The 69589-nt window shown below is 39.9% G+C and overlaps 3 protein-coding genes and 1 non-coding gene across 5 annotated transcripts in view; 2 read left to right on the forward strand and 2 right to left on the reverse strand.

Annotated features, from left to right (window-relative positions):
* LOC109115906 (zinc finger BED domain-containing protein DAYSLEEPER-like) overlaps nt 1–677 on the forward strand; it is a 5230-nt gene extending 4553 nt beyond the window's left edge. The window contains exon 3 of the mRNA XM_019200514.1: nt 618–677. Within this exon, the coding sequence (XP_019056059.1) occupies nt 618–677 (60 nt within the window). The remainder of the gene's footprint in view (nt 1–617) is intronic.
* A 354-nt stretch (nt 678–1031) lies between these two features.
* On the reverse strand, nt 1032–1589 carry LOC104613515 (uncharacterized). Its single transcript, XM_010281359.1, has one exon. It carries the CDS (start codon nt 1587–1589, stop codon nt 1032–1034), a length of 558 nt encoding a protein of 185 aa, XP_010279661.1.
* Nucleotides 1590–2596: 1007 nt separating this feature from the next.
* Nucleotides 2597–2703, forward strand: LOC148801573 (small nucleolar RNA R71). Its single transcript, XR_016084894.1, has one exon. It is a non-coding gene; the product is annotated as a small nucleolar RNA R71 (small nucleolar RNA).
* Nucleotides 2704–23205: 20502 nt separating this feature from the next.
* Nucleotides 23206–54920, reverse strand: ETR1 (Signal transduction histidine kinase, hybrid-type, ethylene sensor). Of its 2 annotated transcripts, none has more exons than XM_010281308.3 (7): nt 54683–54920; nt 48264–49310; nt 27093–27461; nt 26688–26954; nt 26469–26596; nt 26109–26306; nt 23206–23999 (listed from the first exon to the last, which is right to left on the reverse strand). In XM_010281308.3, the coding sequence occupies exons 2-7, from the start codon at nt 49167–49169 to the stop codon at nt 23642–23644; spliced, it is 2226 nt and encodes a 741-aa protein (XP_010279610.1). In that variant the 5' UTR covers nt 49170–49310; nt 54683–54920; the 3' UTR covers nt 23206–23641. The 2 variants fall into 2 exon arrangements, with proteins under 2 accessions (XP_010279610.1, XP_010279611.1); XM_010281309.3 differs by having other exon boundaries at nt 23206–24247.
* Nucleotides 54921–69589: the final 14669 nt, after the last annotated feature.

A 69589-nucleotide genomic window follows, 5' to 3' on the forward strand; every position in this document is an offset into this window, starting at 1 on the left:
TCCGTTCAATATATATAGCAGTTCCTTGACCGCCATAACTAACCATCACCTCGAGCTTGGTCTCCAATCCTGTCAATGCACTAAATAAAATGTCCAACCATATTTTTGTCCCCTTGAACCCCAGTCGTTACTGAACTCTCTTCTTTTTTTTTGTGTGAGTGCATTTTATGATTCATCTCACACGGGTCACAGGCTAGAGGCAGATGACAATACTCATATTCCAAGTTGCTAATTTTACTATTCAACTTGGAATAGCGGAGTTGGAACTGAACTCATATCATAAACCGCTAGTTTTACTATTCAGTTCATGACAGCGGAGTAATTCGGACTTTGTCCTTTCTTCACCTCTTTTTTTTTAATCACTTGTTGAAATTCATGATGAATTTCGACTTCCTCATCCTCATGTATTGTGATAAAATTGGATAAATCATAGGAACAAATTCTAGCACTTCATCGTATTCTCTCTCGGAATTCACCTTATAGACAGCAATAATATTGAGGAGATTACCAGTTTATGCAGCCTATCAATGCATTTATGTATTGGGGTGATTGAGGTGCATAGCTATAGCCTCCCCCACACTTATCATGAACATTGCCCTCAATGTTCGTATGGATAGAATGCAAAGATGGTTTCAGCAATGTGGACAGTGCGACTTCAAGCATCTGAGGGGATTTAGAGAACTTCCCTGAAAAGCCTTCGGAAATCTGAAGTGGCTCCTTCGTTTGAACCCTCTAGCAGCTAAGGATCAAAAGAAACTAGGAGGAGAGAATGGCAAGCAACTAGGGATGATCAACTCTCAATGAAATCAAGACCCAAAAATCAGATAAAAGAAAAAAAAACTCAATATGATACGGAAAGAAAAGAAAGAAAAGAAAAGAAGAAGAAAAAAACTACTTATCGACATTGGGTTGCCTCCCAATAAGCGCTTGTTTTCTATCTGAAGCCCGACATTCCAGTGTGATCAATAAACATCTAGGTATACAGTTGATGGGCTAGGCAATGCTCCATCCGCTATATATGGTTTGAGGTGCTAACCGTTGACCTTAAAACACCCACCAACCACATAGTCAATGACATCTATCATATAACATGAATCATCACTAGAAGGTGCATGTTTCATAGCACCAAACATTTTAAAAATTACTTCCTCATCTTGAATCTTAAAGCTGAGTTGCCCTTGTTGGACATCAATCATTGCATTTCCTATAGCTAGGAAGGGTCGTCCTAGGAAAAATGGGACATCAATGTCCTCTTCCATTTCTAACACTATGAAATCCATGGGAAAAATAAATTTGTCAACCTTAACAAGTACATCTTCTATGATTCCCCTAGGATGCTTGATGGACCTATCAGCTAATTGCAATGCAACTCTAGTGGGTTGGGGTTCACCCAGCCCTAAATTCTGAAAAACCGAATAGGGCATTAGATTTATTCTAGCTCCTAAATCACACAATGCCTTATTAATCTTTAAACTGCCTATAGTGCAAGGAATAGTAAAACTCCCTGGATCTTTCAGTTTCTGAGACAGCTTGTTAAGGAGGATTGCTGAGCATTCATCATTCAATGCAATTGTAGCCACGTCTCCCATTTCCTTTTGTTCGCCAAGATTTCCTTAAGGAACTTTGCATAATGCGGAATTTGGGCTAAGGCATCTGCAAAAGGAATGTTAATATGTAAACTCTTGAAAATTTCAAGGAACTTACCGAATTCCTTTTCCATTTTGTGTCGCTTAAGCCTATTGGGAAATGGCACGAGGCTTTTGTCTTGTCTCTTTCCTTGAATTAGACTGCTCTTCCTCCTTCTTTTCGATTTCTAGGGTTGCGCCCATCTTACCTTCTTCCTTTGTTTTCTTCTCCACCTCTTGCAGCTCCTTACCACTCCTCAAGGTAATGGCTTGCACTTGTTCTCTTGGATTCGCTTTTGTGTTGTTGGGTAAGGTACCTTGAACTCTAGAGGATAGCATATGTGCCAACTACCCCACTTGAGTCTCTAAATTCTTGATCGATGCCTCTTGATTCTGAAATCTCATTTCCGCATTTAATATGAACTTAGTCATCAGCTCCTCTAGATTGGATTTCTTTTCTGGTTGAGCGAAGTTTTGAGGGGAGGGGTTTCACCGCATTTTGATTTGACCAAGGCAGATTGGGGTGATTCCTCCATCCGGGGTTAAAGGCACGAGGATAGTGATTTCCTTGCTACCTTTGCAAATTTCCTACGAAATACACTTGCTCAGGGGACTGCATGAACTGATTTCCAACTTGGCATCCTGTGCTGATATGACCTCCCCCACACCATTCATAGGCTACGGCTTGAACATGCATGGCTGCCAACTGCATTTCATCAATCTTCTTGCTGAGGGTGCCGATTTGTGCAGATAGTGTTGTATAGGTGTCTACATTGTGAAGGTCGGGTTGTCTCCTAACTTGGGCTCTCTCGGAATGCCACTGATAATTATTTGCAACCATTTCCTCAATAAGTGCATGGGCAATTTCAGGGGTCTTGTTATTAATGGATCCCTCAGCTGCAGCGTCCATAATGGTCTTGTTTGCTTCAGTCAATCCGTTGTAGAACGTCTGAACTTGGAGCCATACGGGAAGTCCATGATGAGGGACCTTCCTCAGTAATTCCTTTTAACGCTCCCATGACTCGTACAATGATTCCACGTCCTGCTGAGAGAAAGTGGTGATATCATTCCGCATCTTTGTAGTCTTGGACGGAGGGAAATACTTGGATAGGAAGCGGCTGGCCATTTCATCCCAAGTTGCGATCGATCCAGCTGGTAGAGAGTTCAGCCAAGTCTTAGCCTTGTCCTTCAACGAAAACGAAAATAATCTGAGCCTCACAGCATCATCACTAACTCTGTTGTGCTTGAATGTGTCACATATCTCCAAGAAGTTGGCGATGTGAGTGTTCGGATCCTCATTAGCCAAGCCGCAGAACTGAACTGTGTTCTGGATCATCTGAATGATTGCTGGTTTGATATCAAAGTTGTTAGCAGCTATTGTTGGTCTCACAATGCTCGAGGCTGCCTTGGTGAGGGTTGGTTTGGCATTGTCCATCAAAGTCCTTTGCTCGGCCATCTTTGTACTTTCAGCTTTCCCTTGCTAAGAAGCTCTAAGGCGACGGTGGCGAGTCCGTTCAATCTCTGGATCGTAGATGATGCTCTCATTTCCACTTCTACGTGTCATAAACTGAACAAGTCAAAGTCATAAAGATACTAATAAACACATATCATGAACATATTGTACAAAATCAGATTAACAACAGAATGTGGTTCCTAATATTGTTGTGATAATCCCCGGCAACGGCGCCAAAAAACTTGATGCGTTTAAATTACACTAGCAAGTGCACTGGCCGATCAAGTAATATACTGATGAGTAGATTATCATTCCCATAGGGATTAATCCAACAACTACTAGTACTAAATCAGCCTTTTGTTATTTGACGATCTGAAAGGTTAAACAAAGAAAAACTTAACTCCTACTTAGCAAATTATCCTAGGTATTCTCGGATCAAATCGCCTTTAGTAATGAGAAAAAGTGCTTCACGAAAATACTAGCAGAACTGGTTCAGCAATTATACCATTAAGCTATCCAACCAAAGTTGAATTCAGTCATGGGTTGGCTAATTCCTAATTGCATGAGCAACCTCTTTCGACCACAGCCCACTCTATCTATGAGCAACAACTCTTATATTTCTATCAAGAATTTAATCGCCATAGATGCATTAAGGACAAAGGATTCGAAGGAAACCAATTCTTGCTGAATGAATGCCAAACGAATCATGCATTTTATCTCTAATATACATTAAATCCGTTTTCTTGAATTCGAAGCACTTTCTAATGTTTAAGTAATCCAAGAAACAAGAACAGTTCGGCCAAAATTACTCTTATAATCGAAAACCCTAATCAAGAAATCCCAAGACTAAATCACTATCAACCGGATCAGCTTAAAATATCAATTATAAATCTGAATTAACACCCATCATGGTTCGCATAATAGAAAGAAAGAAAGATTCAACAAGAATAACCCTAATTGAATCTAGGTTACCGAATTCGCAGAATCAAAGAAGATGACAACTTAGGAATTCTGCATCAGTCTTCGATCTCCTCTCCAATTCGCCTTCAGCAGCCTTGTGATCCTTCTCCTAGCACTTCTCCTCCTCGTTCTTGTGTCAAGGGGTCGAACCCTAATTTCCTCTTTCTTTTTCTTTTATACCTTTCTTTGCAGCCTTTGGATTAGAGTCCTCCTTTCTAATTATGCTAAAGTCAGCCGCCTTTTTGGAGCCTCCAATAGGGCTGTGGTTGGGCCTTTCTCCTTGGTGGGTCGAAGTCCTCCCCTTGGTGTCATATTACCATGTATTATGTTCTCTTAACTCTAAATTGTCCCAAATTCCCAATTTCCTGAAATTCCGCTCAATTAGGGCAAAAACCATTAAGAATCATCATCAAAACCATGTATAAAGCAATAAAAATAATGTGTAGCATGGGCACACATCAAACACCCCCACACTTAAGCTTTTGCTTGTCTTCAAGCAAAGATAATACTCTTAAACTGATCATTCCCCAGATTATTTCCCTCTATCACATGAATTATAGGATGAGAATGCGTTAAGTGATCGGAAATCTTACATAAGCATTCTGATTCATCCCCACGATTGGCCACTCTTACCACATACATAAGAGCAAAGGAAGGGGAGAACATGAGATTCGTCATACTCCAGCACTCAATTTCGTTCAATATATATAGCAGCTCCTTGACCGCCATAATTAACCATCACCCCGAGCTTGGTCTCCAATCCTGTCAATGCACTAAAAAAAATGGGAATCGCATGACGTGGTAATTGCATTCCTTATTTTGCAGAATAAGGTGGGATGAGTGATCCATCATATGGACGCCCAAATCTTGCGGAATAAGGTAGGCGAATTTCAAAAAATTTCTCTCCCTTCAACTGGGAATCGCATTCCCTATTTTAGAAAATCATATTTTCAAGGATCAATCTTGAACCATAAACTGAACCAGATCTGAACAAAAACAGTAGGAGAGGATTATACCTGATACGGACAAATAATATCTCCCAACGAAGGTGTTCACGCCCAATGAAGGATCCAAAGACTACTCCCACTGAAAATGGTGCAGTGTAGGATGGAACAGAATCAGCAATGTTCTCTCCAAGAACATAATCCTTCGTGATGAGAGATGATTTGACCCAACCTACGAAACGGTGACACGTAGGCACTAACTTAGCATGAGCGACAGCCTAGCACTGAAGCCCGGAGTGACCAAGTGACGGGCCCACGAAGCAGTCCGCTACGTTACAGCTCACGAGGGGAGGAGTCCGCTACAAGACGAACTCCGGGTTCCCCGTGCTATCTTGGAAGAGATACCTCGAGGCAACTATAGCTCGCGAGCTAAAGTTATTAGCTCGCTCGAGCTTCCTAACAGAAGTCATTCCGAGGACCAACTTCACTAAGGTAATCCTGGAGTATCCCAAGCTCACTACGAGAGAGCTCGCGAACGAGCCGCGCTAGCACCCTCCAGGAAGCTTCCGACTGACAGACCGTACCGGTCAAACTGTGCCATATCCTCTACTGACGGCGCAGTCCCAGTCCTTCCGACAGTCTGCATCCGCGTCTCTCAACAGGCAAAGGCGTGCCTGCCACTTTGGAAACGTGTCACTCACTCGAGCGAAGCGTACACCACAACGGCCACCTGCGCAGCCCTGGCAGGTAACGGTTGTGGCAGGAGCCCAGTGGCGGTTATGCCCGACCTAATGTGAGTGTCCCTATAAAAGACCTCAGGGCAGAAGGGAAACTTCTTCTACAAAATCTTCGACCTCCTGAACATAGTGATAACGCACTATCCTCACTCTTAGCCTTCGTTCTCCTTTCCCCTCTTGCACACAGTACTAACTTAAGAATCGGAGCGTTCCCGTCGGGAAACCCCTCGGGAGTTCTTCCTTTTTTCTCACATCTCAGGTACCTCTCAGGAGCCACGTGACCGCCAGCTAGGAGTGACCGGACCGTGCTACATCATTTGGCACCGTCTGTGGGAAACGCTTCAAAAAGCCTTTCTCTCTAAACTCTTTCAGTTCTTTCCCTCCTCGAAACAATCCAACGCTCATGGCTTCCTCTAGCAACGTCAGACGAAGCACGGAAATGGATAACTCCAGGGAACGACCCCAGCATCCTACTGTCTGTATCGGACAATTCACCGTCCCCCTCTCGGCGGACGAAATCCCCAGCTTGAATGTGCCCCTCACAATGGCACCTGTCATCGCCCCACTCCCTGCTACAGTCGGAACGACGTTCACCGAACCTTCGGTCGTGCCCACAGCGGCCAGCCCAAACCAACTGGAGGACTTGATGCAGTGCATGAGGGCCATGCAGGCTCAAATGCAACACTTCCAACAACTTTAGCTCTATCAACAACATCTACTGCACTAGGTCTCCCAGTATCAGTATCAACAGCAGTTCCCCCAGCTGCTCCAGCCTCAGCTCCCACCTCAGTGCCCTGCCTCGCAGCAAGCCAAGTCACGCCGCCAGAACGAGCACCCCTCCGGCTGAGGAGAGGCCCCCCAAAATCTCCCAAAAAATCAGGCCTCCCCTCGCGACAGACGGCAGAGACCGGCTACCCCGATCTCGCCGTGGGTGGACAGGTCGGGAGGACCCCGGCACGATAGGTCTACATCACCTCAACAATCGAAGCTCGGAACCCCGATCCTTGAAAACCGGTTCGAAATCCTAGCAGCGGACTCCAAGCTGGACCCCTCTGTCCACAACCATCACCAGCAGACCGTGCTACTCCCTGCGCAAACCATTCCGGACAGCGCAAAGGTGAGCAGTAGGAACACCGACCCACCAAGAAGCAGAGACGCCGCCGCCGAACTCGCCGATCCGTCATCCGCAATTTGCCCGAGCTCATGGGCAAAGAAGAGGTAAGCTCGGTCGAAGTCAAAGCTCCCCTCCTCTCGGTTCCGTCCCACCTATCTTCCGAACTCCTGGCAGTCCCAGTGCCCAAGGACTTCAAGCTCCCCCTTCTTGACAAGTATGACGGGTCGTTTGACCCGAATGACCACGTAGATGCTTTTCAGTCACAGATGCACCTGGCGCGAACTAGTGAGTCGTGCATGTGCGTGGCCTTCTCCACCACTTTTAGGGGAGCAGCCCGCACGTGGTACCGGAACTTGGCACCCGGGTCGATAAGAAGTTGGGCACAGTTTGCACAAGCCTTCACGTCCCACTTCGTCACCAGCAAACGGTGCCCGCGAACTGAAGAAAGCATCCTCAACATAGCGCAAAGAGATGGAGAGTCCATCTGGGGCTATATCAAGCGGTTCAACGACGCTTATATGCAAATACCGCGCCTAGACCCCGCCGTACGCCTTGCAGCAGCCAAGAAGGGTGTGACGCACAAAGAGTTCAAGTGGCACATGGTCGTCAACCAACCCGCGACCATAACTGAGTTTCTGAAGCTTGCGGAAAAGTTCATAGCCACCGAAGAGGAGATCAACCAGAAGGGCAAGGGCGCACCCGAAAAAAGAAAGAGAGAAGGAGAGCCTTCCAGTCAAGGGGACAGCCGAAGAAAAAAGGAAACGATTCGGGGGGCAAAGCCGGGTCAATTGTTCCGGGCTCCTTTAGCGGACCGAGCTTATTACACCCCACTGAACATGAAGCGGGCCGAGATCCTGATGGCGATCAAGGACGCCCCGTACGTGAAGTGGCCACCCCGTCTGAGGGGGAATCCCAATGAAAGAAATAAGAGTTTGTATTGCAGTTTTCACAAAGATCACAGTCACAGTACCGAGAGTTGTAAAAACCTCCGCGACGAGATAGAGGAGCTCATCCGTCGCGGATATTTGAGAAACTTTGTACAAAATAATAATAACAATAATAATAGAGCAGGTCGGCAAGGGGAGAACGGTAAAGATGCCCCCGAGTCCAGCAGTAGGCTGGCCAAACAATCGCAGAGGCAACCTCAAGAGAAGAGGCCAGTTCGGGGGACCATCCACATGATAGTGGAAGGTTCGATCGTTGCGGGTTGCACTTCAGCAACAGCTCGCACATCCGTTCGTGAGGCCACCCGGGAAGAGCAGAACCCCCCAAAGTGGCCGAAGACGGGAGACCCGATTTTCTTCACAGAAGACGATGCGTGAGGGGTCCACTACTCCCATGATGATGCAATCGTAATAACGCTAAGAATCAATGACTTCGAGGTCAGGCGCGAACTCGTGGACTTAGGCAGCTCAGCCGACATCCTTTTCAAAGCTGCGTTCGACCAGCTTCAGTTGCAGAGAAGCGACCTGAAGCCTACAGACACCTCTTTAGTGGGCTTCAGCGGAGAAGAAGTCCGCCCCCTTGGGAAAGTAGCAGTACCTGTAGAGATCGGCACATAGCCTTGTGTGGTCAGATTCGAACACAACTTCTTGGTGGTAGCGAGCCCCTCCCCCTACAATGTCATAATAGGTCGACCGATCACCCATGTCCTACGGGCGGTGGTCTCCACTTACTACTTGACTATGAAGTTCCCAATAGACTTCGGTGTGGGAGTAGCGCGGGGCGACCAGCTCGAATCCCGCAAGTGCTATGTTGTCGCCCAGAAGGGGAAAACCAAGGTGGCCAGTGACCTCAAACTGGAGAGACCCGCGGAGCAAGGCGAAGAGCGAGCCGCGCCCACAGAAGAAACAGTCGCAGTCCCGACCTCAGCAGCAGACCCAGCTCGGACACTTCAGATCGGCGCTTCCGTCCAGGAGCCCCTATGATCCGAACTGGTAAGCTTTTTACTTCAAAATTTAGACATTTTTGCATGGTCCGCAGCAGAGATGCCCAATATAGACCCCAAACTCATAACTCACAAGCTGAACACTGATCCTGTAGTTAGGCCTGTTAGACAGAAGAAACGTAACCTAGCCCCGGAACGGTGGAAAGCGGTCGACGAGGAAGTCGAGAAGCTCCTCGCAGCGGAATTCATAAGAGAAGTCCACTACCCGAGTTGAGTAGCCAACCCCGTCCTGGTAAAGAAGGCCAACGGCAAGTGGCGCATGTGCGTTGACTACACCGACCTGAACTGGGCTTGCCCGAAAGACTGCTTCTCGCTCCCTAGAATCGATCGTTTGGTGGACGCGACCTCAGGGCATGAGTTGCTAAGTTTCTTGGACGCCTATTCGGGCTATAACCAAATCCAAATGGACCCGGCGGACGAAGAAAAGACTGCCTTCATCACGGAATTCGTCTTGTACTGTTACAAGGTTATGCCCTTTGGTTTGAAAAATGCAGGGGCAACCTTTCAAAGGCTCGTAAATAAATTGTTTGTGCCATTAATCGGTAGAAAAGTAGAATGCTATGTAGACGACATGGTCGTCAAAACTCAATTCTCACATGAATTAATACAAGACGTGCATTCTGTTTTTGAAATTTTGCGTAAGTTTAATATGAGATTGAACCCAAACAAGTGTGTGTTCGGTGTGACCTCGGGTAAGTTCCTAGGATACATCGTTAACCGGTGCGGCATTGAAGCCAACCCGGATAAGGTTAAGGCCATCTTAGACATGAGACAAGTTGAAAGAGGTTCAGAGGTTGAATGGCCGCATAACCGCCCTGAGCCGCTTCATGTCCAAATCGGCAGACCGTTGTCTGCCGTTCTTTAAGGCAATCAAGAGCAAAGGGTTCGAGTGGACCCAAGACTGTCAGCTCGCGTTTGACGAGCTCAAGAAATACCTCGCTAGTGTGCCGAACACGGCCCGAGGAGGGCGATGTTTAAGAACTGTACCTTTCGGCGAGCGATGAAGTGGTCAGTTCGGTACTAATAAAGGAAGTAAATCGGGTCCAACGACCCATCTATCATGTTAGTAAAGTATGGCAGGGAGCAGAAACGAGATACCCAGAGATGGAAAAGCTAGCATACGCACTAATAATCGCAGCTCGGAAACTCCGCCCGTACTTCCAAGCTCATACTGTTATCGTCCTCACTAACAGACCCCTGAGGTAAGTATTGCTTAAGCCCGAGGTCTCTGGTCGGTTGACGAAGTGGGTCGTTGAGCTCAGCGAGTACGACCTCCAGTACAAGCCGCGAACTACCATTAAGGCTCAAGCCTTAGCAGATTTCATTACCGAGTGTACGTTCAACTCCGAAGCCCCTAGACCGGTCGAGCGCGAGGTCCCCAGATCGGGTGAGCTCGAAGCTCTCAGGCCGGTTCAGTCTGAGCCCCATGAGGTAGCAGCCAGTGTGGCATCTCTCCTAGCTAGGACAAGCGCGAGCTGGGATGAGGAGCCCTGGATCCTTCATGTAGATGGCTCCTCGAACCAATAGGGCAGCGGGGCCGAAATAGTCCTGCACGGCCCAAGTGACACGAAACTGGAGTATGCGCTACGCTTCAAGTTCGCGGCGTCTAACCATGAAGCGGAGTATGAGGCGTTGCTAGCTGGACTAGCCTTAGCCAGAGAAGTAAAAGCCAAGCACATCGTGATCTGCAGCAACTCCCAGCTCGTGGTCAACCAGGTCATTGGCGAGTATGAAGCTCGCGAGCCGACCATGGTAGCCTACTTAACCAAAGTCAGAGAAGCCCTGCTCAACTTCCAGTCACACTTTATCAGACAAATCCCTAGGTCAGAGAACGTTGAGGGCGACGCCCTGTCCAGGTTAGCCCGCACTAGCGACATCACCATGAGAACCGTGTACATAGAGGACCTGTCTCGGCCCAGCATTCTCAGGGAGGCAGAGGAGGTCGCTCCCGTCGTTCAAGTAGAGCCGACCTAGATTGACACACTCGCGAGCTTCTTGCTACACGGGACCCTCCCTGCAGACCGCAATGCAGCTAGAAGGGTGTAGCGCCAGGCAACCAAATATGTCATGATAGACGAACAACTATACCGAAGATCTTACACGCTCCCCTACTTACGTTGCTTGCGACCTACCGAAGCCAAGCTCGTACTCCGCGACACCCATGAGGGTTGTGCGGTGGGCACTTGGGGGGCAGGGCCCTTGCCCAAAAGGCACTCCGACAAGGGTATTATTGGCCAACAAAGAAGGCAGACGCTATTGAGCTCGTCAGAAAATGTGACAAATTCCAGAGACATGCCAATATTCACCACCAACCCGCTGCCGACCTCAAGTATCTCACTAGCCCGTGGCCCTTTGCACAGTGGGGCATCGATCTACTCGGGCCATTCTCGCCAGCAACGGGTGGAAGGAAGTTCTTAGTAGTAGCAGTGGACTATTTTACCAAGTGGGTAGAAGCCGAGCCCCTCGTGACGATCACAGCCCGAAATGTCCAAAACTTCTTTTGGAAGAACATCGTGTGCCGCTTCGGATTACCTCGGGTATTGATCTCCAACAACGGCAAGCAGTTCGAGGACATCAAATTTCAAGACTGGTGCCGAGACATGGGGATCCAATAGAATTTTACTTCAATGGTGCACCCTCAAGCAAACGGTCAGGCAGAAGTCACGAACAGAGCCATCCTCCGCGGACTAAAGGCACGGCTGGACCGAGCTAAAGGATTGTGGGCAGATGAACTACCCAGTGTCCTATGGGCCTATCGGACCACGGGGAAGACCGCCACGGGAGAAACACCCTTCAATCTCACCTACAGCACCGAAACAATGATTCCCGCGGAGATCGAAGTACCTACGTTGCGCCTAGAAACATGCAATGATCAAACAAACGAAGATGAGCTACGTACCAACCTCGATCTACTCGACGAAGTAAGGGACCTCGCATACATTAGAACCGCAGTCTACCAGCAGAGAGTAGCTCGGTACTATAACACCAGGGTCAAGAAGTGAAACCTTCGCGTTGGCGACCTAGCCCTTCGTAAAGTTATGGTGCCTGAGCCCGGCGCTGGCAAGCTCGGGTCCAACTGGGAAGGTCCTTACCGAGTGAAATGAGTGCTCGGGGAAGGAACATATGAGCTCGAGACCCTCGGAGGGAAACAAGTACCTCGAGCATGGAATATTGTCAACCTAAGGCAATATTATCTATAAGAATCGAGTAGGCCACGAGCCACTCCCAAAGCCTAAGGGCCAGAATACCGAGCTAATATGACTTCGGCACAACAGGACCCAGTCGCCTCTATGGCATGGGCAGACTCCAAGAGTGGGCCACGAGCCACTCCTTCAGCCCCAAGGGCCAAAACACCGAGCTAACAAAGACCTCAACGTGAAGAAAGACTTATCCACTTCAGTGGCGAAGGCAAGGTATGAAATATCAAAGGCGTAAGCAGCTCGGGTTTAAACCCTACGAAGCGTAGCTCGTCTCAATACGTTGGTTGAATTGAGGAATAACCAACCAATGCATAGTTCAGGCATACATAGTAATCACTTCGCGGTATTACCATAGAGGCCTTAAACGTTAAAGGACAAATCGGGATAACGACTACCGAAGAGTCCTACTTCGGGCATGTAGCTTTAATAGCTCAAATGATGAGATCGCATTAGGAAAAATAAAGGGAGTTCATCATACTCAGAAGAAGGAAAGAACTTTCATTGACACAAAAAAAAAGAGAGAAGAAAAATAACAAGTGCAGTAACCGAGCTAAACATCTCGGAAAAGGTTTGATTATCACAGGGCACAACCGCCCAACCGAAAACTTGTGAAAGACCGGGTTTACGGCACCCGGAAGCCACCAGAAGCCCAGAGAAACACCGCCTCAAGGGTCCGACTCCTCATCCTCTAGAGAGTCAGGCTCCTCTTCATCCACTTGGTCCGCTGTCTCAGAAGACAGACCTTTCATAGTAATGCCGTCGAGGTTGAGTCCGGAGAACTTCTTCCGAACCAGCCACCAACAGAGCTTAAACCCTAAGCGGTACGAACCCGAACCATACTCCGCCTGGAGGTCCTGAAATTCCTAGGAGTCTTTAAAATCCCAGACCGCTTTCTCTCGCTCAACCTCCACCATCTGATCAAAGTTTCGAGTCCGATTCAGAAGAGTGGACTCCAAGTCCCGCACCTGCTGCCTGAGGAGCTCCCTCTCTGCCGCCATCCTCGACGATTCCTCCCTGTAACGTGCACTCTCTTCAGTAAGCCGGGCGATTTGAGCCTCCTGGTCGTGGACGAGCAGCTCCTAAGACTCGCTCCCCTTGCGGGTGTGGTGGAGCTCGCCCTGGAGCTTCTGGTTGGTGGCCCGCTAGTCGAGGGCGTCAACACGGTGGATGCGCGTCTGGAGAGCCATGGCATGGATGGCGGAATTCACCTATCAACGGCAAAGAAGATCAGAAGACAGCGGAAAAGGGAAAAACAAGAGGGAAAAAGGAAAAAAGGTCACTTACCACCATGCAATGGGCAGAGGCGAACGCGGAGAGATCCCCATGCTCCATGTTTCCCCACTAAGCGATCTCGTCATTAGTGATTGCCTTCCGACTCCTCCGGCGAGCTACCAGATAATCATTTACCCCTTCACAATTTCCCACTGGGAACCGGGGGTAAGGAAGGGGCTGAAGGGGGTTACAGGGGGCCTCCCCCGGCTGAGGGAGCTCGTTTCCCCAGGGTTAATCCCACAAGCCCCCTCAGGAGGGGGCATCGGAACCTCGAGCGGAGGAGTGGGTAGGGACCGGCTCGGCAGACCCGAACTCAGTGCTTCCCGAAGGAGGGGTCCGGTCGGGGCGCGTCCTCTTCGCATGGCGCCTCTGACTGCTCGAGAGAAGGCGGCGTGAATCGGCACTGGACATGACGGCTGCCAAAAGACCACAAGGTATTAGTCCGACAAGAAACAAAATACACGTGCACAATAGTCACAAGGCACTACGCGACCTAAAAGGCCGACCTACCCGGGCTCAAGCCTGCTTGCACGAGCTTCTCCTTGGTCAAGTTGTCCGAGCAAAGGAAGCCTACCGACGCCCAGGACAGCATCGTTTTCTGAATCTCAGTGTCCAGCTCGGCCCCGGGGTCCTGGATGGTGCCCCTCAAAGCAGTGGGAAAGGGCCACCCCTTGGGGTTACGGACCACAAAGTAGTCCCACTTCCAGGCGGGAATCTTATTCGGCAGCTCGTACAAGAGCTTATAGCCGCGACTGGGAGAGAGGTAATAAAAGCAACTCTCCAGAGGAACCCCAGGAGTAGCGTTCTTTATACAAAGGATAGAGACAAAAATATCAAGGTCCAAAGGGAAGGCAGTACTCGTGACACAGGGATATAGTCCCAACCATGTTTCGAATGGCGTTGGGATGAAGCTAGTCAATAGTGACGTTGAAGTGATTGAACACCTCCACTATCAAGGGGTGCAGGGGGAGACACAAGCTGGCCTCGATATGTTCCTGAAAGATTACAATGTCATCGGGACCGTGCTCCCAAGGGAAGTTACCAATAGGGAGGCTGTAAACCAGGTCCCCAGGGAGGCGAAAGTAGTGGATCAGAGACTTGAGTCTCTCCGCTGTTAAGGTAGTGGATTAGCGGCACGTCTTCCGTACTTAAGGTAGTCGCAGCACCACGACATTCGGAGTTAAAGGCCACCTCAGCACGTTCTCGGAATTCGAAAAGTCAGGAAAGCCAGAAAATCTCTTGATTCCCGCGAATGCATTTAATAAGGGCAGTCAATCAAGTTTGAATTTCGGTCAAATCAGTCCGTCGCACTTCAAAAACTCCCCGCGCTAAGGTGGTACTCTTAGCTCGAGGAGTGGGGGGCAATTGATGAGGGATGATTTGACCCAACCTATGAAACGGTGGCACGTAGGCACCGACGTAGCATGAGCGACAGCCTAGCACTGAAGCCTGGAGCAACCAAGTGACAGGCCCACGAAGCAGTCCGCTACATTACAGCTCACGAGGGGAGGAGTCCGCCGCAAGGCGAACTCCAGGTTCCCCATGCTATCTTGGAAGAGATACCCCGAGGTAATTGTAGCTCACGAGCTAAAGTTATTAGCTCGCCCGAGATCCCTAACAGAAGTCATTCTGAGGACCAATTTCACTAAGGTAATCCTGGAGTATCCCAAGCTCGCTATGAGAGAGCTCACGAACGAGCCGCACTAGCGCCTTCCAGGAAGCTTTTGACTGACAGACCGTACCGGTCAGACTGCGCCAAATCCTTTACTGACGGCACAGTCCTAGTCCTTCCGACAATCTGCATCCACGTCTCTAAACAGGCAAAGGTGTGCCTGCCACTTTGGAAACGTGTCACTCACCCGGGCAAACCGTACACCACAACGGCCACCTGCGCAGCCCTGGCAGGTAACGGCTGTGGCAGGAGCCCAGTGACGGTTATGCCCGACCTAATGTGAGTGTGTTCCTATAAAAGCCCTCTGGGCAGAAGGGAAACTTCTTCTACAAAATCTTCGACCTCCTGAACATAGTGATAACACACTATCCTCACTCTTAGCCTTCGTTCTCCTTTCGCTTCTTGCACACAGTACTAACTTAAGCATCGGCGTTTCCGTCGGGAAACCCCTCGGGAGTTCTTCCTTTTTTCTCTCATCTCAAGTACCTCTCAGGAGCCACGTGAGCGCCAGCTAGGAGTGACCAGACCGTGCTACATCACTTCACAAGAAATAGTAGGATGGCACGTGACCACAGCTTCCAATCAGTCCCTTCACAAGGAATTGATGTCAAGATCGAATCTTGATTTCTCCCACTGAACTGGAGATCGAACTGACAGGTAAGGCGGTAGCAGGAAGGAGGTGGCAAAAAATAATTTCGCAGGGTTGCTTCATTTTTCCTTCTGTGATTTCAGCTCTGAAGAAGATGTTAATATGTGTCTTCTAAAGGTTGTCGCCCCCACCTTCTTTTGTAACCATAAAGGGATCAACTCCTAATCCCATTAGGAGTTTCTGATCCAAATCATATTTGGATCAGACATCCCTTTAAGTGATAAGTGTAAACCCTTATCTTATCTGTAGATTGGATCAACCTTCTCCTAATCTCATTAGGAGGTTTCTAGATCTGAATCACATTCAGATTTGGACTCTCTGAGTGGATAGGGTTAAGACCTTATCCAAACTGCTGCCCAGTTGGGCTTCCATGTATGGCGTGGGACCCAAACATTGATCTACACATCAGCCACATGGGTTCAGCCCAGCCTTTGTTACAAGGGCTAGCCGAATACACTATAATGGACTGTGCACCCCCGGAAACCCATCGCATGGGCTCTATGGGCCCAACACTTACCCTAAGTGATCCTTGGGCCAAGCCACCTTGTAACACCCAGGGACTGTGGGCAGATGCAAGATTCGCCCATCAGGCATTATCCTCAATGGTCTTACACTTAACCTCTCAGCCCATAATGATCATACACTGCCCGACAAAAGAGGACCTCTCCCTCGGCTGGTCTTGGATTCCAACTTGGATGCACTTGTTCTTTTAACGTGTGCTAGAAACCCCAAATCTTCAAATGTCTGACACTTGGTTTCTTTCCGGTCCAAAATTCATATGGAGTGTTCGGAACCGATTTGGTTGGAACCCGATTCAGCACGTAAATCGCAGTCTCTAATGTGTAACCCCAAAAGGATGTGGGTAGCTCTGAGTGTATGAGAAATGACCGGACCATATCCAATAAGGTCATATTCCTCCTCTCTGAAACACCGTTAAGTTGTGGTGTAGCAGGAGGAACCAATTGTGATACTATCCCATTGTCCTTTAAGTAGTCTCTGAACTCGTCAAAGAGATACTCGCCACCTCAATCTGATCGAAGGGCTTTAATTTCTCTCCCTAACTGTTTCTCGACCTCTTGTCTGAACTCTTTGAACTTTTCAAAGGATTCAGACTTGTGTCTCTTTAGGTACACGTAACCATATCGTGAGAAATCATCTGTAAAGGTGATAAAATACACGTGTTGATTCCGTGTCCTAACACTCAAGGAACCACATACATCAGTATGTATTAGGTCAAGTGTGTTTGTACATCTTTCAGGCTTACCGTTAAATGGTCGTTTTGTCATCTTATCCTGTAGGCAAGGATCACAAGTAGGAAGATCTTCTACAGTTAGAAAATCCAAAGGACCAACCTTTACCAACCTTGTGATTCGGTCAACACCGATATGGCCAAGTCGGTAATGCCACAGGCACATGGGATTAACTGCATCACGGACTCTTTTCTTGGGGATTTCAGCCGACGTAGTTTCGGTTATGTTAGTTTCTAGAGAAGTATGTAGAACATAGAGACCGTTCTCTAGTTCCCCATATGCGATGAATCTGTTATTTCTTTTAATAGTAATTGTATTACTAAATAAGACAGAATAACCATCCGCACGCAGTTTTGAGACAGAAATCAAATTTCTTCTTAAATTTTGTACATAAAGACAATCTTTCAGTATAATAGTTCATTCTCTAAAAATTAACTCCACGGTTCCTATGGTCGCGGCTGCAACACTTGCAGAAGTCTCCAAGTATAGTGTAACTTATCCTTCACTCAGCCTTCTGCTTACCTTGAACCCCTGCAGTGAGTTACACGCATGAGTTGAAGCCCCAGAGTCAATACACCAGGAAGGCAGAAACTACCAATAAATTGGTTTCTATAACACAAGATTCGAAATTACCTTTCTTGGATTCCAGGTAGGCAAGACAGTTCCTTTTCCAGGGGTCGATCTTCTTGCAGAAGTGACAGGCATCCGATGCTTTGTCTTTCTTCTGCTTCTTACCCTTAATGGCTTTCTTCGAAAGCTTCTTTGCCTTCCTCTTTCTCTTGCCTATCTTGTTAGCTTCAACAAGCATAGCTACAGGCTCATCTTTTTTAATCAGTTCTTCTACTCGTTGCAACATAGCTACCTGCCCAGTTGGGCTTCCTTGTATGGCGTGGGACCCAAACATTGATCTGCACATCAGCCACATGGGTTCAGCCCAGCCTTTGTTACAAGGGCTAGCCGAATACACTATTATGGACAGTGCACCCCCGGAAACCCATCGCATGGGCTCTATGGGCCCAACGCTTACCCTAAGTGGTCCCTGGGCCAAGCCACCTTGTAACACCTAGGGACTGTGGGCAGATGCAAGATTCGCCCATCAGGTATTACCCTCAATGGTCTTACACTTAACCTCTCAGCCCATAATGATCAAACACTGCCCGACAAGAGAGGACCTCTCCCTCGGTTGCAAGGAACAGTGTTGCACTCTCTTCTTTTATGGATCCCGGGAATTAAAACCTTTTGCAAACATTTTGGAAACCATAATATATATATATATACTTTTATATCTCATATAAAGTATATTTTGCAAAACAAATCTCAACGATTGAAATCGGCTGCCAGCAATCTTGGTTTCCATCAGAGAGAGTGCATCCCCGATCATTACCTTTGTCCGACAAAGGGGCTGATCCTGTCACTATGATCACCCACTCAGATGAATTCTCAGACTGTCCCAACATACCCAGGTTTTGACCCCCGCTAAGGATCTCACTGATTGGTACATCAAAGACATCCCAATCCGACACCCAGTGCAGTATCATAATCGAGTCTAGGGGTCGGGTGTAACTTTTCAGTTTTGCCCATCAATCTCCAAAGTCCAGGGCAATACTGGAAATCTGGTCTGGTTCAAAGATTCAATTAATCCTACACTGCATGTGCCTTGGGTCTCACCCTAGCGGCTGAGACAGGCCACCCCAACCAACTTGGTGGCACATCATTGTCAGCCTTATCATGATAGGTCTCCCCAGACCAACCCACTGGTTGTGAACATTCTAAACTAACACGAGTCTCATTAAGTGTCCAGTTTAAGGTATTACACAGAAACACACCACAGGAACATGAATCAAATATGTACTTTATTCATTTACAATAAACTCATAATATACATCATTCTGATTGAAGCTAAGGGCATACAAAAACTGTCTAACAGTTGCATGGCCATTTTAGGCTTGATATGGCGTGGGACCCCACAATGGTCTCTTTCAAGTCCATACGGGTTTGGCCCCACTTCTGAAAGAGGTTAGGCTGAATTCATTGCTCAGAGTAGTGAACCCCTAAGCCGATTATCATGGGCCCAATCTGTGCCCAACTTTTACTCCTAAATGATCATTGGATTCAGCCACCTTATGAAGACCCTAGAATAATGGGCTTAAGTGAGATAAAGCCCATCAAGTATTCAACCCTGTAATGGTCTCTTACATTTAACCTCTCAGCCCATAATGATCAAAACACTGTCCAACAGGGAAAGACCTCTCCCCTGACTACAAAGTGCAGTGCCACACTCTCTATTCAGATGGATCCCGGGATTAAAACATTTTGCAAACCTTTTTCATAAAATAAAAGTATATAACATATAAATACATTTTTGCAAAAAACAAATTTCGAATACAATTGAAATCCACTACCAAGAGTTTAGGTTTCCATCAGAGAGTGTAAGCCCTAATATTCACTTTGTCCGACAAAGGGGCCGATCCTATAACTATAATCACCCACTCAGGTGAATTCCTAAACTGCCCCAACATGCCTACGTGTTAACCCTTGATGGATCTCACTAATTGGCATATCAAAGACAGTCTAGTCCAACACATAGTGTCGTACCATAATCAAGTCTGGGGTTATGTGTAAATTTCCAATTTTGCCCATCTATCTCCAAGGTCCAAGGCATAACTGAAAATCGGTCCAGATTCAATATTTCTTCCAAACACACTATATGTGCTTAGGGTCTAACCCTAGCAACAACAAGCTACTCCAACTGTTTAGTAGCACACCAGTGTTAGCCTTGGCAGAATAAACTCCCTAAGTTTATCCAACGGTTGAGAACATTCTAAACTAACGCGAGTCTCATAAGTGTTTAGTTTTAGAGGTAACTTCACAGAAACATTACCAATATCAATATGAAACAATTATGTACTTTTTCATCTACAATAAATGTATATGTATATCAATATGATTGGAATTAAGGGCATATATGTATATCAATATGAAGGAAGGAAGATTCCATTTTTTTCCTTTCCTTCCTACAAACCAAAATGAAGCCTTGTTAATCACCCTTAAAAAACTAAGATTATATGTATATATATATATATATATAAACAATTCGGGTCAATTGGTATCAAAATCTGAATCAGATTTGAAATCCCTTGAAATTGAATTCCATCAAGAATGTATTTAATTCTAATTCTGCCCAACCAAACAATTGAAGTTGGAACAACACCCATTGGTAATTCAAACTGTGAACCCTATCATTGATTTTCTTGTACCAGGCACAACCGAACAAATGCAACAATTGAAAATAAGGTATAAAATAAACCCTTTATTTGCAACAAGGTTTTAAAAACCAACCCAGAAATGGAACCATTCTAGCTACCAGTTTCTGGGTCAGCGGTTCGACCGTCTGGGTTGAATGGTTCTAACGGTTTTAATATTAGGGCAAATATTTATATGAGATTTGATAAAGGAGAATTGGAGAAGAGATGTTGTCGGCTGAGAAAGAAAAAAAAAAGAAAGAAGAAAAGAAAGGAAGGAAGGAAGGAAAAAGGAAAAAGGAAAAAGGAAAAAAAAAAAGAAAAGAGAAAGGAAAGGAAGGAGGGAAGAAGGATAGGGAGGAGGAAGATTCAACGCTCACCGGTGACGATAATGGTGACGACAACAAAAGATCTAAGATCTGCAACACTTGTCTTCTTCTTCTTCTTCTTCTTCTTCTTCTTCTTCTTCTTCTCTTTGTGCTGGATCTCAGATCTGAGTTCGTGTCTTAGACTGGATCTCATATTTGAGTTTTCATCTCTGCCACTTTATACAACGAACCGCTGTCCGAGTCAAACAAGTCGATGGTTTGACCGCCCGAGTCAGCGGTTTTCTGACAAAGTCAGCGATTTTTTACTCAAGAACGGGTTAGGGGTGAAACAAAACCGGTTGCTTGGACGGTTTCCAAGCCGAACGGTCCGATCGCCCAGGTCAACAACGGTTCAAAAACATTGATTTGCAATGCAATTTCTTTTGCACTAATAATGCAAATAAAAATAATGAAAATTCTACCTCACTTTTGCTTTGGATTTTACTTAAGGTTTATTTTACTTCATCTGCAATGATAACAAACAAAACAAGGCAAAAATCTCAATCCAAAATAAATCAAAATTTGCACTCTCAATCTCTCATGCTCCATTAGTTCTGCACCAGCCAATTATCTCATTTGCAGTGCTTCTGCACCAGCACAATTGTCTCAATTGCAATGCCAACAAGCCAAACCTAAATTACCAATTGTACTTTAAACAAGCATTTTAAAAATTTCAAGACTGTTATTAGTTCCAATTTCAACCATTGAATCTAATGTTTATTAATTGAGGAATGCTAACGCCTGGTGTCCCAAGGATTGGTAGAGGCTAGCAGCCATGCAGGAAGGTGACAGCAGAACTAACCATTTAATTATATTCATTGTTTAGGAGTTAACAGGAAGGTGACGGCAGCACTAACTATACATTGCTCAAGAGTACTTTTTCCTATTTAACTGGTGGCATTGCTGCTTCTACCTGACACACGTTTTTGGTTGATAAGAATTATTTACTGTCACATTCCAAATAAGAGTCACTTTCAGCTAGAAAAATGCCCTTGTGACACTGATTATTGGTGTTTAAGAATTGGATAAGACCTTTTCCTATTTATCAAACCTCCCCAACTAACACTGTTTGGTATCATTCGTTTTGGAATTGGCAAACAAACATGTGGTCACATCATATATAGGAATCACTTTCAGCTACAAAAATACACTTGTGACACGGATTATTAGGCCATGTTTGGGACTACTTAAAAACAAGTGATTATTCCAAATAAGTGTTTATTTAAGTTGGGACCACACCATTAAGCACTTATTGGTGTTTGAGAAATAAGCCTAAAATAAGTGCTTATTTTAAAAATAAAGGCTTATTTTTTAGCCCAAAATTCTAATTTTTTTAAATGCTTATACAATAAGCACTTTTTCAAATTTTTCTTCCAAAACTATCCTTAGTTGAATTTTAAAATACCACTTATAAAATTATCCCTAGTTGAATTTTATAATAGTACTTTCATAAAAGTGCTTTCTTAGGTACTTTTAAAAAAATTCTTTTATAAACGTGTTTTTATTAAATTACTTTCATAAATATGCTTCTATTAAAGTGATTTCATAAAAATGTTTTTATAAAAGTGCTTTCATAAAAGTAATAAATTACTTTCGTAAAAGTACTTTTATTAAGTTACTTTCATAAAAGTACTTTTATTAAATTACTTTACTAAAAATGCTTTTGTAAAATTACTCAAAAAAGTACTTTTATTAAATTATTTTAATAAAAATGCTTTTATTAAAGTGCTTTCTTAAAAGTGCTTTCACAAAATACTTTTATAAAAATGCTTTCATAGAAAAGTACTTTTCATAAAATTAATTTTATAAAAGTGCTTTCATAAGTGTTTTTATAAAAGTAATTTAATAAAAGTACTTTCATAAGGGCAAGGTTCAAAATATCGATACACCCGATACGCCGATAGGGGCGTATCGGGCATTTTGATACTCGTTTTTTTACCTTTTTTTTTATTTTTTTTCAAAATTGGTTCAAGGGAGCCGATCTAGGACCCCTCCATCCCCTGAACCAGTCAGACCCCCAATACACCCATTGTAGGGGCGTATCAAAAGGGTCCTGGAACGATACGTATCGGCCAATACAGGTTGATACATAAAGATACTTTGAACCTTGCATAAGGGTATATTTTGAAATTTTGAAAGAAAATTAAAGACAAAATAGTCATAAATGATTATTTGAGTGCTTATCGGAGAAAAAGACTATCAAACGCCCAAAAGGAAATAAGTGCTTGTTATTTAAAATAAACATTTGAAAAAGTTGGGTACCAAATGCAAATAATTGCTTATCGGAATAAGCACTTGTTTTTTAACACTTATTTTTAATAAAAGCACTCCCAAACATGGCCTTAGTGTGTAAGAGTTAAATAGGACTTTTTACAATTTATCTAATCTCACCATCTAATGTATACAATTGCTGTTTCCAACTGAAACATCTTGGATTGATCAATATAAATTGATGAGAAATATGTATTGTTATATCACATACAAGAGTCGCTTTCAGATAAAAAGATGCACGATACTAGCAAGTGTTTATAGTTGAAACAGCAATTTGTAATGATCAACCCAAAACATTTAGGGTAGAAACACAACCTAAATTATTAACAATTACCCAAATGAGAACATAACTTAGTAGGCTATTAGTCACTCCTATTAAACGAGACAGGCGCCCAGACCAGCTATAACTCTAAAGATCATTACCCAAGGACGTATCCCCGGACACCACATTTTGCAATTTGCACAAGTTCGCATATGCACAGGACCAAGAAGCAAGGCTGTTGAAGATAAAGACTCACAGAGAAGACTGTAGAAGATAATAATGTTACATATAATATTACTGAAGTATCAACTCTTACCATACACGTAGAGAAGATGGCACATATTTACTTTTATATATCATGTGGTTGCTGATGAGAACGATCAGGCTTTGAAGCAGAAATAGCAGCCCTTTAAGTATGAGATCAAGACCCACAGCATGCAGTCCAATCTGGATTACTTGCTCCATTCCTTTGTCACTTCTTTGGGATAAGAATACTAATACCATTAGTAGTAAAATATCCTTCCATGCTTCGCTGGAGAGACGACTTTGGCCATCATGCCATGGAATACGGGATGAGAATGGCGTGGACGTGTGCAGCTGCAGCTTCTGAAATTTATCTTTTCAGGTGGTGACTCCCTCAAGTCAACTCCCTGATGCCTGTATTTAACTACTACTTACTGGACTTCCCGTGGGGCCTGATGCTCTAAGAGTTCTAACAAAACATTTCTCATCTTCTCAAGGGAAACAGGTTTCAGTATGACACCATCCATACCAGCTCTCAAGCAGTTCTCCTTGGTTGCTTTTTCTGTGTTCCCTGTAAGTGCCACTAGCAGCGGCCTCTCATGACGTTTCGGAAATCTTTCATGTACACAGACTGCAACTTCATATGCACCCATCCCAGTAATGCTTAGATCCAGAAAAAGAACCATGTGCTCCTGAGTAACAACCCTCAAGCACTCATCACCAGAGGTAACAACTGTCACATCACATCCCAGATGCACAAGAAGTCCCTTTGTCACCATCCTGGTGATTCTGTGATGTCACAAAGAAAAGAACTTCCCTTTTCAGTTGTTTCATGAGACAAACAAGAATATTTCAGGTGACAGGTAATGATTGTGTTTGGACAATTAGAAGGATTTTACATTTTGAATCTGGACAACTATTGGAAGATAGGAATAATTCAAGGGCTTGTGATGAGCAGAGCTACTTTCTTCCCAGCTTGAAGTGGAGGGTAACTAATAAAAATCAATAATAGAACTGCAGCAGTTCAACCATCGCCACTACTCAAACCAAAACCATATGCAGATCAGAATTGCTTCTAGAAATTTATAGCATATAGAAATTCCCACAGCACGTGAAACAAGGCCTTAGTGTCTAACCCTTACTCCATTTGGATAGGAGAAAAAATGAAAAGCATGGTACTGCAACATTTAAGATATCTACTAAGTACAGCAATGCCAACCATACCAAGAGAGAGGTCATGGTAGCCCAGAAACAATAGTTTCCATGTTTTGTGTATCATAATCTAAAAATTCAGTAAATTATTTTTTTCAGGAAAAACTTCCATCTAGAAGAGCAAACAGAAAAGATTGGAACAAAAAGATCAGTTTGACATAGAAACCCATAAAACATTGGATACACCAAGTTGTAAACTGTAATATATAGGGCTACATCAGCCAACAAAAAATGTTGCAAGGACTCTCCTAAATAGATGCAGTGCCCATGTCAGACACACATCAGAGTTCACTTTATGTACAATAATGACAAGTCTATGTAACATTTTTCTTTTTCTTTTTCCTTGCTCATTCAACAAAAACGAACAGATAACGTACACCATGATTGTCATTTTTCCTATAACATGTTATCAAGTAACAAAAAGAAATATATGACAAAAAATAATAGAGATAGGTTTATAATGTTAAAATCCAACAAAATATGGACTATTTTGATAGTTTACACTTTTCTATAGGCATGTCTGTAAATCCTTTTATTTGCAAGATCTCCTATGTTAGCACCCACTGTCTCCCATAGTATAAAAGAATATCAAATTTTGCAGTCTACCATATCTTATGCAAATCTTGAAACTTCACATTACAAAATCATGGGGAAGCATGCCAACAAGGCGAAGCTCCCTCTTGTGATTGGTGGATGCACCATGGGGACTCACCAATGGTGTACCCAAATGAAGTCTCCCTATCATTGGCCGGTAAATTTCACCCAATTCATACACCCTTTGCTCCACTAAAATAGAGGAATTTGAATGCAAATATAAATTACTCAAAGAATGACATGTTAACCAACCATTAGAAACCAAAAGGCATGCATTCCACCACTACGCACCTTTTCATTCGGTAGGACTAGGGCATTAATAAAGCAGGTTGACCTGAGACCAGACCATGTGTAGCATCCATATTTAGCAGGTTGGGGTTGCCAAAATGTCTCAATTCTAAAATAGGTCATATGTGGGCTTAATTGCATGGATCTAACACAGAACCATGTTCAGAGCATAATGCCAGAAAGGTGTATTTGCAAGTTAAAGGGTCAGATTTATTTTGGGTTATATTACAATGGATTGATATGATTGTTGAATCTGGTTGGATCCGGATTCAGAACTGATAAGACCTAAAACTTTTTTTTTTTCAATTTGAACTTGGATTTAGCTGGATCTGCTCCAGATCCAACACATAACATGTCTTGTGTGGGATCCAGAAAAAGGCTTTGGCAAAACGAGCCCAGATTTCCTACCCACTCTCTACCCGCCGTGAATTGCAGCCACACATCTCTCAATTCATAATAGAGATGTGTGGCTCCAATTCACAGTGGGTAGGAAAAGTGAGTAGGAAATCCCGAGCGTGGCCAAACTACTACAAAGGAAGAAGACTAACTAGAAAGTAAAAGGTTACACAAGTATTTATTTTATAAAATCCTTGAAAGCTTAGTAAACCATAAAGCAAACAGGTAATCAAAAGTAAATACCATAAAAAAACAGGTAATCAAAAGCCATTAACAAAATTTACCCACTAGACCAAAGGTAAAGGCTGTGAAAAGAGTCATAGTTTCATTACTAACACCAGTATAAACAAAGAAAAGCAAGTTTTTTTAACAATATAAACTTGTTCCAGGGATAGCTATCATACTGACCCATTGTCATCCATTAGGAGAACTTTAAGTCCTGAAAAGCTTGCTTGCACATGGTTTGCTTGCAGTTTAGGGATAAAATGGTGCCCAGAATCATGTGAGTGCTCTGCAATCCCAAGTCTCACTATGAATACAGCAGTACACCCTTTTCCCAGACCTTCACTTTCAATCCAAATATGCCCCTTCATGAGACTTACAAACCTGATTGCAGCACAAAGAAAAAGATAAGAAACATGGATGACCACATTTTTAGAAAGTATAACAACAAAACTACTTAGGACATATTCAAGATACAGGAAAACATTTGAGTTGATCATGTCACATACAAGAGTTGCAATATGGAGAACCAATAATCTTAAATACCTCTTACAAATAGCAAGCCCAAGTCCTGTGCCACTAGAGTTTCTATTTGCTGTTGCATGATTTTGTGTAAATTTGTTAAATATCTTTGGAATATCTTGGGGACTAATTCCTGATCCCGAATCTTTTACCTGCATGCAAATACATTGTACACATTTAACTTGAAAACTCAACAATAAGGCAACCTCCAAAAGAAATATCAAATATATAGAACAAACAAACCTGTACTCGCAAATAGAAGTGTTTATCACTTAGCAGTGGAGAAAATTCAGGAATGTGGGAGTCTCTTAAAGATTCTGCCTTAGCAATACAAGCAGAAATTAAGATGTTGCCCTCTTTTGAAAATTTCACAGCATTACCCACTACATTTAAAATGGTTTGCATGAGACGTTTTTCATCTCCAACAGCATACTCTGGCAAATCGTGAGCCAAATTTAATGACACCAGCAACCTTTTGACAGAAGCAATAGGCTTGATCAAGTTTACAACCTATATTGACAAATAGGCATTCATTCACATATTATCACAATCCTGCCTAAAGATCCAAGAAAAAACCAGCAACTGAAACCAAACCATTCATTACTAATAAGACAGTAAAAACCACCCACAGGTTATTAAAAGCCCTACCTCTCTGAATACTGAATGAAGGTTAAAAGTCCCAATATCCAGTTCAAGGCTTCCATCTTCAAGCCTTGAGAGATCTAAAACATCATTAATGAGTGTTGCTAAGAGGTTACTGCTCTTCAAGATTGTCTCGACCATCAAGCGTTGTTCAGGTGTCAGCTCAGTTTCCTGCAGTAAGGAAGAGAGTGCAATAATTGCATGCATAGGTGTTCGCATCTCATGGTTCATAACTGCCAGAAAGTCATTACGAGCACAAATTGCTGTTTCTGCTTCTCTCCTTGCCAAATCCAGAGCAACGTTTTGCTCCAAAAGCATATCTCTTGCCCTCATAGATTCTTCCAAAATTGCAGCATGTGAAAGAGCAACTGCCACCTGGGACCAAAAGGAAGATGTGTAAATAAGCAGCCCTACCAGTATCGTTAGTAAACAAAAGTGCCTTCTTCCCCCTCCAACCAGGGTACCAATACATCTACACTCCTATTTTTGTTTCCTTCAGCGCGTGAACTAGATAATGTGCCATGACATAACACAATGAAAACCATCCAAAGAGTGAAATAGATTTTCAACAATGCAAGGGTAGCTTTATCCGTAAAAAGTAAAAACACCAAAACTGTGAAGTACATTAGTTCTAACTACCTGTACAATACCACACATGTATCAGAACATTTATTAAATAAAGATTTACAAAGAAAATAACAGATATACCCTGCTAAAGTCCAAAACTTTTTTTGCAATTTTAGGAGTGCCAGAGGATCATATGGAAGAAGATTACTGCTCCAATAAGAAATAACTACCACGTATTTTCCTTTCTTATGACAAATGCAGTCAAGCACCAAGTCCAAGTGTACTATCAAAGCAAAAAAAATAAAAAATAAAATAAAATATTCAATTCCATAGCACAGTGAAATATTTTGCACCCATGTTAGAATGCTAAAACAATGGAAGGTAGTAAAGCAATCAGAGACATCCACTTTATGCATGCACAGTTGAGTCTAGCTTGCTTTATCATGTACGATAAAAAGCCATTGAGACACCATTTAATAGCTTGTAAGGATCAAGATAGATCTCTATAAAACAACCATCCTTGATATATTTTCAAAATCAAATCTCCAAGATTCCTAAGTTCAGTTCCAAAACCCAGACATTTCAGAAAAACATACCCTCCTGCAACCCCACCCCAGTCCCCACAAATTATTAAAAAAAATGACATACTTTTTTTGAGAGAAGCTAACATAGATGTGAATCATATTCATCTCTATACAAATCTATATGGAATGAAAATTTTCAACTTTGTTCAACATTCCTGTAGAGATAATGGGCCAGATTGACCATAGTTCCTTTTCTTTTTAGTTACAGCATTGTTATGTGTTATATCTTTATTAGTGAGCCTTGGTTATGGGCCTGTTTTAGTTTTCTTTATTGTCTTAATTAGCTGGCCGTGCTACTAAGGGCATAGTTGTAATTATCTTCATATTACAATGTATTCTAATAAAAGTATATTTGAGGGGCTGGAAAGAGGTTCGATAGCCTCACTTCTTTTTTTTTTTGATAAATGAGAGTAATTTTATTGAAATAAACATCAGAAATATAAGCAGCCTAGGAAGAGGCACGAGATGTTACCTCCCCCAAGGACTGAATCATAAACAGTAAACAAGCCCAAACCTGAGATACAAATTACAAAGTAGCCCAAAACAGATCACCCCTTGACACCCCTTGCTTGGCCAGAGAATCAGCCATTGCATTTGCTGATCTGCTAACCCACTGGAACCTAAAATTCATATTTCTTGTATGAGGCCTCTCTTCTTCCTTCTCTTCCTTTCCTTCTCTTGTTCTTCTTTTTTGTCAACTTTATTTTCAGATTTGTGCAGGTGTGATTTACATCATGGTATCATAGCAGAGTACCTACCTTCTTCAGTTCTTCCTCATTTAAGCCCATACACAGTGTGTATGGAGAATTGATTGGGTGATTGATTAACAGTTTATACAGTTGGGGGAGGTTTCTGGAGAGGATTACATTCTTTGTATGAGACCCAAGACAGGTTCTAGGAGAATTTCCCGAAAACCCTAGCTAATTGGAGAACCTGGATTAAGGGGTATAGAGATAGATTTTACCTGGCACTTGGGGCTAGAATAGAAGCTTTTTGGTCATTATTGAGATCAATCTGGGCTGGAAAGATTTCTAGAGTTCTAGGAAGGGGCGGTTAGACTTTCTCTCTCTCTCTCTCTCCTAGGTTGTCAGGTATGGTGAAACCATATCATGACTGGTTGAGCAGTTTTGGCCTTAGGGCAGTGTTTCTTGATTAGTAGAACCTTAATTTTATTTTCGTTTGTTTCCATTTGGCCAATAAAGCAAACTGGAGGTGAGATGAAACAACCTATAGACTCTGGGTTTGGCTCGAGAGGGCCGATAAAGGCTCTGTTAGGAGCAGTAACCTCAATAAAATTAGATGGGACTAATTATTTGGTATGGTTTTCGTCAATTAAGATCCATGTCTGCAGTAGAGGGAAATGGGGGTACATTACTGGAGTAAGAAGCATAAGGAAGATGACCATGCCTATGAAAAGTAGATGTAGGAAAACTATATAGTTCTAGGTTGGTTAGTAAATACCATGCAGCCTCATATCAACCAGCATTATCTGTGGATAGATGATGCAAAGGTGTAGAATAGTGTCACAAAGACATTCCCAGAAGTTGAATGTTGCTAGGGCTTACAAACTGAAGAATGATGTGAATAATCTATGACAGAGAAGAAGACTTTAGCTGTTTATTTCTCTATGCTGAAATCTCTTTGGTAAACTTATTCTGCCATCTGATGTAAGTATTTGCTTAATCCATCTACCCTCGAGTGGCACATGAAAGGAGGTAAAATTATGTGGAAATATATCAGGGCTGCTATCTTATGGACTATTTGGGAGGAAAGAAATGCTAGAATCTTCCTAGAAAAGGAAAGAAGCTTTGATGAAGTGGACTGTATCTTAACAAGAGCAATCCATTGGCTGAAGACCTTGGTCATGATTGCTAATTTCTCTTTTGATGATCTTTGGAGGAATTGGTTAGCAGTGGCCAATACCTCCACTAGAAAGAATAGAAGTGTGATAGAGTGGGAACCTCCTGCAGAAAGTATCATTAAATTAAACTTTGATGGTAGCAGCCAAGGTAACCTTAGGCCTTCGGGTGTAGGGGTGTGCTGAGGAACAAGGGCAACAACATTATTTCCTTATTCTCAGTACCGGTGGGAGTGGGAGACTCTACAAGGGTAGAAATACTAGCTGCTGTACAAGGGATCCAGATTGCAAACCAGCTTGGGTGGAACATCTTCTAATTGATGGGGATTCTCAGGTGGTAATAGGGTGGCTTTTAAACCCGTATATTGTCATTTGGGGCTACAGAGACCTCAAAAAAGTGAAGTGGTTAACTAGTAATATGAGAATTGATGTTAAATGGGTAAGCACGTCGGAAAACATTGTGGCTGATTCCTTGGCCAAACAAGGGGTTTCCAGGGAAGGTCTTTTTTGTGCTAACATGTAACTTGTTCTAGTGAGTTTGGAAAGTTGTAATTAACTAGTGTGGAGATGTCGCATCTCGTGCCTCTCCTTGGGAAGCTTGTACTCCCTTATCTTTGGTTATTAATAAACCTCATTCAATTATCAAAGAAAATCTCTTTGGTAGAAGATTGACCTGATGGAAACTGTTGTGTGGGGGTGCACTAAGGATGCTGAGATTCATAGGAAGTTAGTGGAAAGGACTCGGGTCTTTGAATTCCTTATTGGACTTAACCCCGAATATGATATTGTCTGACAGAACATTCTAGCAAAGGATGAAGTGACCTTATGCTATGGTTATAGTAGTGAGGAGAGTAGGAGATAGGTGCAAGTTGCAGAAGTCCCAAATGATCACTTTGCCAATGTTGGAATGAAACCAACGACAACCAATGTTGCAAGAAACCTAAGCACACGAAGGATACATATTGGAAGCTACATCCAGAGCTCTTACCTCATAAATTCTAGAACAATAATAATGGTAAAAAGAATGGGAGTGGGAAAGGTGGCAATGCTAATGTAGTCACCTCCTCAGAGGTTGAGAAAGGATCCAATGATGAGAAATTAGAGAGGGAACAGCTTGCAGCCACCAGAACAGAGTATGAGAAGTATGGCCAGCTCATTAGTCATTTAGAATCTACCACATATTGGAAGCTACATCCGGAGCTCTTACCTCATAGATTCTAGAACAATAATAATGGTAAAAAGAATGGGAGTGGGAAAGGTGGCAATGCTAATGTAGTCACCTCCTCGGAGGCTGAGAAAGGATCCAATGATGAGAAATTAGAGAGGGAACAGCTTGCAGACACCAGAACAGAGTATGAGAAGTATGACCAGCTCATTAGTCATTTAGAATCTACCACTGAAGTCATGGTTCAAAGTATCGATACGATACGCCCGATACGAGGCGTGTCGTATCTTTTGAAAAAGATACAGTCCGAAACGCCTAGTACCCCCAATTTTTTTAATAATAAAAAGCATACTAAAAGCTTCCCAAAAAAACAAAATGTGAAAAAAAACTATAAAAAAAATAAAGTTTCGGCCATTTCTAAGTATTGATACGATACGACCGAAACTCATATCGTATCGATACTTTGAACCTTGACTATAGTTACTACTTCCTCAGGAAACAATTCCCCTTCAGCCTACATCTAGGTATTTATGCCACTATGAACCATACTTCTATCTCAAGTAATCGTAGAATCCCTTGGATAATAGATTCTAATGCCTCTAACCATATGGCCAAGGTTCAAAGTATCGATACGATGCGAGTTTCGGTCGTATCGTATCGGTACTTAGAAACGGCTGAAACTTTATTTTATTTTTAGTTTTTTTTCACATTTTGGTTTTTTGGGAAGCTTTTAGCATGTTTTTTATTATAAAAAATAATTGGGGGTCCGAAACACCTTGAAATAGGCGTTTCAGACCGTATCTTTTTCAAAAGATACGATACGATACACCCCGTATCGGGCATATCATATCGATACTTTGAACCATGCATATGACTAGTGTGCCCCATTTATTTTCTACTTACCAACTCTTATATAGGCAAGATGATTTCTCTTGTTGATGGTTCTCTTGCTCCTATGTCAAGCAAGGGAGACATCAAAGCTTCAGAAACTCTCGCCTTATCTTTAGTCCTCCATGTTCTTAAGCTTAACACTAAGTTGCTTTCTATTAGTAATTTGACAAAATCTTTGAACTGTAGTGTAACCTTCTTTCCTTCTTATTATGCTTTTTTAGAACATGAGATCTCAAAATGTGATTGGGAGTGACCATGAGATGAATGAGATATACTTGTTGAAAATGCCAGAGCAAAGTCAAGTATCACCTCAAAGAGCAACTTTTGGTTCAAATGTGTCAGAGTCAATTAATTGTATTATCTTATGTCATTATCGCCTGGGTCATCTTTCCTTTTCTTCATCGAGTCTTTTGTTTCTAGTTTTATTCAAAGAAACTAAGTTGTCAAGTCTACATTGTGAATCATGTGAACTGTCAAAGCATTGTAGAAAACTCCTATCCTACAAGTAATAAAAGATCTATTGTTCCTTACCATATTGTTCACTTTGATGTGTGGGGGCCATACCATTTGCCTTGCAGCAAGTACAAGAGGAGAGGTAAGCTTTCTTAACTCTTCCAAGAACACAGTGAAAAACAGAAAAATTACAAGCGACTCAGAATAAAGATGCCCTATTGACCCTTTGTTTAGCTAACCCATCAGCAAAGGTGTTGGCATTTCTTTTCTTTTTTTTTTTTTTTAATCCATAGCACTTTAACATCCATGCCCTGAGCCAGTCATTTGAATTTTTTCTTTTCATTATTGTAAACCCACAATCCATTCTGCTTCTCTTTAATCACCCCACCATCTGTAATCCTCTTATGTTATCAGTTTGCTAATGTTCAGCTCCTTGGCTCTTTGTACACCTCCCAAGGCTGCTAGAATCCCAGTCCTAATGGAGTCACCAACTCCAATAGGTCCTACGAAAAGAACAACTAGATTCCCTTTCTCATTCCTTGTCAGTCCCCCAATGCACGAAGGCCCTATATTTCCAGCACTGCTTCCATCAAAGTTTAGCTTGAAAAAACCATTGAGAAGAGGGATCCAAGAAAGGACTGAAGACTCCTTTACTGGGGCTGAATTGGCAACTGCTCTCCAACTTTTTAACAGATCATCCATAGAGAGGTCTTAAAAGAATTCCAAAGTTTTCAGCCAATGTACCACTCTAGTAAAGATCACCTCCAAAATAGCTTCTTTACTTCTCAGTTTGTTAATGTTCAGCTCTTTGGCTCTTTGTACACCTTCCAAGGCTGCTAGAATCTCAGTCCTAAGGGAGTCACCAACACCAATAGGTCATAACAGTAACTAGATTCCCTTCCTCATTCCTTATCACTCCCCCAATGCACGAAGGCCCTAGATTTCTAGCACTGCTTTCAACAAAGTTTAGCCTAAAAAGCCATTGGAAAGAGGGATCCAAGAAAGGACTGAAGACTCCTTAACCGGGGCTGAAGTGGCAACTGCTCTCAAACCTTTTAACAGATCATCCATTGAGAAGTCTTGGAAGAGTTCCAAAGTTTTCAACCATTTTACCACTCTAGTAAAGATCACCTCCGAAATAGCTTCTTTACCTCTCTTGTTATACCTGGTTGTCTTATGTGATCTCTTGCTGAAGTGCCAAAACTTGTGAAACAGTTCCATGAATTTATACTTATCCTATTTGATACTCGCATCCAAATATTATGATCAGACTATGCTAAGGAACATTTTAAGAGAGATCTTCATCTTACCTCATATTTTGTGAGATATAGGGTTGTGCATCAAAATTCTTGTGCTCATACTCCAAAACAAAATGGAGTAGCGAAAAGGAAAAACTAACATGTTGAAGTAACCAGAAGTATTCTTTTTGTCTCCCATGTTCTAGTGGGATTTTGGGGTGATGTCGTAATGATAGCTACCTATCTTATTAACAGCATGCCTTCTAGAGCTTGGGGTTCAAATCTCCATTTGCTCTTCTCTTCCCTAAGGGCAATATTTTTCCTATTCCTTTACGTGTCTTTCGTTGCACATGTTATGTCCATATTCCCAGCTCTTAGAGACATAAATTTGAACCCAAGGCTTGGAAGTGTATTTTCTTAGGGTATGCCTCCACACATAAAGGCTAATATTGTTTTGATACCACTAGTGGTACCTTTTTTTTTCTATGAATGTCACTTTTGCTGAGCCACTTCCCTTTTATGGTCATTCTCCTAATGAAGAGCATTCTATTGAATTGTTTGCTTCACCACTTCCTCTATCATCTCCTGTCGAATACTCTACAACTCCTTTTGTCCCTTTGGCAAAGTCTTCCTCGTCTCCTGTTCTCCCATTCCTACTCCTCCTCCACCTACTAGTACTTTGGTTTTCACTACTCATAGTTCAGAAGTGGTACCAAAGACAAAGGCTACAACATGAAGAGGTTGTTCCCCGATCTACAATTGAGCCTCAAACTCCCATCTCCTGAAGAGAGGACAGGTCCTTTACCACCTACTCCAGTACCTTCCTTCCCAGACCTTGACCTATCTATTGCTATAAGAAAAGGCCAGAGAAAATGTACAGCTCACTATATCTCAAAATACCTTTCTTACAGTATGTTGTCACCATGGTTCAAAGTATTGATACGATACGCCCCGTATCAGGAGTATCGTATCGTATCTTTTGAAAAAGATACGGTCTGAAACGCCTGTTTCCAGGTGTTTTGAAACCCCAATTTTTTTAATAATAAAAAGCATGCTAAAAGCTTCCCAAAAAACCCAAAATGTGAAAAAAAAACTAAAAAAAATAAAGTTTTGGTCGTTTCTAAGTACCGATACGATACGACCGAAACTCATATCGTATCGATACTTTGAACCTTGGTTGTCACCTTCATACTATTCTTTCGTAACCTCTATTTCCTCTCAACCTATAAGTCGGTTACAAAGGCCTTGCTTGAGCCAGAATGGAGAGAGGCTATGAGAATTGAAATAGAAGCACTTCGCAAAAATAATACCTAGGATATTGTGGATTTTCCTAATGAGAATAAACCAACAGGATGCAAATGGGTGTTCACCACCAAGTATCATGCGGAAGATACTATTGAGAGGTATAAGGCCTAGGTGGTTGCCAAGGGTTATACGCAAGCGTATGCCTGTATGGAGTTGATTATATGGAGACCACCCTAGTTGCAAAAATGACCTCAAAAAGAGTTTTGTTGTCCTTGGCAATGAATTATGATTGGCCTTTATATCAGTTTGATGTTAAGAATGCCTTCTTAAATGAAGACTTAACTGAAGAAGCTTATATGTCGCTTCCTCCGGGCATATAAGGTAAGGAAAGGTAAGACAAGGTGTGCAAATTGAAAAATCCCTTTATGGCCTCAAGCAATCCCCTCGAGCATGGTTTGAGGTTTGACAGATTCCAGGCCACACTTGTGGAGTTTGGTTACACTCAAACACAATCTAAACATACCATATTTGTTAAGAGGAGAGATAACCGGGTTACCTTTCTTATTGTTTATGTTGATGATATTGTGGTTACAAGCAGTAATACAGAAGAAGCTCAAGCACTCAAAAGCTTCCTTAATTCGGAATTTGAGATCAAGGATTTAAGGGAGTTAAGATATTTCTTGGGAATTGAAGTTGTTAGGTCTAAAGATTAAAGATTTATTGAAGATGGCATCTTCATCTCTTAGCAGAAGTATGTGTTAGATCTTCTCATTAAGGTTGGGAAAATTGATGCCAAACCTACCTCTACACCTATTGATGTCAATTTATGCATGCCCCTAAAGACACACATATGGCCGTTATAGAAAGCGTTTTGTGTTATTTGAAGGGAACTCCAAAAAAAGGCATCATCTTCTCTAAGCATGGACACATGAAGCTAGAAGCATATACAGATGTTGATTGGGCCAGTAGTATTGATGATAGAAGATCTACATCTAGTTACTATGCTCTGGTGGCAGGGAATATTGTCTCTTGGAGAAGTAAGAAGCAGCCTATAGTAGCTAGATCTTCAACTGAGGTAAGAGTATAGGGCCATGGCCTGTGGAGTTTCAGAGTTATAGGTTCAGGCACTTCTAAAGGAGATAGGCATTGCATATGATAAGCCCTTGATGTTGTATTATGATTATCAGGCTAGACTTAATATAGCTCACAACCCAATCCAGCATGACAAAACAAAGCACAATGAGGTAGATAGACACTTCATACAAGAGAGAGTGACATCTAGAGAAGCATGTCTGCCTTTCAGTGCCCAAAGGAGTAGCTAGTGGATGTTCTAACTAAAGGTGTACCTAAGGCAAAACTATACCACTATGTGATGAGAATATAAATTATCATATTTTTATCCCTCAATATTCAGTCTTTTATACTTAATTTGTACCTAATTGGACTCACTATTCTTGCATTTCGATTTAGGGCACGAAAGAAGGCGTTATGGGAAAAACAAGGCTAATTGGGTAATTTTACACAATTTCGGCACCGCGAGATAATTTAGGCATAACTCTCCCACCTGGACTCCGATTGAGAAGATTCAAGATGCAGAGAAGCCCAGTTCGCAACTGAAGCCCAATTCGCAGAGAAGCCTTGTAGCGGCCCAATTCGTTAAGGAAGCCCAATACGAATGCAAGAATAAGAAACATCAAAGAGTCCTATCAGATTCAATTTTCTGTTGTATTTTTAGAAAGATAAAAGAGATTAGGATTACCAGTTAAGAGATAGGAGTATATTAGATCTAATCTAAGCATTATCTATTAGAGAACTGATCTCCCAATGGAGAAAGAACTCCTTAGAGGAGAAGGAGACAGCTCCCTCCTAATTCTATATAAAAAAGGAGGTGGACTAGCACCCAGGGCATCATCAAATCCTCCAAGAGAGCTTCAGCCTTCAGAGAGAGACATCAACAACCAAGGAGGAAGAAGCAGAGTTCGCCCCCCCTCTCATCTGGAAGCTGTGATTTCATCATGAAGTGTCTGTAAGGTTTTATTTTCTGGTTGAAGGGTTAGGGAAGCTTTGATTCTATAAACATTGTGAGATCTAATTGTTTTTTTATTTCAGTTCATTGTTTATGGATTTTCATATGTTTTCTGCGATTAACTGTGATGATTATTTTCATTGATTAAGCAAGAAGGGCCCCTTGCTCATTCAATGAAAATAATCTATGGCCGATTGAACCTCCAGTTTCGTATATGATTGGTAGGTTCAATCATGGTGGCAACTAACATAAATTAATTGCAAAAAAGTTTTTGATCTATGTTAAGAAAATGTATGATCTGGTTTAAACGGTCCGAGCTTGTGAGTTCACTGACCAGAATTGGGTCTCTCCCCTCTTAATGCTATTAATAGATTAAATCCTAAGAGCTTGTTTAGGACTGTCTATTAATAAGAGAAGCAATCAAAGAGCTTGTTTTGGTTGTCGAATAATACGAGTAGAGGTTGGCCGTTAGAGCTTGTTAATGGCTATAACCAATTTATTCGTAAACATATGAATCTATCTTTGCATCGAGGATCAATGATAAGAATCAAAGTTGAACTTGTCCCTTCAACCGGAAGCTATCTTACATCGATTTAATCTTTTGCTTTCTGTTATTTTCTGTTATTTTCTTGTTTTCCTTAGCTTTACAACCCCCTTCGTTTACTTGGAAATAAATCCACCCAATCCCTGTGCAAACGATCTTGCTCATCACTATCTACAAATTATTTAATTGGAGCAAGACTATTTATCTTTGGTTGGATTCGACACCCACCAATAGGTTCAATCGTGGTGGCAACAAACAAAAATTGATTGCAAAAAAGTTTTCGATCTATGTTAGAAAAATGTATGATCTGGTTTAAACGGTCTGAGCTTGTGAGATCGCTGACCAGAATTGGGTCTCTCCCCTCTTAATGCTATTAATAGATTAAATCCTAAGAGCTTGTTTAGGACTGTCTATTAATAAGAGAAGCAATCAAAGAGCTTGCTTTAGTTGTTGAATAATACGAGTAGAGGCTGGCCGTTAGAGCTTGTTAATAGCTATAACCAATTTATTCGTAAACATATGAATCTATCTTTGCATCGATGATCAATGATAAGAATCAAAGTTGAACTTGTCCCTTCAACCGGAAATTATCTTCCATCGATTTAATCTTTTGCTTTCTGTTATTTTCTTGTTTTCCTTAGCTTTACAACCCCCTTACTTCGTTTACTTGGAAATAAATCCACCCAATCCCTGTGGAGATGATCTTGCTCATCACTATCTACAAATTATTTAATTGGAGCAAGACTATTTATCTTTGGTTGGATTCGACACCCACCAAATTTTGGCGTCGTTGCCAGGGATTGGTGTCCTAAGTAGGTTTATTTCCTTTTGCTTGGTTTATGCCTCATTCTTCTCGTGTAGGTGAACTCAACTACGATCCCGAGATCGAAAACACAGTTCGCCGCTTGAGGAAAGAAGCCAAGCAACGTCGCAACCAATCAGCATCACTCTCGTCTCCCGGGGTGAAGTCAGCTGCAGAGATCGTTGAGCCATCTAACCACCCTAAAGAAGAAATCATGGCCAACATCGAAGAGAGAACTCTTAGAGAGCTAGCCGCACCAGATCTGCACCAACAACCACTCTACATCGAATATGCAAATCTAGCGGTACCTTTCGAACTCAAATCTGGTCTTATCCACTTACTTCCTACTTTTCGTGGACTTTCAAGTGAAGATCCCCACAAACACTTAAAAGAATTCCATGTAGTATGCTTAAGCATGAAACCTCAAGGTGTTACCGAGGAACAGATCAAGCTGCGTGCCTTTCCTTTCTCATTAGCTGATAAAGCTAAGGATTGGCTATACTACTTACCCTCCGGTTCTATCACCACATGGAACGATATGAAAAGGCAATTTCCTGAAAAGTTCTTCCCTGCCTCCCAAGCTGCTAACATCAAAAAGGAGATTTGCGGTATAAGACAATTCAGTGGGGAAACTCTCTACGAATACTGGGAAAGATTTATGCAACTCTGTGCCAGCTGTCTGCAACATCAGATTCCAGACCAGCTCCTTATCCAATATTTCTACGAAGGGTTATTGTCGATGGATAGGAGTATCATTGATGCAGCAAGCGGAGGTATGTTGGTGAACAAAACTCCTACCCAAGCAAGAGAATTGATCTCGAACATGGCGACCAACTCTCAACAGTTCAGCTATAGGCTCAACCCTCCAGCAACCCATGCTAATGAGGTAAACATCTCTTCCCTAGAACAACAAATTACAAGTCTGACCTCTCTTGTCCGTCAAATGGTTGTAGGTAACATGCAAACGGTGAAGGCTTGCGGGATTTGTTCAACTACGGGACATCCAACCGACATGTGCCCTACACTTCAAGATGAACCCTGAGAACAAGCCAATGCTGTTGGAGGCTTCCCATAGAAGAGATACGATCCCTACTCAAATACCTACAATGCAGGATGGAGGGATCATCCTAACCTTAGCTATGGAGCCAAGCCCTTCAGCTTCCAACAACAGCATCAACCTAGACCGTCGGTTCCACCATATTCGTCTTCCAACCCAGGTATGTCTCTAGATGAAATTGTTAAAGCACTTGCAACTAACACTCAACAATTTCAACAGGAGACAAGGACAAGCATCCGAACCCTGGAGAATCAGGTCAGCCAATTGGCAACTGCTATGAGTCGAATGGAATCTCAAGTATCAGGAAGGCTACCCTCCCAGACCACAGCTAATCCGAAACAAAATGCTAGCGCAATCACATTGAGAAGCGGGAAGGAGCTGAATGAACCTAGTGAAGAAGCATCTAAAGATACAACTAAAGAAGAGAAAGAAAAGGAGACACCATCACCCCGAAAAAATTCAAGCGGAAAGCAACCCCAAGCCATAGTCATCGCTCCACCTTTTCCTAGCCGATTTGCAAAATCCAAGGAGGAGCAAGACAAGGATATTCTCGAGACATTCCGCAAAGTTGAGGTAAATATCCCCCTCCTTGATGCAATCAAGCAAGTACCCCGCTATGCTAAATTCCTCAAGAAGTTGTGCACTACGAAGAGAAGGCTGAAAGGCGATGAGAAAGTCCATATAGGAGAAAATGTTTCAGCAATTCTCCAAAAAAGACTACCCCCTAAATGCAAGGACCCAGGTATGTTCACTATCCCCTGTAAAATAGGAAATGTCCAGATCGAAAAAGCAATGTTAGATCTAGGAGCCTCGATAAATATCATGCCCCATTCCATTTACACGACCATAAACCTTGGACCATTGAAACAGACGGGTGTGATATTACAACTCGCTGATCGATCTACCACATACCCAAAAGGGGTTTTGGAGGACGTCTTAGTCCAAGTTAATAATCTGGTCTTTCCCGCCGATTTTTATGTGATTGATACAGAAGAAGATAATTCTTCCGATTCGACTCCAATTTTGTTGGGAAGACCCTTTCTTAAGACGTCCAAAACAAAAATCGATGTGCATAAGGGGACACTTACCATGGAATTCGATGGTGAAATTATCAAATTTAATATCTATGATGCCATGAGATATCCTAATGATGTGCATTCTATCTTTTCTATAGATATTACTGACTCTTTAGTGCAGCAAACTTTCGAACTAGATGATGAAGACACGCTGAAAGTTGCACTTAACAATGGTTCTGATCAATTGCAACAAGTAGAGCAAAAGTTTGTGCTGAAATCGGAATTGCGAAATTTGACTTCTGAACTAGACTCTTTTGAAATTGCTCATAATGCATATTTTATTAATTTACCTCCAGCTCATACAAGACTCCTTCCATCTATTGTGCAGGCACCTCAGCTGGAGCTGAAATCATTACCAAAGCACCTAAAGTATACGTTCCTAGGCAAAGGGGAGACACTTCCTATAATAATTTCCTCCAAACTCGATGCATCAGAAGAGAGGAAACTGATTCAAGCACTCAAGGAATGCAACGAAGCGATCGGATGGACTGTAGCTGATATCAAGGGAATAAGCCCATCTACCTGTATGCACAAAATACTTTTGGAAGAAGACTCCAAACCTACGATAGGAGCCCAACGCCGATTAAACCCACCTCTGATGGAGGTGGTGAAGAAAGAAGTTTTAAAACTTCTAGATGCCGGAATAATCTATCCAATCTCAGACAATAAGTGGGTAAGTCCGATACAGGTGGTTCCGAAGAAAACAGGTATGACTGTGGTTGAAAATCAAGGCGGTGAGTTAGTGCCTACCCGAATTCAAAATGGGTGGCGGGTGTGTATAGATTATCGGAAGCTAAATACGTTAACTCGAAAAGATCACTTTCTGCTTCCTTTTATCGATCAAATGCTTGAAAGATTAGCTGGCAAATCTCATTATTGTTGCCTTGATGGTTATTCAGGGTTTCATCATATTCCAATTGCGCCAGAGGACCAAGAAAAGACTACATTCACCTGCCCCTTTGGCACCTTTGCTTACCGCCACATGCCATTCGGTCTCTACAATGCTCCCGCCACATTCCAAAGATGTATGGTTGGTATATTTTCAGATTATGTGGAAAGCATTATAAAGGTATTTATGGACGATTTTACAGTTTATGGAGATTCTTTTGATTCGTGCCTATCTAACCTTACAAAAGTGCTTGAAAGGTGTATAGAAAAGAACCTCGTGCTGAATTATGAGAAATGCCATTAAATGGTCGACCAAGGCATCATTCTAGGGCATGTAGTCTCTTTTAAGGGAATCGAAGTTGATAAAGCCAAAATAGATGTTATTAAATCCCTGCCTTATCCCACAAACATACAGGAAGCTCGCTCTTTCCTTGGACATGCAGGATTCTATCGAAGATTCATCAAAGATTTTTCCAAGATAACTCGTCCCTTATGTAATTTGCACCAGAAAGATGTGACGTTTGATTTTAATGAAGCATGCAAGGCAGCATTTGATAAGTTGAAGGAATTGTTGACCTCAGCCCCAGTTATTCAGCCACCGAATTGGAGTCTCCCCTTCGAAATTATGTGCGATGCAAGCAATTAGGTTGTCGGTGTTGTTCTTGGACAGAGGGTTGGAAGAGCCGCTCATGCGATATATTATGCTTCGAGAACCCTTGATGCTGCCCAATGCAATTATTCAACAATAGAGAAGGAACTCTTGGCTGTAGTTTTTGCCCTAGAAAAATTCCGTTCATATTTATTGGGTACTAAAGTAATTGTTTATTCTGACCATGCAGCCCTAAAATATTTGCTCGCCAAGAAAGAAGCAAAACCAAGGCTTATCCGTTGGATTCTCCTACTACAAGAATTCAACCTCGAAATCCGCGACAAGGGTGCAGAAAACTTGGTTGCAGACCATCTTAATAGGCTGACTACAAGCGAAGAGGCAACACCCTTGAAGGACGAGTTCCCGGACGAGCACCTTTTTACAATTCAAGAAGAAACTCCATGGTACGCAAATATTGTTAACTATTTGGTTACTAAAACCATACCAGGAGAATTGACAAGAGCCCAAAGAGATAAGGTAAAAAGCGATGCCAAATACTACATCTGGGATGACCCATACCTATGGAAACAATGCTCTGATCAGATCCTTCGAAGGTGCGTACCCGACCCCGAAATCCCCTTCATTCTTCAGTTTTGCCATTCATATGCCTATGGGGGCCATTTCGGCCCAAAAAGAACAGCACGAAAGTTACTAGAGTGCGGATTATTTTCGCCTACTCTATTTTGTGATGCTTATATGTTCTGCAAGGCCTGTGAACAATGCCAAAAGACGGGCAACTTAAGTCATAAAAATCAAATGCCGCTTACCCCTATACTTGTATGTGAAATATTTGATGTATGGGGTATAGATTTCATGGGCCCGTTTCCTTCCTCTTTTGGTAATGTTTACATTCTGCTAGTTGTGGATTATGTTTCAAAATGGGTAGAAGCTAAAGCTACCCGGACTGACCATGCTAAAGTTGTTGTAGATTTTGTCAAGTCCCACATTTTTTCCAGGTTCGGAATGCCCAGGGCGATAATAAGTACCGAGGCACTCATTTTTGTAACCGGGTGGTGGAGGCTTTATTCAAGAAATATAATATCACCCATCGAATCTCCATTGCATACCACCGGCAAACAAGTGGACAAGCCGAGGTGTCCAACAAGGAGATCAAGTCCATACTTGAAAAAACGGTTGACCCCAGAAGGAAGAATTGGAGTTTGAGACTCAACGATGCACTATGGGCTTATCGCACGGCCTACAAAACTCCTATAGGTATGTCTCCCTACCACTTGGTATTCGGCAAGCCATGTCATCTCCCTGTCGAACATGCGCATGGATGAGGCAGGAGAACAAAGGAAGTTGCAGGTGCAAGAACTAGAAGAGATTCGCAACAACGCTTATGAGAGCTCTCGAATCTACAAGGAAAAGACAAAAGCCTTCCATGACAGAATGATCTCAAGGAAAGATTTTGCAGTTGGTCAGAAAGTTCTTCTTTTCCATTCTAGGGTTAAACTCTTTCCTGGTAAGTTGTGATCTCGGTGGGTTGGGCCTTTTCACTGTTACTGACGTTTTACCTTATGGAGCAGTTGAGATTCAAAGTCCAACCACAGCCAAAAAGTTCAAGGTAAATGGGCACCGTCTAAAACCTTTCTATGAAGGATTTCTGGTAAACAATGTGGAAGAGGTATCTCTCGAAAGCCTAATCTATACAGAGTAAGGCATGAAATTCTGTCCTCACCCACCACCTTCCACCGCATCAGGAAATTTGTATTTTTTCTTCTTGTTTTTATCGTTTAGTTATTTCCACCTTTTCTTAAGTTTTAAGTGTGGGGGGGGAGTATAGGATCTGATTCGCGATAAGCAGTATTTTATTTTATTTCATAAAAAAAAAAAACTCAACTCTTTTGAAATCAATTGAAACAATATTTTGGAAAAATTCTTTTGGACCTAGTAATGAGGTACAATTAAGAAGTACACGACCTATCTGAAGCCATTCCCTTTTAAGCTAGTCCTAAATTCAGGTTTAAGTAAACAGGGCAAATACTTTACCATTGCTACAATAGGTAGGATGGAGAATAAAATGCACCTACCAGCCAAGTAATCCGATGGTAGAATGGAGAATAAAATGCACCTACCAGCCAAAGTAATCCGATGGTAGGATGGAGCATAAAACGCACCTACCAGCCAAGTCATCTGATAGTAGGACAGAGCATAAAATGCACCTACTAGCTAGCAATTCAAACAGTATGATGGAGAATAAAATGCACCTACTGACCAAGTAATCCAAAAGTGAGATGGAGAATAAAATGCACTCACTTCTTCAGAGGAGAGAAAAATAAAATAAAAAGAGAAAGAAGATGAAAAGGTTTTCTCTGATTTACTACCTGGTTTGCAGTAGCAAAAATTGGATTGACTGATGAATGAGTCGTGTATGACTTGGTTGTGTTGATTTAACGGTTCACAATATTTAACCTAAAATATTTGTGGAAAAAGATGGAGAGTTGAGTTTAAAAATTGGTAGGATAGTTAGTTTGTTCTTGTTCTATTTTTGCTTGAATTTTGTCTTGCCTGAGGACGGGCAAGGTTTAAGTGTGGGGGGATTTGATGAGAATAAAAACTATCATATTTTTATCCCTCAATATTCAGTCTTTTATACTTAATTAGTACCTAATTGAACTCACTATTCTTGTACTTCGATTTAGGGCACGAAAGAAGGCGTTATGGGAAAAACAAGGCTAATCGGGTAATTTTACACAGTTTCGGCACCGTGAGATAATTTGGGCATAACTCTCCCATCCGGACTCCGATTGAGAACATTCAAGATGCATTGGAAAGATAAGGAAAAACTCTACAACTTTCATGTTTTGAGTTTTGATAGATTCGGACTGCATCGAGGTCAAAATCGGACCCAAAATCTAAGCAAATTCGTAGAGAAGCCAGTTCGCAGTTGAAGCCCATATCGCAGCTAAAGCCCAATTCGCAGAGAAGCCTTGTAGCGGCCCAATTTGTTAAGGAAGCCCAATACGAATGCAAGAATAAGAAACATAAAAGAGTCCTATCAGATTCAATTTTCTATTGTATTTTTAGAAAGATAAAAGAGATTAGGATTACCAGTTAAGAGATAGGAGTATATTAGATCTAATCTAAGCATTATCTATTAGAGAACTTATCTCCCAATGGAGAAAGAACTCCTTAGAGGAGAAGGGGACAGCTCCCTCCTAATTCTATATAAAAAGGGAGGCGGACTAGCACCCAGGGCATCATCAAATCCTCCAAGAGAGCTTCAGCCTTCAGAGAGAGACATCAACAACCAAGGAGGAAGAAGCAAAGTTCGCCCCCCCTCTCATCTGGAAGCTGCGATTTCATCACGAAGTGTCTGTAAGGTTTTATTTTCTGGTTGAAGGGTTAGGGAAGCTTTGATTCTATAAACATTGTGAGATCTAATTGTTTTTTATTTCAGTTCATTGTTTATGGGTATTCATATGTTTTCTGCGATTAACTATGAGGATTATTTTTATTGATTAAGCAAGAAGGGCCCCTTGCTCATTCAATGAAAATAATCTATGGCCGATTGAACCTCCAGTTTCGTATATGATTGGTAGGTTCAATCATGGTGGCAACTAACAGAAATTGATTGCAAAAAAGTTTTCGATCTATGTTAGGAAAATGTATGATCTGGTTTAAACGGTCCGAGCTTGTGAGATCGCTGAACAGAATTGGGTTTCTCCCCTCTTAATGCTATTAATAAGAAACCCAATTCTGGTTGGTTGTCGAATAATACGAGTAGAGGCTGGCCGTCAGAGCTTGTTAATGGCTATAACCAATTTATTCGTAAACATATGAATCTATCTTTGCATCGAGGATCAATGATAAGAATCAAAGCTGAACTTGTCCCTTCAACCGGAAGCTATCATACATCGATTTAATCTTTTGCTTTCTATTATTTTCTATTATTTTCTTATTTTCCTTAGCTTTACAACCCCCTTACTTCGTTTAATTGGAAATAAATCCACCCAATCCCTGTGCAGACGATCTTGCTCATCACTATCTACAAATTATTTAATTGGAACAAGACTATTTATCTTTGGTTGGATTCGACACCCACCACTATGTAAACAAATTGGGCATGATTGATATCTATGCTCTTGAGGGGGTGTAGAGATGATGGGCCGGATGGACCATAGATCCTTTTCATTTTAGTTACAGCATTGTTATGTTTTATATCTTTAATAGTGGGGCTCAGTTATGGATCTGTTTTAGTTTTCTTTATTGTCTTAATTTGTTGGCCGCCCTAATAAGGGCATACTTTTTTTTATAATTGAAAATTTAATTCATTACTCAAAGAAAGATCTGTTACAAATAAGCCCAGAAAGAGGCTCAAGGTGCAGCCTCACTCTTTAAGAACAAATCAGGACTACATGAGATACAAGTTACCACTAGAAGAGAGATTATACACAATCATAAAGCTGCCCATAACAGAGAAACCCTATTAACTCCTTGTTTTGCGAGAGAATCAGCCCATCTCATTAGCCAATCTTCTTACCCATTGGATCCTCACTATCATATTCCTTGTTACCCAAGCCACCTTCTTAAGAAGATCTCTTAAACCCCAGACAGTCGAATCTGGATCCAGCAACCATCCCACAACAACGCGTTCTAATAAAAGTAGATTTGAGGGTTGGAGAGAGGTTCGGTAGTCTCTCTTCTTCCTTATCTTCCTTGTCTTCGTTCTCTTGTTCTGAACTCTCTTTCTTCTTTTTTCTACTTTATTTTCATATTTGTGCAGATGTGACTTACATAACAGGGAGAAAAGAAATAGATAGAACAATGCAGAAGAGTCCTTCAATGTTCAATACTCTCCAGGAAGCTCTAGAAGCAACCCCAAGACCTGCTATTGATGGAATGTCTAGAAAAAGACACATCAAACCCTAGGAAGTTGATAAAAATTTTTGGGCAAATGATGCAAATCAGAAAGAAGAAAAAGAACCCGGTCTGCAAATTGGAACTTCCATGAGAAAATAGGGTTTTTCATGTTACAAGCCCACAAAACTCCTACAAGTCTCCATCCAACAATGGTCTTTTAAAAATCAGGCACCAAGCAATTTGTTCTCCCCTTTTCTCAAAACAATTGACCAACAGTGATATTTTTATTACTCAACCTATACAGGCCTGGATAAACATAACTTCTCATTCCCATATCACTCTTCCCAAAATATCATCTTTCTTCCTTGTTCACTAGAAATTTGGAACATCTTAACAAATACTTACAAGTCAGCGCATCATATAACACTGAATTCAAAATTTCCTAATCTTCTCTGATTTGACACCATTAGAACTGCTTTATCCTTCCAACAAGTCTAATATTGCATATAATCATACAATAACTGACTTATGGCCAATAAGTCAATTATCAAAAAAAAAATAATTGATTTGTGCATTTTTTTATTGGTGAATTGACTACAAATCCTTTTAACAAGTAAGCAACCCTTGATTGGTTATCAATTATCTGTTCAGATTACAAGATTTCACTTCTTCCCCTTGATAAAAGTTTGTAACAGGTTTAAAGATATCTTATGAAACACAACAAAAATATAACCACACAGAAAATAGATATCACAAACTCCAAGCTGAAAAACAACATAGAAGCAAAACAACCCATCAGAACAAATTTTTAAGCAAGTTGATTTTAGTGTTTTATCAAACTGGAACTTCAGTTATTTGATAAAACATGGTTGGCTAGTTGCCACTAATATAAAAGAAAATTAATGCCTATCAATTTATAAATGCAGTAAATACTCTTTCTTTGAATGTAGAACTCCAAATTAGAATGAAATAATGTCATGTTAGTTTCATTGCAATATTGCACTTGAGGCCATAACCATCATCTAAATGGACTCACGAGTCATGTCAGGAGCATTAAAAAATATTTTTTATCAATAAGAGCATTAAAAAAGATTGAAATGAGAACATTTTAGAATTTAGGTAAATGAACTATTTGCAATCAAATAACTGATCTGTTCGGTTGTTGAACTTAAAGGCTTAAATCCTATGTAAAGTACAATGAAATGATTTTATTCTTCATGTATTCCATGTTCCAACCAAATCAAAACAAAATGTGATCATCTCAAACACAAAAAGGCACTACATTTGTACAGTAATCCACAATACAGGAAGCAAAAATCAATTCAAACCTGATCAGCGACCACTTCCACAAGCTCCAACTCATGGACATGCCACTGCCTTGCACTATCTGAGGGAAGCATTAAAACCATCAATGCATAACGTTTTGTGGAAAGCTCCGGCCAATCATTAATCTGGAAATTTGAGAGATGTAGAAGTGGGACACGCACAGCAACAACCTCCCCAGGAATATATTTTCCTGTGAGAGGCCGGATTCTTGCAACTGGGGAACTCGGTGATATTTTTACAGCACGGCTGGTGCTAAAAACTTGATTGATCACAGGAAGCTGAATAGGTACAGTAAACCCAACAGGATTTTGGTGGCGAAGAGTATAGGAAAGTTGAAGCTCCAAACCAGTGCGTGTTGGCATCCACAGTGCACACTCCTCCAATGCCAAAGTTCTACCCAGCTCAACAAGAGTGGTCTTCAGGATGGTATGCCTGTCAAGGGTGCTTCTTATCTCATGAGTCAGCATTCTAACATGCCGGCCAGTTTCTTCCTGTGTACGAATCAGGCCCATCTCTCTGTCAAGCGCAGCAGCCTTATTTTTTAAAAATAACTCTCTAGTCTTCACACTCAACAAATCAGGAATAATATGCACAAGCATGAGTGCAGTTGCACAAGACACAACAGCAGTCAAAACTTTTGCTGTGGTCATTACAACTGCCACAGTTCTTGAATGTGTACTGAAAGTCCACAAGTTAATAAGGTGTGTTGCTCCACAAAGAACTATGAAAGCACCAAATTGCACAAGCACCCATCTATAAGGGAAAACGGCAGATTTCTTTACAAAGTAGATAAGTTCAAGAGGAATTGAAAAATAAGCAAGTGCAATGAAGAAGTCTGAAATATATTGGTACTTCATCAATAGTTCGTCAGCTGGCCATTGTGGCTCAATACAGTTGCAAGACTCCATGTTTAATTTTTTTATACGTAAGATGTGTATGATATATGGAAAGGGTTAGGTTCTCATGTACAAAAGGCAAGCACTAGCCCAAAAATAATACGAAGTTCCACAGCTCCGTAACCCTCAACCAATACCTCCTTTTTTACATACCTGCAGTAACAGGAAAAGAATGCTATAAATTGGAAAACGGGAATAGATATAGAAAGTTGAATAAGAGTTATAACTGTTTCTGATTAAAAAAAGATATAGAAAGTTGTCACAATAAAACAAGCACAGAATGAAAAATAGAAATATAAGGATAGAAAATTTAACATGTAGCACAAAAAAAATGATAGACTCATGTTAAGTTGTCCAAACACAAGTACCAACCTAAGAGTATAATGATACTATACCTACAGATAGCCAATATAGGGAAGTTTCTGAAATACGAAATTGGGAAAATTAGCAGGTAGAACTATGCCAAGTTGAAGTTAATTTCCACTGAGAATGCCTTGAATCAGAGCAACGTGGCATACAGTCTAAATGGCACCACAACTGTCCACAGACAAAGCTCACACATCCACAGATTTCTAACCTGGTTTTTTAAAAGTGCAAGGGACAAGGTGAGGCACACGCCTTTTCAAATCAAGGTGCAAAAATACAAAAAATACCAATAAATTCAAAAATGCCAATAAATTTAAAAAAAATGCTAAAAATAAAAATATATATTAAACATAATATTAATAAAAATATAAACATAATATTAATAAAAATATAAACATAATTTTAAAATAAATATTTTAAAAAACTTATAAATTAAAATACAGAAACATAACATTTAAAGTGTATTCAAATGAAAATTTAAAAATAAAATCAAACATATAAAACATTTTCAAGCATGTAAAGCCCACAATTTCTTTTTTTCCTCAATTGCATTACTTCAAATAGCTAACGTGATGTAAGACATCTTGCATTCTTGATTCTACAAACCACCTTTGTACCAAGCACCTATTTGCTAATGTTGTTCATTCATTCATCCTAGTAAAATGTCTTCCTAAAAGGCAATTAAAATTATAAAATCATTTTTTCGTGTAAGGATTAAGAAGTTAAGATGCTAACATGGACTTGTTTGGGCTTGCCTTGAGGGACTTGGTTAGGACTCAAAAAAAGAACAAAAAGCACAAAACAAGGCACACACCTGGACTGAAGCACAAGACACACCAGGCACGCGCCTTTTGAAAGTGCTGCACCTAGGGCCTAGATGAGGCACACACCTTAAAATGCGCCTCGCCTGAGAACCTAGGCACGCCTTTTAGACCACTGTTCTAACCATCATACTTCAAGGCCCTTATAGAATGAACCACCATTAAGACAAAATTGACAAGGATAAAGTGTAAGCAGATTCATCATTTTACCCATCTGTATTGGGTCCCAATTTAGATAATTATCCAAGTAGTAAACATGTTGACTAGCTTGAATTTGAACCAATTACACTTTACTAGAAGAATCCAATGGAAGACTGCATTGAGATAATCAGATAAACAGGGACTTTAGAACTGTGTGAAATTCTCTCACCTCAGTACAAGAATATGCACAGAATTTATTACAGTCCAAATAAATAACTGTATGTGCCACATAAAGGAAGCACCAAAGGTGCAAAGCATGCAATACAACCAGCTTTAAGAAGACAAAAGATCTAATAGCAAAGATCAATGAAAGTTTTGGTAGAAATGCTAAACAGTGTAAAGAAAACCGGATTGGGCCAGCTTGTCAAACCGGTTGAACCATGACTTGGGACCCTAACCAGTTCGGTCACACCCCAATAACTGGACTAGCTCAAAACCCGGTAAAAAACGGCTGACCAGCCGGTTTAAACAGAAAACCAGTGAACCGATCCCAGATTCATGAAACCGTCCGGTACAATACACAAGTGAAATTTAAAAATGTTAACAAAACTTGAACCCAAGACCTCTTATTTTCACATATTACTTAATTACCACTAATCAACCTTTTTATTTGTGTTAATTAATGACTCTATTGTACATATTAAATTATTATGCACGTAATTTAAAGAAAACGTAAATTAAAAGGCATAAACCCTAGTCATTTGTTTTAAAAATTAAGAAGCTTACCATCCATCCATTGGACTGTCAATGGGTCAGATCTGACCCGATGTAACCCAAACCGATTGTATCAGTCCTGGTTCTAGGATTTAGAGCCACAGGTTAGTTTTGGTTCCAGTTTTTTGGTTCATTTCCCTCCCCCCCTCCCCCTTTCTAATTTCTCTTGTATCAACAGTCGGCTCCAACCTCCAAGTATTCAAGTTTCAGGCTTCACTTTGCAGGTACGCTCTCTCCTCCTCCCTTTCCCCCTTTTTTCTCCTTTATTCCTTTAATCTCATTGCTTTTTTCACTCAATCACTCCCACTCTCCCTTTCACAGTTTCACTCAATATCAATCCTCTCTCGGTCTCAGATATATTGAACTCCAAGAAATCAAAATCTAATTTGTACAAACTATGAGTGTGAGGCCAAAAGTAGCAGCAACATCTACCGATGGAGGCAACAACGGCAGCAACGATTGGTGGAGTCCGACCAATGGAATCCTAGGCAATTGTGATGACAAAGCTTTGCAACAGTGTGGCTGTGTGGCAACCAACAGGTATGTCTCATGCCTGAAATTAGTTTTTTTTTTGTCTTGTTCAAAGTTACAACAGAAAAATCTATAGTTTGGTTGTGATTCATTTCCATTACTTGATATAGATTGAAAGTTTGCTACTTGCTAGACCTAGGTTTTTTGTTCTTCTTCTCGCAGGGAACCATTGAGTCAAGCCCAATAGACCCAAGAACCAGTCTGTTCGGTTCTGGGTCCAAAATTACAGACCCAGTTCCAGGTCCATGGTTTTTCTTGTAGGTTCGGACCGGTTCTAGTATTCTACCAGGTTCCGACCCAGAACCAACCTGTTGACAGTCCTATCCGTCCACAATATTTAAGTATATTAAAAGTTGTAAAATATATTATATATAGCAAGTATATGACTCGTAGTATATATATGTATATGCCACATCATCACAGTTCGACCCCGATTGAACCTCTGACACGTGAACCTCTCCCTTCTCCAGTTCTATGCTCAGTCCAATTCTCTGAACATTGATGCTAGAAGATTGTAAGAACCTAAGTGGGTCTCCTGTGAACAGGAACCATATGTATATTTCAAATTTTCAATATATACCTGTTTAGTTAAGGGTAAAAGACTTAAACATCCCCTGGGTTTTCTCATAAAGACTAAAACATACCCGTGTTTTCTCAAAGGACTTAAACAAACCTTCCACTTTCATAATAGACGGAATTAATTAAAAGAACAATTATGCCCTTTCAAAAACATGTTATTCTTCCGGACTTGACCGCTGAATCACCTTTGTCGCAACACCTCGTGCTGCAATGAAAGTTGTATCTACACTACCAACTTCATATACAAACAAGGTCCCTGCTTTTATCATTTTCTTAATTTTAACAATTTTTGCCTAATTTCAATGCTCAATTAATTAGTTGATGATCAACAAGTTAAATGGTCCATCTGTTGTCTGGTCCCAAAATACATCGTGTTTGTCTTGTCTCCATAAACTGGACTGAACTCAATAAGAGGATAACATAGTCACAGGCTTTCTTCCATTTTGGGACTAATCCATTGGATTTGGAGTCTCTTCAATTATCCATTTGTTATTCCATGCAGTATAGTTTTGGGATTTAACATTATTCTTCTTAAAATGAAAAACCAGAAGAATTGCATTAATTAGTAAAGAAAAAGAAACTGCAATTAGAGCTCAATAGATGATGCAAGGAAGGAATCCACTTACCTATACAGTCCCCAATGGCTACTTCTTCAGCGCTCCAGCAGTCCAAAGCACTCGGTTCTATCCTCTGCTCCTAGTTCATCTGCTTTTGCTTTAATCTTTTCTTAATCTAACCCCCCCTGTCTCTGGTTCTTTTGAGTTTGAATTCTTGGCAAATTTCCTTCCAACACTTCTATTACGGCTTATGATTCAAGTTGTTGAGCTGTTCTAGAACAGTCAGATCCAACCAATGAATTCACTTACTTGCAGAGGTCTCAGCACTTAGAAGGACAAAATTGGGTTTCTAAAATATTTAAATGTGCACCGGATGTCACATGTTAACAGAAGTTGATAGAACATTAAGGCAAGGTATATTTAAGTCATGTGACAACATTCCACAAGGTATGTTTAAATCCTTTGAGAAAAGGCAGGGTATGTTTTAGTCTTTATGAGAAAACCCATGGCATGTTTAAGTCTTTTACCCTTTAGTTAAAGTACAAAGATGAAGCACAGACAAACCCAATGACACCTAAGGTTCTAAATATCGATAGGGTGTATCGGGCAATATCGTTAGTGTTTTTTTTACTTTTTTTTATTTTTTTTCAAAACCAGTTCAGGAGGGGCGGCTTAAGGCTCCTCCACCCCCTGAACTGGTCAGAACCCCGACACACCCTCTGTAGGGGTGTATCAGAGAGCTCCCAAAATGATACGTATCGGCCGATACATATAGATACTTTGAACCTTGATGACACCTCAACCAGAAAAGCCTTACAAGCTTGGTCAATCAATCATCTCTGAATGACAATCATTCAAAATATCATGCTGCTTTTACAAAGCCAATACCTACTCCCAAGTTGCACTTTCCCAACAATTGCCACTCTACTAAATATTCAATGTAAACCCTTTACTACATCAGTCACCTCAGCCACCATTGGTAGTAATACTGCAAAACATCATATGCCAAGAAGACCCATATTACTCTACAACATCTAAAGCTGTCCCCTAACCCTCCACCATTTTCTTTTCACGCCCATCCTTAATCTCAATGATCCCACGATGGCTAATTGCAGGACAGGGACGATATTTTAAGTTATTGGCCTCCTCTATGTGTGTGTGCGCTAACCCACCCAAACCATCCAGACAATCAATGTCCACAAGGGTGGCTCTCCCAACTAACCAATTGGTCTATCAGACATAATTAACCCTCAAGTAATCAACTAGACCTCTGTTAAAGCTTAGAAGCAAAAAATAAATAAACAACCGTTAAGAAGCCGTGGATACTCAGCCCAACTAAGACTGCAACGCCTTATCCCAACCCTAAGGAGTCGGCTAGACAAATCCCATTTCCCCTTTGATTTTACTCATACCATGAAATCGGGCAAATCCAACACCTAACCATCATATGCTCGTCTTCATTACTTGTGAACTTCATGATAACCCATAAATAAACCTAGAAACCCCAACCCAGATCCACACAAGCTTCTAAGATTGTTTTAAACCCATTAAAACCCCAAAAAAAACACAAGTAAGACCTAAAAAACTGACTGTAAATCCTTTTTATTTCGGTAAAGGACTGGAAATCGAAGAACACAAAATCACATAAAATAAAGCCGAGTTAGAGACTAGACCCTCTTCGGATACACTAAAGTAAAGATAAGCCCACATCCAAAAAATATACAGACAAAAACAGAAAAATGATTCAGACGCAGACCTGATTCCTCTGAACTTTACTCTGATCGATTGAGCCAATGGTCAGAGGCGGGTTTTCCATAAGCGATCCCTGTGATTCATGGGAGAAAGAAAGTGACAATCAATTACATATATCTTCAGTTTTACAGCCTCCAAATCTATAAAGGAGAACAAGCAAGATATAGTCGAAAGGAAAGCGTTTCACAGGAGACAAGAAGAGTCTCTGGTGCATGAACCTGTATCTAAAAGGTCACACCTTACAAAGCTGGGGACCACGTGTCCTGATTGTGCCAATTGATGACAGAATATACACTACTTTATACGTATCGTATCTGTACGCTACTAGTTTTATACGTATATATATGCAAAATGTCAGGTGAAACTGTAAAAGCATAGTGGTGGTAATTAGGTTTCGCGGCACTGTGGCGGCGCGGAAGATTTTTTCCTTCTTTTCAGGGGAGACGGGATGCTTCATGGCTTCCAGCCTCCCACTAGGATGGTTGGTCAAATTTGTCTTCTCGGCAAAACAGCAAAACCATTGAAAGAAGGATATAGTCCTTCTCACGGTGAAAATTAAAGCCACAAGCTGGGGAATGATCATCCCACTACCGATAAGCTGCCACGTGTTTATAAAATGAATACTTGTATTAAAATCTGTGCAATTTCCAAATACCATATAATATATATCATGTGATGGGGATATCACCAATACCAAACAAAAAAATGACCTAGTGGTTGCTCAGTTGGCATTTATAGAAGAGATGCGGATTTGAATCCTGATATTACTATCTTCGTTCAAAACTTAGGTGGCGTATGATAAATATGAAATTTGAAATTTATAAAATTAAAAATATATTAAAAGGGTCTGAAATCTGAAAAGAAACATTGTTGTTTTGAGGCTCTAAATAAAATAAAAAAATTGTTTGTGTTGGATCAAATCTTCAGTATCTGAAATTCATTAATTTTATTATTTTACCCCTAAAATAGACTATTTGATTGCAGTAGCGAGATAAGAAGAAGAAATGAGAGAGAGAGAAAAAGAAGGGAGTCGGAATTCGCCACCGCTAGTTCATCGAAGGAGTTACAACGACAAGAGTTATAGCGGCGAGAGAAGAAGAAGAAGAAGGGAGGGAGGGAGGGAAGGGGAGAGAGAGAGAGAGAGGAGGAAGAAGGTTGGAAGTCGCCACCACTAGTTTGTCGGAGGAGTTGCAGCGGTGAGTGAACGAAGAAGAAAGGAGAGAGAGAGAGAGAGAGGAGGAGGAGGAGGAGGAGGAGGAGGAGGGAGAAAGGTCGGAACTCGCCACCGCTAGTTCATCGAAGGAGATGTAGCAGCAAGAGAGGAAGAAGAATAATGAGAGAGAGAGGCGAGGGTTCAAGGGTATTTTGGACTTTCAGACAGGTATGAAACGCATATGAATGCGTTTAGCGCCTAGCCCATGTCTTATTATTTCAGACCTGGAAATGATTTTCAAACCCAAATTCAGATACACTTCTAAACACCTCTGACATATGAAAATCAACATTTTCAGACTTTAGAGGTCTAAAAAGTGTTACTAAACGCCACTGTGATGTGTTAAGAAAAAAATATATTTCATATCATATTATATAAAGGTGATACTTTATTTGGATTCCATAAAGGTTATAAACTATGTCAAAAAAATGTTATTATAATAATCTAAAAAATAAAATTTCCATAGAATGTTATTAAAGTAGATAAAACAAAAATGAAAACATGATCGTTACATAATAATATTATTAGATTGACACTAACAAATCTCACTTAACTATAACATCTCACGACATATAATAATAGGACAGAACTACATATGGCCCATTAGTCCCCACCCCTAAGACCAAGTTTGACCCATCATAACTACACATGTTCATGCTTCGAACCGGATCGGGCTGATTTTGGGCCAATATTTATCTATGTATCAATAGAATACATCCAGGCCCAAGACCAAGTCCAACCAAAATTTTGAAAATATTTCTTTCTTTTTTATTTAATAAAATAAGTATTTTATTTATATTAAAATCCCTCAAAACTTAAAAAAGAGAAGAGAAACAAAGAAAAAAATATTGTATGTATATTTTTAATTAATAAAATATGTTTTTTCAATATATAATATATTAATATATTATCTAGCTGGGCTTGGGCTAGGCTTTTCTAAGAAAGCCCAAACCCAACCTGGAAAAAAAAAAGGTCAAGCCTAAAGTTTTGGGCCCGAGCTTGAGCCTGCAAGCCAAAAATCATGTCCAAGCCTAAACTTGAACGAGTTGAGTCGGACCGGCCTATTGGGCTTCGCAGCCCATGAGCAGGTCTAATCATAACCAACAAACATAAATAATCATAAACTTCATTCCAAAATACACATAACAGTCCCTTGTGTTAAATAGTGTATGCCCCTAGCTCCAATCAACTTAATGTACATAAACATTTATTGTAAAATGAATAAAAGTACATAATTTATTCATGTTATATATGGTGTGTTTATGTGTAATTATCCTTAAACTAGACACTTATGAGACTTGCGTTAGTTTAGAATGTTCTCAGCAGTTGAATAGACTTAGGGAAATTTATCCTGCCAAGGCTGACACTAATGTGCTGCCAAGTCGAATGGGGTAGTTTGTCTTACTTGCTAGGATTAGACCCGAAGCACATGTAGTGTGTGTTTGTTTGAAACACTGAACCCGAACAAATTTCTAATTGTGCCTTAGACCTTGGAAACTGGTTGGCAAAACTATAAAGTTACACCTAACCCCTATACTCGATTATGGTACTGTATTGAGTGTCGAATTGGGCTGTCTTTGATATACCAATCAGTGAAATCCTTCGGGGGTCAAAACTTGGGTATTTTGGGGCAGTATGAGAATTCACCCGAGTGGGTGATCATAGTGATAGGATCAGCCCCTTTATCAGACAAAGTGAATGATCGGAATTGTAGTATCTCTGATGGAAACCAAAACTGTCGACAGACGATTTTAAACTTGTTTGACATCTGTTTTGCAAAATATATTTTATATATATATATATATATATATATATATATATATATATATATATATATATATATAATATTTTAAGAAAAAAATTTGCAAAATGTTTTAATTCCCGGTATCCTTCCGAGCAGAGAGTGCAACACTGTACCTTGTAGTAAAGAGAGAGGTCCTCTCTTGATGGGCTATATCTCACTTAAGTCCATTGTCATTACGCCTTCATAGGATGGCTGGACCCAATGACCATTTAGTGTAAATGTTGGGCCTATTAAGAGCCCATAGTGATGGGCTCAGGAGTTCACTGTGTCAACAGTGAATTTGGCCAAGCTTTGTTACAGAAGTTAGGCTGGATCCATATGGACTTTTGTGATGTCATTGTTAGGGTCCCATGCCATATAAAGAGAGTTAGGTTAGCCAACAATTAAAAATGGACGTGGGCCTACTTGCTTAATGGGATTAAGGCCCAAAAATAACTGGATTAATTAATAAATCACATGACAACTTAAGCAATAATGTGACTTGGGCGAATTTGGGTATGGATATGGGCTTAGATCAGCAATGGGATAAGGGGATAACTCTTATCCACTTAAGGAGTTTATAGTTATAAATATAACCTTAGAAAGTGCACTAGTTATCAAATAGTTTAAAAATATCGTTCCCACAAGGATTTAACAAAATAAGTATTAGAACTACGACCTTCCCTAATTATTTGGACAATCGAATTTCAGATTTGAAAATAAAAACTAATGAAAAGAAAAAATAGAAAAACAATAGCATAAGTAACAATGCTGAAGTATGTAACGATTGGTTGAATCCGCTAGGGCTTTCGGTCCACCTAACCATTCCAATGAATATTAATAGACGAGATTATCCAAGATAATTTGTCATTCACATAAGTTGAACTCTTTCCAATTTTATTTAATATTCTCTCTCGAGATATACTAAAACTACTTCTATCAGGTAACCCTTCGATCTCTCGACTATAGTTCTCAAGATAGAAGCGCATTAAGTCCAAGGAAAAACTATTATATTCAGATGAATCATGTGTATATACCCCTATATACCATTCAATTCACACCATGAATTATGTGGTCAGCTATGTGAATTCCTCTCTCGATTCATTCACATACGCCTGATCAATTAAGAGATGGTCACTCTTAATAGCATTAAGCAAGATAATTCATAGACTATATGGAAATCACGATCTTGGATAAATCAAAATAAAAATATATTCATTGATATGATTAGGCTTTCCACAGCCCTAACTACAAATAAATTATTTCATACTAGTAGAAATAAAACAAACAAAAGGAAAGAAAGAACTCATGGTTTTGCCCTTGGAGTTGAGATCTCCTCTTCTCCTTGCCGCCACCTCCTTCTTGCAGACTTCTTGCTTGATAGCTGGATTGCTCAGCTTCTTGATGCCTCTCTAATCCACCCCTACCCCTTTATATAGCTTAAGGGGAGGGGGTGGTCTCCTACTCTTTCTTGAAGTTAATCTCTAAAAAATAGAAAGTCCTACTCTAATCCTACTCTTATCTCTTTATCTAATGAACTCAATCTCTTTATCTTTATGGGATTACATCATAAATTTAGATCTGATAAGACTCTTATAAGTTTCTTGTTCTTGGATTCGTATTAGACATTCTCTACGTATTGGGCTGCTGCCAGGCTTTTCTGCAAGTTGGGCTTAAGCTGCGGATTGGGCCTTCCTACGAATTTTCCCGACTTCGGGCCCATATTTGACTTCGATGCAGGCCGAATCTGCGAAATCCCAAAACATGAAAGTTGTGGATTTTTCACTTATCTATCCAGTGGGTCTTGAATCAGCCCAATCAGAGTTTGGATACATGAGTTAGGCCCAGGTTACTAAACGGTGCCGAAACTGTGAAAAATCATCCGATTTGCCTTTCTTTGCTCCTGATGCCTTCTTTCATCCCCTGAACCGAAATACAAGAAATATGAGTCCAATTAAGTACTAATTAAATATGCAAAACATAATATTTGGGGATAAAAATGTGATAAATTCTACTCTCATAAGGAGTCCATATCCAAATAAAGATTTGGATCAGGAGCTCCTAATTGGATTAGGAGAAACTGATCTTTAAGGCCTATAAATAGAGGAGGGTGAACTACTATAGATTTCACCTTATGCACTCAGTTTTCTCCCTCTGCTCTTGCCGCCCAAACCCTAATTCATTATCGATTTTTTCGAACTGATAAAGATTAGCTCCTTTCTCTAATTTTGCAAGAAAACCAAATCAGATTTCGTGCTCATGTCCCTTGCTCGATCCAAGCTGTTGGATTGCAGTTCTTGCTGAAAGATTGCATTAGTAAACCTGCTTCATCCTAAGTTGCGCCATTTTCAGTTGAAGTGGGTTTTGGTACCCTCTTTGGGCGTGAACACCTACTTTAGGAACTACACGTGTGGATTCAATACCAGATATTCCTCTCCCTTTCTTTTGGTTTCAGATTTGGTTCCATTTGGTTCAAGAACGATCATTGAAAAATGCAGTTTATTTTTAAAAAGCTGGGAATACAATTACCGGATTGGAGAAAATAAATTTTTGAAATTTTGTCCAACCATATAGCATGGTTCGGCCATCCATATGATGGATTTCCCCTTTTTTCAGTGGTATCAAAGCCAAAGGTTCAATCTTGAACCAAAATAAACAAGATCTGAAGCATAACCCAAGTCGACATAATTATTCTACTTGATTTGCACAGTTAGCAGTTTAATGAGAAATCGGTTCTCAGTTTTTGGGTGATTTGATCTGAAATTAATTTTATATTATTTTGCAATAATTTTAGAATTATCCTATCATTATTTCTTGAATTTTTGGGTTGTTGGTGTGTTGGAGATTGAATTCTTTATTGGCGGCAAGATTTGCGCACAATGCAATTTTATTTATTCAATTTTGGTTTGTAATTTTTTTTTATTTAAACAAAATGTATAGGAATTATTTTGATGTATTTAATAAAAAATTAGGTTTTTTTATGGAGTGCAAGGAGGAGAAGAAAAGATTTTGTAGAAAAGAAACCTACAATCTGCGATTAACCCCTTTCTTGCAGGTTTGCAGTTCGTTTGGATCAGATTCAGACCATCACACTTGCAACCTTATGTTATGTGTTTCTTGCTGTGATTGAATGTCAATTTCGGCTATTAATAATTTCATATCAAAATCTTGGAAATTGTAACATGTTTTGGACACCAAACCCTAGGCTGAATTGACCTAGTTTGGTCCAAACTGGTTAGACCGAACCCATGGTTTAGTGGAGTATGATCTCAGCCCCATGGGTCACATTTTAAGTGGCTTAAATTCGGTTATGGGCCAAGGGTTTGATGGCCCATCACATGATACAATTCGACCCTCCCTTGTAAGACCTAATTCTGCTAAGTCAAAGCAACATCAACCCATTTTCATCATAACCACTATATGGGTCGAACTGGTTTTTGTAGTTTATCCCATATACCTAGATGTTATTATTTGATAATATATGGGCTTATTGGGCAAGTTGTGTGTTAACTTAAATTAATTAGGATCTTTACAAATTATTAATTGATTTGATCAATTTGTGGATGTGAATGTTTGTGATGTGCTGAATATGATTCGCACATGGGCCATAAGTACTTGGCCCATGTTTAATCATACATGGCTCTCATCGAACATCATGGTTGAATGCACGTCAATGCCATGATGCCACAAATCAATGGATGATCTCCTTTCTCAATGGGTCCCCTGGTTAGTTTCCTCTCAAAGAGGAACTCCACGGAACCCTAGCTCGTTTTGGACCCATTTGAATCTAACTTTATGAAAGTCATTGGGAGCCACTATGGGATGACCTAAACCAGACCTAGTGACTATTTTAATTTGTTCCCTCCATATTAATATAAGTGCAAGTGTTAAGGAATATATATGATGAATTCTCTAAAGGCCTTTCGTCATTAGCATGAAGGTGGGCTGAATTGGTGGGTAGAGATGCACCATTAAATTGGGTTATCCATTTGTTGGTCCAGTCAGTTGGATTGCTTCATTAGATCATAGGGGCGTCATAGACCGATGTGGGAGAGACCTATCCTAAAATGAAAGCATATTTCACGGTACCTTGGGGTCTACAATATGACGGGTCAGCACTTATTTGACATAAATGTTTAACCTAAAATGGTAATGAACCTTGTCTAATAGAGGCCAGAGTGAAAGCTCATTGGATGAATGGATATGAACCTTTACAAAAAGTGGTGGGGTTTTGCAAATAAAATAATTGGCTCAATGCACCTATGTGATTTCCCACATTTCCAAAGACATGTACCATGTTTCCGTCACTAAGATAGAAGGGAAATCTCAGAGATGAACAAATGGAGATGAAACATAGATAAAAGACCTTTTTATGGAAACATTAATCAATTTTAGGTCGTTGATTATTAGTGTTTGCCTTTTATCATAAACGACAAATGGACAATTCACCAAGTTGTTGGATGACAATAAACATAAGGAACCCAATTATGTTGATTGGTTTTGTAACCCTAATCTGGTTTTGATGTCTGAGAAATTGGATAAGGTAGCTAAGAACCCTACTTCAGAATGTCTTGATGACAGGACTTTTGAGGCCCATAAGAAATAGTATCAGGAATGGAAGGAGACTAATTCTTTTGCCCGATGTTTCATTATAGCATCTTTGGACAATCAGATCCAGAGACAGCTCGATAAGATCAAACACCTACTTTAGGAACTCCACGTGTGGATTTCGTATCAGGTATTCCTCTCCCTTTCTTTTGGTTTCAGATTTGGTCCGGTTTGGTTCAAGAACGATTATTGAAAAATGCAGTTTTTCTAAAACTGGGAATACCATTCCTGGAAGGGAGAAAAGAATTTTTTGAAATTTTGCCCAACTATCTAGCATGGTTCGGCCTTCCATATGATGGATTTCCCCTTCCTTCACATTGCACTACAACACTGCCCATTTTTGAGATAATATGAAAACAAAATACAAGACTTGACTAATTATTCCACCCTCTATATTAGGGGTGAGCATTCGATTTATTCATAATCAAATTCAATAAACCATGATTTTAAAAATCGACAATAAAAAATGTAAATTGAACTAAAATTGAAATATTCAATTTTTGGTTATTTTGGTAGGAGTTTAAATTCATAATATTATATTGTATATCAATATATAAAAATATTATATATATTACTTAATATGATGAATTTCAATTAATTCATTTTTTGGTTAATCGAACTAAAAAATGAACTAATCGAACTAAATTATCAAGAAAACAAAAACAAAAACAAAAAGCAAACTTTTCTATTGATTTTTCAGCTCTAGTTGAATAATCCCCACCCCTACTCTAAACCAAATCAAACCCACAAAAAATAAGCCCAACAAAACTATACGTGACTCAATCCCTTGCACGACTCGTTTCTTTCAAAATATAAACATAAAATGATTAACTATATATGACTTATATGTCAAAATTCTAGACTAAGTCTAGCCCATCATAACCAACCAACAAATATACACACTATTAATAAATGAAATTGAGCCCTATCCATCAAACCGAAATCCAAACCATTTACATCTCCACCTATGAGGCCCAAGTCCATGTAGGGGTAATCCAAATTTTTCGAATTCAAATATTCCTCATATTAGATTTTTGAAACATACCAAATCGATAATAGGATCCAATTAAGATTCAAATCAAATTCGGAACACACTATCCGACCTGAACGAAAATGTGAGGAAATAGTTAAAAAATACTTGCATTATTTGTTTCTAAATATGTTTATATTGCAATAGTATATATATGTGATGAATTTATTTGAAAAAATACTTATTTTTTTCTTTATACAAAATGTTATGTTTTTTCTTCTAATAATTTATTAAAATTTTTTGAATCAAATAAGATCAGATTCAAATATCCTACATCCATAACAGATTTGGATTCAAATCAATGTTTGTGAGATCCAATCTGAAATGTATTTTATGTTTTTTATATTTAATTTCATTTAGAGGAAGTTAAAATATAGTTGAAATATAAATATTTATATTTATATTTTTTAAATCTATAATTTATAAACTTAAAATATAATTTTGAAATTTATATTTAATTTATAAATCTAAACATGAAATAAAATAATAACTTTGCAAACTGTTATACACATGTAATAACCTTGTAAGTGTTACACACGTGTAATAACCTTGCAAAATGTTATACGCATATAATATTTTTATTGGTAAAATTATACACGTATAACATGGTGTATATATTGAAGCGGGTACAAAACCCGACGTGTAACCCAATAATAATCCTTCATTGAAAAAAGATCTGATAATAATTATCATTGTTTATTATTATTAAAATAATAAAATTGTAACGTGTAATAACCTTGTAGATGTATATAATGTGTACAATGGTGTATATAATGAACTGGGTACAAAACCCAACATTTAACCCACCAAAAAACATTGAAATTGGTCGATGCCAACCCGTTTTTATTCATCTTATTTACTCGACTGCTAATTTTAACAACAATTTTTCCCCTTTTTTTTTGTTTTATTCCTAAACACACACATAATGTTCGAACCGTACATTGTATTCAATAAGATGGAGAAAAATACCCGGATTCAAGAGAAAGAGTGATTGTTCACGCTTGGTGCTCTTCAGCCAAAACTTTTATTATTATTAAAATAATAAAATTGTAACGTGTAATAACCTTGTAGATGTATATAATGTGTACAACGGTGTATATAATGAACTGGGTACAAAACCAACATGTAACACGCCAAAAAAATGAAAATGGGTCAATAAATGTTATGTTTTTTCTTTTAATGATTTATTACAATTTTCTGAATCAATTCAGATCATATTCAAATATCATACATCCATAGCAGGTTTGGATTCAAATCAATGTTTGTGAGATCCAATGTGATAATTGTATCAAATTATTAGATCTACTATTTGTATTATTGAACTAGATTCGGATATACCCTAGTTCAAATCCAATGCAATCCAATATGTTTTCAGCCCTAAGTCCATAATCAAGATGTTGTCAAAGTCCACCCTTTCACAACCCATTAATCTCCATTTTCTTTTCTTATAATTTATTTTAGTAAATCAAATTACATAAGGAATACATATTGTTCAACATGGGCTACAAGGCTAATTGTTAATATGAAATTAATTTTATTTTAAAAATAAAATTTTTATTTTTTGTAAGAAATGGAGCTAGATTAAATCAAGATCTCATAAAATTCAAAATTGATCCAAGTTCTTATATTTTAAAGTTACATTTTTAAATTATCAAAATGAAATGGAGTTAGATTCCAATCCGATCCATGTTCTTACATTTTAAGCTTACATTTTTTAATTATCAAAATGAAATGGAATTGGATTCAAATCCGATCCAAGCTCTTATATTTTAAAATTATAAATTATTAAATTAAATATTTAATTTAAATATGAATTCAAATTATTAAACCAAATATCTCAATATTGGAATGGATTCAAACTGACAACTTAAAGAATTAGATAAAAAACATTGAGTCCACTTTAGAGTGGTGAAATCCTCTTGTTTCACTTTAAATCAAGTGTAGCATTGTACCATTCATTGCTTCATCACCTAGATCAACAAGTCATAACTGGAATAGTAGCATGAGGACTTCACTTTGGTTGTTTGGAAAAAAACAACCTAGATTATTTTGGGAGAGACCAAATCAGCCCCCTACAAGATTGTCCCCCCACAACACATCCCTGTCGTGTATTGGGAACATCTCCTGATGATAATCCCATAAATGATGATGTCATCATCAGGAGATGTTCCCAATACACGACGGGGATGTGTTGTGGGGGGGCTGATTTGAACTCGTTTTAGGAGCTTTTACACATGGCACCTTAATTAATTCAGGTCCTCATTTGTATTTTCAACTAAAAAGGTATCGAGTTTAAATACTATTTTACCCACACTCATTATGAGATGCCATTCACTACAGACTTTATGTAGCATGAGTGTATTTGTTACTCTTTTTTTGGCCATATTATGAGTCAAAGTGGCACCCATCTACACCATGGGGTTAAATGGAAATTTGGTTAGGTTTTGATTGAAAATTTTAAGTTTTGACATTAGTTTAGGTCCAAGTTAGAGTCCATATTTATGGTTGATATAATTGGCCCTTAATGTGAACCAATCCACATATAATAAAGTTTAGACTTGTTTTTTTTAATAATTTAATTTCATAATAAATAAACAAAAGTGAGAAATGAGAGGATAAGGAGGTCTACGTGAGCATTAAGGTGTGAGAACTCTCCACCTCCCTCTTTCCTCTAATATAATGTAAAATGTAGTTGGCATATTAGTAGATGTAGTACAAACAAGTCCTTATTTCTTTTATATATGCTTCAGTGATTTCTAGAGACTCGTCCAATCGCATAATTCAACATGATGTGGTGAGGTTGGATCCACTCCTAATTTATTTGCAATAGCTTACTTTTAGCATACTAGATGCCTATCTGCAAGGACTACTCCAACCCAATGTGTTGAAACCTCAATCCTAACCCAAACTAAAGTTCAACCCATGGTTTTCAATCTTAACCCAATATAGTTTTTGTATCGTGTTGGTCAATATGGGCTTAGGTGTTAACTTTACCTACAAAATTTCAAGATACATTCTTATTATTTATTTGTTGAAATTTTATATATTCATTATACGAATTAGTTTTTTTCCTTAAATATAAATCATGATCACCTCCCTCAATGTCATATTTTATACATTTTTCTATTGATATCTCATTCACTTTATATTATCTAGCAATTTATATGTTATGATTTGCATATTCAACCCTTATGTTAAGTGGATTTGCATTGGAAGATGTGTTACATTATTCAAGAAGTTTTTTTTATTCCTTGAACTTTTTATATGTCAATTGGATATTGTATTTAAGCAATTTGTTTTTGGATATTATAATAAATAGTAATTTAATTAAAAGATTTTATTTTAAATTGCATTTTTTTATTTAAATTATTTGTTATGTATTATTTGCCATGAGAATTGTATTAAACATGTATTAAATTGATGAACGTTGGAACTAAAGTCCAAGTACAAAAAAAAAGGATGTTGAAATCAACCTGATATAAAAGACGACGGTCTTACAACCGCCGCCTTAAAGATAAAAAAGATCTAAGGTGACAACCAAAAAAGATATAAGTTGGCGGTTCAGATCACCACCTAAAAATGGAAGTAATGTTTTAACTAACATAATGTGGCACCCCAAAGAGATCTAAGCCAACGGTTCAGACCACCACTTAAAAACGGAAGCAATGTTTCGGTTGACCTAAGTTGGTAGCCAAAACCACCACCTTTATTAACCCTAAGCCGATTGTTCTGGCATATCCCTGCTTTAAGGTTGATTGAATCACCTCGAGCCAGTCTTCAAATGCGATGATCTTATCTGTCTAAGCCGATAGTAATTTAGGAGTGCAATAGGAATGACAACGGGTAGGGTACCCATGCAAATTGCCCTACCCATTCCCGAACCAGCCTTTGTATCCCATATTCCAAACCCATCCCAAACTGTCTAACTTTGCCTCTCAATTTCCCAAACCCGTCCCGTTCCAAACCTATTAAACCCATCCCACCCGTTAAATGTTTTCTACTAATAAAAAAGTTTCTTAATGCTTATGGTGTAACTTGAACCCGGATCAATTAATGATTACACTAAATCTCTTAGCACTACTTTAAGCCACTAAGCCATATCGCCTTTTGTGTTATTTAATGAAATAAAATAGATTTTATTAACTTTGTGTTCATCAAAACAATCAATACATATATATGATTAACAATTCCAACTAAAAATTAAAAGAAATAATATTTCAAATTAGCATTTTATAACTAAATGAAATAAACAATCTATCAAATCTAAATTTACATCAAATGATGATTTTAATCCCAAGAAATTTATACAAATAAAATATTATCAATAGAATAATTATCTTAGAACTTAAAATTTATAAATTTGTGCATTATATATAATATAATAGGTATATTTATGCATCCTGGGTATTGAGTATCGGATACCCTAAAGTCAAAACCCAAACCCATCCCAAACCTATAGAGTTTTAATCTAAAATCCCAAACTTGTCCAAACCCTATAAGGTTTTGATAAACGGGTCATATTAGGGTTGGGATGGGTCGGATACCCGAACATTCCCGTAAAATTGCCATCCATTGACCGCTGCCTTACCTCTGATGTGGTGGTCTAAAGTCCTAAGTAAGATTACGAGCTTACATCCACCAAGTTGACCCAGCACACCAACCTGACTGGAAGGCAAGTCTTTCTTGTAAAACATTAAGAAGAAAAGTCTAACACTAAGGAAGAAAAGTCATCACCTCGCTATTATCAAAATATTAGATATCAGTCACAACACTACTTCCAAGACACTCAAGCCCCACCAAAACTTTCATCAGCCACCTGATTGACTATTCAACAAATTTCATAACCAAAAATACCTAATTTTCCCCTCATCTAAAAATATTTTAAATGGACAATTATCGTCATCTGATACACCACAAATTCAAGATATCTACCATCACGCATCATTCGACACCTCTAACCCCATCAAAGCCTCTTGATTAACAATCCATCAAATTTTATACTCTAAAATGGCCATTTCACCATTTTCTTACAAAGATTCCAAATGAACCACCATCGTCACCTGATACTCTCCAAATTCAAGATATCCATTGTCATGCATCATTCGACACCTCTAAACTTCATTAAAAACTCTAAATTGACAACTCAACAACCTTTAAACCCTAAAATAACCATTTTACTCCTCACCCACAAAGATTCCAAATTGAGGGTTTTCATTAGCCCTAATTGTCCAAATTTAAGATATGCGTTCTGGTACACCTTCCAATACACCTAGACCTTGCCATCACCTTTATAGACACCGTAATCAACCCTGCTCCATTTTCTAGATTTAAAATGACCATTTTACTCCATCAATTAAAATTCCAATTTGACAGTCCCTTATTGTACGATAAACTCCAAATTACAATTTCACACTCTAACACACCCCTGAGGCCATTAAACCCCACCATTACCTTTTTTGGACACCTTAGAAGCCCTTGGAAATTTTCATTACAAAATTCCCCGTTTTACTCCTATATCTACGAAAATTCCAATTCACGTGATCTTGTTGGTTGAGATAATCCTACTATCTTAAGGTTTAATCCCAACCATTAAATCTTGCACATTACACCCCCTAGAGCCTAGAATTTCATTCTAAAAACCCTTTTCTACATTTTCATTTAGGTCCCCTCACACTTTGAGAAATTACCTATAGCCTTCAATAACCCTAGATGCAACTTTAGCCATATATCTAAACCTCCTTGCTTCTCCTCCCTAGGATAGGCTTAACCCTCACATGGCACTTCCGAAACCCTAAATACTATAACCCTAGCCGCCCCTCTCCATTACCTCTCAAAATTTTGGTAAATGAAGTCAAATTTGAATTTTAAATTTCAAAGTTAAACTTTTCTCATTCTAGACATTAAAGGAAAGGAGACAAGGAAGGATCCTTTTAAGGAAGGTTGTCCCATAGCCTTAATTTTGGTCAAAAAGAGAAACCAATAGAAAAAGGTAAAAATAAAAAATCTAGAAGCCTCCCACACGTTGGATTATCACCATGAAATCATAGCCATTCATCCTTTTAAACCACCATGCCCAAACCTTAAATAACTAGTCTCTCATTCAAGCCCTAACCAAATTCTTTCAATTCGAACCAAACCAAACCAATCCATTCAAAACCAAACCTAATTAGGAGCCCTACTCCTATTCGACTCAAAGTAAAACCCAACAAAAAGAAAAGAAAAAAACCTAGAATACTAAACCAACCAAACCAAGACTTTCTCATTCACACATCAACAC

Source organism: Nelumbo nucifera, chromosome 3 (genome assembly GCF_055504915.1).
Source record: "Nelumbo nucifera cultivar China Antique chromosome 3, China Antique-T2T, whole genome shotgun sequence".
Lineage (NCBI taxonomy): Eukaryota > Viridiplantae > Streptophyta > Magnoliopsida > Proteales > Nelumbonaceae > Nelumbo > Nelumbo nucifera.

Bases quoted from the DNA above. Each gene is read 5' to 3' on its own strand.
- ETR1 (XM_010281308.3), bottom strand. From the start codon at position 49,169: ATGGAGTCTTGCAACTGTATTGAGCCACAATGGCCAGCTGACGAACTA. The intron at 26,597-26,687 runs GTTTGTTTGTTC...ATTTGCATGCAG, and splicing joins ACTTCTATTTGCGAGTACAG to GTAAAAGATTCGGGATCAGG. The intron at 24,000-26,108 runs GTCAGTATGATA...GTGACATCACAG, and splicing joins CTCCTAATGGATGACAATGG to AATCACCAGGATGGTGACAA.
- LOC104613515 (XM_010281359.1), bottom strand. From the start codon at position 1,589: ATGGGAGACGTGGCTACAATTGCATTGAATGATGAATGCTCAGCAATC.